The sequence below is a fragment of the Mya arenaria genome, chromosome 9 (assembly GCF_026914265.1).
Source record: "Mya arenaria isolate MELC-2E11 chromosome 9, ASM2691426v1".
Taxonomy (NCBI): Eukaryota; Metazoa; Mollusca; class Bivalvia; order Myida; family Myidae; genus Mya; species Mya arenaria.
In genome coordinates this window covers 38,444,062-38,495,143 of record NC_069130.1, presented here as the reverse complement: position 1 = coordinate 38,495,143, position 51,082 = coordinate 38,444,062, and the positions used below count along the sequence as shown (strand labels likewise).

Here is a 51,082-nt window from a genome sequence, read left to right as displayed (position 1 = left end):
CAACATTTTAATTTTGTGTAAGTTCTTATATGTGTGCTATTAAAGTCCATTAAATGAAATAAGACATTCATATTTGTAATTTAATGTACCAGTACCCTTTAGAAATCGCCATTACACTTTAATGAATGACCCAAGGGTGTACCATACACTTTACCAGATTGCATAAGGGTGTAAAATGCACTTTAAGTAAAAAAGTTATCTGTAGCTCTGTAATAAATGATTATTATTCATATACAAATATCAGTGGAATGTAACATTGTATAGCACTTCAAAGGTCGAATACCGCTGGACTTTTGCCATAGACAGTAGTACCGACAAAAAATGGTGATACAGCATTTATGCATAAACATGTTTTTCTATAAAATATATAATTTAAGGGAAAAGAGGGTATCCTCGTGGTTCAGAAATCCCTAATTTCTAAATAATTTAACTTATAACAGCATTGAAGAACACATATCTGCATTTGCATTGCAGTATATACATCATGAGAACTTCGACAAAAACCGGTTTTCAAGAAATTCATCTTTAAATCCCATTTGTATCTTATTAATTTTAACAAGCAATGGCTATATATGACATCCATAAGAATATTGTTACCACACGTTCATTTCATTAATCATCTTAACGCAGAAATGTGGCACGCGTGATTGTAACAACACGTTCATTTCATTTATCATCTTAACGCAGAAAATGTGGCACGCGTGATTGTAACAACACGTTCATTTCATTTATCATCTTAACGCAGAAAATGTGGCACGTGTGATTGTATCAACACGTTCATTCCACTTATCATCTTAACGCAGAAAATGTGGCACGCGTGATTGTAACAACACGTTTATTTCATTTATCATCTTAACGCAGAAAATGTGACACGCATGATTGTAACAACACGTTCATTTCATTTATCATCTTTACGCAAAATGTGGCACGCGTGATTGTAACAACACGTTCATTTCATTTATCATCTTTACGCAGAAAATGTGGCACGCGTGATTGTAACAACACGTTCATTTCATTTATCATCTTTACGCAAAATGTGGCACGCGTGATTGTAACAACACGTTCATTTCATTTATCATCTTAATGCAGAAAATGTGGCACGCGTGATTGTAACAACACGTTCATTTCATTTATCATCTTTACGCTAAATGTGGCACGCGTGATTGTAACAACGCGTTCATTTCATTTATCATCTTAACGAAGAAAATGTGGCACGTGTGATTGTAACAACACGTTCATTTCATTTTTCGTCTTTGAGATAAACGCGCAATTGTATAGTCAATGTATCGTCTGCATGTAATGTATGTTATATACATGTTAAGTATGAAAGTGGTCAATCCGGTTCTTGTATGAGTGAGCCATTTATATATTTAAATTGTTGTGGGATGCATTTTTTAACCAAATTACCCCTTCTAACTTTCCCGCCTGATTCACTCTTTTTCCGAACTTCGGAACTGACGAACGTTATTAAATACTTTTTCAAGACATAATTATTATACTGCTGCAGGCATCTTCGTAAATGTTGATAATAAGCAAAGAGAACCACCGTTTATATGATATAATGAGGCATTGTCTAGACGTGATAAAATGCCCTGTATTTCTGAACAAAATCCCATGGTGAGGTCTCCAAACATATGGCTTCTTTGTTTAAATACTAAAGAATCAAAAAATGCAACTGAAGCTCCTTAAATATAAGTTTTCACCACAAAAGAACCTATGCACTATCGTACGTTATTAGCGATTTGGTTCAATCAGTTCAGCTGCACACTGTACTATACAGATTTTGGTAACTTTCGATGACGTCATAATCATGGCCAAAAGTGTAAACACTTACTTTTTTTCTGAGAGCAGTTTGTATGGTCTTTAAATTATTAGGAAAATTAATTAAATTGCCAAATATATACTAGCATTATTAGCTTAGCAAGTATTCAACTTCACACGCAATACATAATATATTATATATTAATATCTTTCGCGGGTGTTCCACTGCCACTCGTGCGATACACAATCTCAGCGTCAGATTTTGCGTTGACAATGTGTCAGCCAATAAGATTGTATTCCAAGTCAGTTAGATGACCTAAATTAAAATCTAAATGATCAAGAAATCATTTTTAATTATTAAGATTTTAATTCATGTCATCCAACATTATTTAGTATCCAATTGATCATTGTGAAGATCTGTTTAACAGTGGAACTGACATTTGACCGTGTTTGACAGATTAATCTTTCACTTTATATGAAATTAAGTTTCATATTACACTTATGTTCTTATGTTCGACATCCTCCAATCAACAATTATTTGTGTGTGTGTGTGTGTGTGTGTGTGTGTGTGGTAATTGCTATTTTGATAACGATATTTGGCAATTGTGAGGTCAGAAGGTGCATTTAAAACACTGGTTTTAACTATTCCATAACTATTCTATATATCATCCGAAAGCATTTTCCTATTAGTCCCAGCTGAAAGACCAAATCATCATACAATTATGAGACAGAGTTGATTGGCTAGTTTAGATAATTTTGAAACAGAAAACAAAGCTGTATGGTACGGGCTTTTCCGTAAAATACACACGAATTTTGAACAAATCTCTGATAAAACAGCATCCGGATTAAGTTTGCAAATCCGGAATTTTTGCAAACTTATTTTTTTTATTTTTCACCCAATGTTTTTTATTTTTGTATTTTTAAAATGTGTTAGGTAATACTAATAAGAGATATTTTTTGTTTCCTGAAATTTAATTTAGAAATATGTTTTTTTGGCATTTAAAGTCAACTTTTCCAATGGGAGTCCCATTGGAAAATGGCCTTCCCATTGGAAAATGGCTTTTTCAAGCTTTTCCAATTGGAAAACTGGCTCTATTAAAATTGTGGGAGAATTTGGAACATAATTTTTAAAATTGAAATTGACTGTTTAATTAAGAATATTTTACACTCATTACATGAAAAATAATATATTCATTAAAAATGAAGAACCGATAGATTCATTTAAGGCATTTGTTTGCGAATCCTTCCCATGAGTGAATCTTTCCAATTGGAGGATTCCCACATTCAAAGTGGGAAAGTATGAACATTGGAAAATTCCAATTGGAATATTTGGTTAATGGGAAAATTCCAATTGGAGAATAAAGTTCAGTTTTAAAATGGGAAATTTCCAATTGGAAGGACAGGTAAGATTTTGTAATGGGAACATGTAGGAAATGGGAATAAAGAAAAATATTGCCATATTTAAAGCAAAAATTAGCAAAATGACACTTCTTACAATGTCCTTACCTGTCAACTGTCGACTTATCCATATTCCTCATCGCTGTTATACTATACAATGGTTAGCATGACGTCTAACCATCGTATTGCTTCATTAACCCTGTATCAGATACTAGTACAATTTTTTATCCGATTGAAAAAAAGACAAACAAAAAAATCCATCTTTCATCAATGTCACAAAAACGCTGTCGTTAAGCTTGATTACAAACATCTTGCCATTTAACCGATTATTTTCAAGGTTAAAGGCAACTAAAATTTGGTCAAGAATTAGCATTAATGAAGTTCTTTGAAGTCGAAGATATAAACTTTTTTACACTTCTATCTTTGTTAAAGACCACATGATTATGTTCATATATTTACACAAATTATAAAGGAGTCGGAGAGGTGATGGAGATCTATTGTATGAAAAGGCTTAATTTATGGTATTTATGGGTAAAAATAGTGAAGGAACGACTCGCCATACTGTCATTATTTCATGTACATTGTGCTATATGAAATTATTCTCGTTCACCAGAGTGATGGTGCCATGCGTTACACATTTGATTTATCACTATCAAACCTCTTGTAAATGAGAATGTGTGAATATGGTGTTGATAAATCAATGAATGGGTTAGAAAATAAACATTTTGAATTTTGAAAAAAAGAAGCCTGAACTTGAAGAATACTGCCATGACTAATGAGATGCAATGTGCCAGGCCGCAAAAGTTTTATCAGTGAACATATTAACAGACAATTAAGATATTACATTCAAACAGGGAAAAAGTAATATGAAAACCTATCGCTGTCGCTAAAGTAATGCACCAGTCAATGGTAAGCATCCCCCACCCCAGGTCCGGGGGGACAGTCGATGGTTTTGTGTTCGCGCCAAAATAGCGGGGAATTGGCCTTGGACCGACTGTGTAGCTCAAGGAATTTGGTCGAAGCGCTAGCGGTTTAAGCGCCCGGCGTGCGCCACCTCTAAAATAATCGAAGTTTACTGTTTTCATCAATATCGGAGAAACAAAGGTAATAAAATAAGCTCATAATGCACCATTTCCGACTACATACATGAGGGAGTAACCCCAAATTCCCGTAAAACAGTTTATGCCATATACTTTCGGTTCTGAGGGAGGAGCACATGTCAAAAGTTGCGCCCCTAAGTTACTACCCCTCTAACATCAATTCCTGGATCCGCACCTGCGATGTGCCATGTTTCCGCAACCTGGGAGATTTAACAAAAACGCTTCTGTTTCTGGGGCTGTGATTACGAAGTTCGTAATCACTGCTTCTGCTGTAATAAACCAAGATGATACTTGACTTCTACTACTACAAGTTACCTAGATTCACGTGCATTATTTAGCACGTTATTGCTATGTGTTTCACAAGATTTATACCATGTGTACTGCTAATATTTAGCATTCTCAAACATTTATTGTTGAATAAGATTTTAGCTGATAGCTATTTTCTATTTGTCTGAAGATGATGAAAAACATAATCTTATATATTCAACCTCAAGTCAGTTTCCTAGTCTGAATTTTGAGAGGATACAAAAAGTATTCCTGGTGGGTACAACCTTTAAGGTAAAAGACAGACACAAATACATGCTACCATACTTTTGAGAGGCTTTGCAGTGGATTTTAGTCTGAATTCCAGGGAATATTGGTCTAAAGTCCAGCGGATTTTGGTCTTAACAATATCAACATTTATTATTTAAGACTACATACAGAAATTTGAATGCATATTTACTTATATTTATTTAATGATCTAGAATACATACAATAAAAGAATAAATAATATATTATGATATTATAATCAATTGTCAATGCATATGATAAATAAATAATACATAAAACAAGAGGGCCATGATGGCCCTAAATCGCTCACCTGAGTAAAAGAGTTTAACCTTTGTTATTAATATAGCTTGTTTCTCAAAGAATATTGAACAAGAGCTGTCAAAGTATGTGACAAATGCCCCCCAATGTGACATTGATCTATGAACAACTACATAACAAAAGCACCGCGAAACGGAGCATTATACGCCCGAAGAAGATTCGGCTTGAGGTCCTTTTAATGTAGTGATGATTTGTATAAAGTTAATTGAAAATCGCTTTATTAGTTACCAAGTTATGGCCCGGACACGGAATTGCTAACGGACGAGTAACAAAGATGTGGCCCGGACACAGAATTGCTAATGCCCCCCATGGTGATTCTAGTCTTTGAGGTATGGACCTGGAAATTGCGCGCAACACATCCTTTTAATGTAGTGATGATTTGTATAAAGTTATTTGAAAATCGCTTTATTAGTTACCAAGTTATGGCCCGGACACGGAATTGCTAACGGACGAGTTACAAAGATGTGGCACGGACACAGAATTGCTAACGCCCCCCCCCCATGGTGATTCTAGTCTATGAGTTATTGCCTGGACATGGAATTGCTAACGTCCCCCCATGGTGATTCTAGACTTTGAGGTATGGACCTGGAAATTGCATGTGACATCCTTTTAATGTAGTGATGATTTGTATAAAGTTATTTGAAAATCACTTTATTAGTAACAAAGATGTGGCCCAGACACAGAATTGCTAACGCCCCCCCCCCATGGTGATTCTAGTCTTTGAGGTATGGACCTGGAAATTGCGCGCGACACATCCTTTTAATGTAGTGATGATTTGTATAAAGCTATTTGAAAATCGCTTTATTGGTTACCAAGTTATGGCCCGGACACGGAATTGCTAACGGACGAGTAACAAAGATGTGGCCCGGAAACAGAATTGCTAACGCCCCCCCCCCTGGTGATTCTAGTCTTTGAGGTATGGACCTGGAAATTGCGCGTGACACATCCTTTTGGACACGGAATTGCTAACAGACGAGTAACAAAGATGTGGCCAGGACACAGAATTGCTAACGCCCCCCATTGGTGATTCTAGTCTTTGATTTATGGCCTGGACATGGAATTGCTAACGTCCCCCCATTGCTAACGGACGAGTAACAAAGATGTGGCCAGGACACAGAATTGCTAACGCCCCCCATTGGTGATTCTAGTCTTTGAGTTATGGCCTGGACATGGAATTGCTAACGTCCCCCCATGGTGATTCTAGACTTTGAGGTATGGACCTGGAAATTGCATGTGACATCCTTTTAATGTAGTGATGATTTGTATAAAGTTATTTGAAAATCACTTTATTAGTAACAAAGATGTGGCCCAGACACAGAATTGCTAACGCCCCCCCCATGGTGATTCTAGTCTTTGAGGTATGGACCTGGAAATTGCGCGCGACACATCCTTTTAATGTTATGATGCTTTGTATAAAGTTATTTGAAAATGACTTTATTAGTGACCAGTTGTGGCCCGGACACGGATTTGCTAACGCACCCCCATGGTGATTCTAGTCTTTGAGGTATGGACCTGGAAATTGCGCGCGACACATCCTTTTAATGTAGTGATGATTTGTATAAAGTTATTTGAAAATCGCTTTATTAGTAACCAAGTTATGGCCCGGAAACAGAATTGCTAATGCCCCCCCATGGTGATTCTAGTCTTTGAGGTATGGACCTGGAAATTGCGCGTCACATCCTTTTAATGTAATGATGCTTTGTATAAAGTTATTTGAAAATGACTTTATTAGTGACAAAGTTGTAACGCCCCCCCCATGGTGATTCTAGTCTTTGAGGTATGGACCTGGAAATTGCGCGCGACACATCCTTTTAATGTAATGATGCTTTGTATAAAGTTATTTGAAAATGACTTTATTAGTGACAAAGTTGTAACCCCCCCCCCCCATGGTGATTCTAGTCTTTGAGGTATGGACCTGGAAATTGCGCGCGACACATCCTTTTAATGTAATGATGCTTTGTATAAAGTTATTTGAAAATGACTTTATTAGAGACAAAGTTGTAACGCCCCCCCCCCCCCATGGTGATTCTAGTCTTTGAGGTGTGGACCTGGAAATTGCGCGCGACACATCCTTTTAAAGTAATGATGCTTTGAATAAAGTTATTTGAAAATGACTTTATTATTTACAAAGTTGTGGCCCGGACACGGAATTGCTAACGCACCCCCATGGTGATTCTAGTCTTTAAGGTATGGACCTGGAAATTGCGCGCGACACATCCTTTTAATGTAGTGATGATTTGTATAAAGTTATTTGAAAATCGCTTTATTAGTTACCAAGTTATGGCCCGGACACGGAATTGCTAACGGACGGACAGACGGACAGACAGACGGACAGACGATGGAGGCCATAACATAATACGACCCTTCGGGCGTATAAAAAGTTGATCTTGCCTTTATGTGTCAAATACATATTGCAAGTTATATTAAATTGCCTCTGAGCAAAAAAAACAACAATCATACTAAATGACAGCCAACACTCTTTATATCCTCATATTCAGCATTCCATTGTGAATAAACACTTTGTGTATCTTTCACCTTAGAGGTAGGGACATGGGTCTTGCACACGACACATTGTCTTGGTATGTTGAAAACATATGGCATTTTCATTTTAAAATCTGTCCATATAAGAGAAAGTCACAGCGCGGACACGACAGCCTATAATTTCCTTCAGGTTGCCATGGCAACCAGAGTTCTGCAAGGAATTAAATTTTTTTAACAATTTTGAAAAAGCACCAACCAAGGATCATTCTTGGTTTCATCAAAATTGCCCAAGCGGTTTAGGAGAAGATGATTGTAACCAATTGTTGACACTTTTCCTTTAGGTTGCCATGTCAACCAGAGTTCTAAATGGAATTAATTTCTTTGAACAATTTTGAAAAAGCACCAATCAAGGATCATTCCTATGAAGTTTCATCAAAATTGTCAAAGCGGTTTAGGAGAAGAAGATGATTATAACCAATTGTTGACATTTTCCTTTAGGTTGCCATGGCAACCGGGCCAAACAAAATTATGTGAACAAATTTAAGAGAGGTCCATGCAAGGACACTTCAAACCAAATTTGCTGAAGATCTATCAAGGGGTTCATGCGAAGAAAATGTTATGTTTTTTTACTAATTTTAGCTCTGGTGGCCCTTAAAAGGGGCCAAACAAAATTATTTGAAAGACCTGACAGAGGCCCATGCTAGGATGCTTCAGACTTGAAGATCCATCAAGCAGTTAATAAGATCAAGTTGTTTAAAGGTTTTTCTATTTTTTGCTCTGGTGACCCCTAAAAGGGGCCAAACAAAACCATTTGAACAAAGTTGAGAAAGGACCATGTAAGGATGCTACATATCAAGTATGGAGTCATTCTGACCTTTACTTTCAGAGGAAAAGATGTTCAGTGACAAGACAATGTAAAAACAAATGACCCCTGAGCAAGGCCAATTTGACCCCGGGACAATAATTTGAATACCTTTGGTGTAGGTCTTCTAGGTAACACTATATACCAAATATGAAAGCTCTAGGTCTTATATTTTGGAGAAGAGGATTTTTAAAGTTTTATTATATAAGACTATATAAAAACAAATAACTTTCAGGGCGGGGCCAATTTTGACCCTGTGGCAATAATTTGAACAACTTTGATAGAGGTCCACAAGATGATGTTGTATACCAAATATCTATTCTCCTGGCCTTACGGTTCTGGAGAAGAATATTTTTAAAGATTTACTATATAACACTACGTAAAAACAAGGACCCCCTAGGCGGGGTCAATTTTGACCCTGTGGCAATAATTTGAACAAATCTGGTAGAGGTCCACTAGATGATGCTGTATACCAAATATCTAAGCCCTGGGCCTTACAGTTTCGGAGAAGATTTTTAAAGATTTACTATATAACACTATGTAATGAAACTAGTGACCCCTGGGGCGGGGCCATTTTTGACCCCAGGAGAATTTTCAAGGTTCTAGGCCTTGTGGTTTTTGAGAAGAAGATTTTTAAAGTTTTCCCTATGTAAGTCTATGTAAAACAAGTGACCCCCGGGGCAGGGCCATTTTTGACCCCAGGGGGATAGTTTTAACAATTTTGGTAGAGGGCCACTAGATGATGCTATATACCAAATATTAAGGCTCTAGGCCTTGTGGTTTTGAAAAATAAGATTTTTAAAGTTTTTCCTTTCCGTTGCCATGGCAACCAGAGTTCTGCATGGAATTCCATTCTTTGAACAATTTTCAAAGGGGACCACCCAAGGAACATTCCTGTAAAGTTTGGAAGAAATTGGCTAAGCGGTTTATGAGGAGATGTCGTTTAAAGTAAAAGTTTACGGACGGACGGACGACAGACGGTGATCACAAAAACATTTACTTATTAATTATTATAGCACTGCGCATAGTAATATACTTTTCATTTTTTCATTCCCCCCCCTTCCCCCCCCCCCTGGGAATATATGGCATACACAAACCAAACTTATACTCTCAATTGTTTCAAATGAACATTATTATTTATTAACTATTTTGATTCAATTAGCATTCACATTTAGTCAAGTCACCATGATTTGCATTTGAATTTTTGCTATTTGTAACATTAGACATACCTTATATACTTCATTTGTACCAAAATTAAACAAATAACGATCTGTATTATAAGATAGCACAATTTGAAAAAAAGAAAAAAAAAAACTTTTATTACTTAATTAATTGCTTAAACAATAAACATACATTTTTCCATCCTTTTTTATGAAATTTAAAAGCCATTGCATTACTCTTCATATTGACAAACAAGAAATAAAAATAGTTCATGTATGTAATCATCTATTTTATTTAATTTAAACAATCATTTGATATCATTATAATTTAGTTCTTACAAATCATGTAAGTAATTTCACTTTCAATAAATTGAGAGTTAATAAACAGTCACAAGACAAATTCCTTTTATTGGATCTTCAATGTCAGATGGAAAGCTATTATTAAGGACCCAAGTGATGTTTGTTCCTGCATCTGAACTGCCTAATTGCAGCCAATTTTGCATTGAATGTTACATATTTGGGTTAATTAAGGGCTATAATCCCTGTCCCGACAATTTTGAAGATAGAACTTAACAAAGTTATTGACTGGCTAAAAGAAAAATATAAATTGAGGAATATAGGCAATGTAATCTTTACAGATATACAAAAATGATTCGCAGATACATATTTAGACTTATCGACATTTTACTTAATATCAAAAGGTTCTTACAAATTATTTATAATATTATTCTTCATATACATACACATTATTTAGTAAACAGTACTGTTTCAACAATTCAAACAAATACATAGTTACAAATGAAATGTTGCTGTATTATGGCAAACACTTGGTGTTCTATCAGTACTTTAACTGAACTGGAACCTCAGATCAGCCCATAAAGAAATGGAGTCTAGTAACTTCCCACTCGCCTGCCTCTTGGAACAACTGGGCCATGATTTTACCAGTTACCAGTAAGTGTTCTTTTAGACCATCATGTTGGTCAAAAATGTAATCAGACAAATCAAGACTGTCCGTAACTGGAAATCGGACCTGTTTCAATACATAGGCCACACTTTTTTTATCCAACTCCTTCCAAATGATGGGTAGTGACATGGACATTCCTCAATCTAACTTCTGCAGTGACTTCATTCATTCCTTTAGTCAAATACGGACAGTGTGAGCTGTTGAGATAGACAGCTCCTGTGACATCACATTTTATTGTGAAGAATGTCCAGCATAGATGGCTTGTCATCTAATGTAGCTAATATGTCCGCCCGGTCAGCTCAATCGGTAGAGCGTTGGACTCTGAATTGGACATCCCGGGTTCGATTCCCGGGCGGACCAGGTGACCTCTGTTGTGATTGGTTATGAAATCCTTTCTACGACCATTCGCACTGTACCACTGCACCTGGCATGTACAGAAGCTGTCAGTTCCTTGCAGAGGTGAAGGCACCTAGTACTGGTTCTGCCCAGGATAGGTGTGGGTGGTTGAACCGTCACTCTGGGACCCTTCAATGTGCTCACGCCGGGACCCGGAGTATAAACTACTAACACCACCACCTGGCAGCCTGCTCTGAAGCTTGTCCATAGCCCCATATGTGTGGCCAGTCATCCATTATCCCCATTTTAATGATAATCTGAAAATAATCCCAAGCACATTTATATGCATATTTATTATATCATATCCGCTTCTATACACTTATCTTCTCTAGGATGTTCAAACAGGCTTGATGTGACAATACAAAATGTGAAGACAAATCAACAGTGAGATACAACAAGTATATTGAATTTTCTGTCTGATTTAAAATGATTTGTAATATAAACAGGACAGGTGAAACTTCCTATTCGACAAATATCTTTTTTTTATTGTCATTTCCAAGCATTTTTTATGATAAGATTATTTAATATTTCACAACTTAAATACTATCAGGAAGTCATAAGATTAACCATCTATATATATATAATAAATCATATATATATATATATTTAATATATAAAAACAAGTCATTATACAATTGATATACACAAATTAAAAAGGTATTTATACTTCTGAAACACTGTTGCACAAGCCACTGGGCACAAAGAGGTTGATGAAGGTTTTCCTGATGCCCTTTGAGGTTTCCCACAATAATGAGAAAGATGACCTCTGAGAGAGATGGTGGTTATTTCCTGAAACATTAAATTTATACATGTTGTATATAATTTAAAAAAGGACACTTGACAATATACAGAATGCTGTACATAAAATTCATAAGTCCTATAAATAAATGCTTTTGAAAAATTCCAGAACATATAAACAGCAAAACCCAAAACCTCTTGATTTTGTTCTCAATTGGCTAACAGAGGAAGTATTTTTTTTTCAAGAATCCATGAAAACCAGTGATATAAAACTGCTGACAAAAAATTAGATCATGCATTTTTCTTTAACTGTTAGTAATAGTTTAACCCACAAAACATTGGCTTTCAAACGAAAATATGCAAATCTGCGATATGATCTATGTCAGCAGTCTTTTATCATTGGTTTGCAGATACTATTAAACCCAAAAATTTGCTCTTTCCAAGACAAAAAAATAAAAAAGTTGTAAAAACGGTAAATTTGTGAGAGTGCATGCAGCTTTAATAATAATTAATATATTCTTGTAATGAAGCTGTTATGTGCTAAAAATAGAACCCAATGAAAAATAAGCATATCCTAATAAGCCTAGCTTTAATATTATGAAGTATTTACTGAATCAAATAGACATATATAGGCAAATGACTGAAAAGCTACCATAATTAAAGCTGCACTATCACAGATTAAACATTTCGACAACTTTTTAATTTTTGTCTTGGAACAAGCCAATTTTCGCTACAATCCATGGAAACCAGTTAATAAGACTGCTGACAAAAAATTAGATCGCGGATTTTTATATTTAAGTTCATAAATTGATGTTTTATGCATTTTTCTTAAACCGTTAGTAAGGTTTTAAGCTCTAAAACATTTTCGAAAATATGAAAATCTAAGATCTGTTTTTTTATCAACAATCTTACATCAATGGGTTCCAGATATTTACGCAAAAATTTGCTCTTTCCAAGACAAAAATAAAAAAGTTGTAAAAATGGTAAATCTGTGAGAATGCAGCGTTAAGAGTATTTTTTAAACTTATAATGAAAGTCATTTGCATTTATTTTACATAAGCACGAAAACTAATGTGTTATTTATTCTGAACTCCTTTATAAAAATGTAGGACAAAACATCCCATGTCATTTTTGACTAAGGGGACAAAACACGTCCAACCCATTTAGACAGGGTTGACAAAACAACCCAGATCATTTTGACATGGTGGACAAAATAACCAGGAAAATATTGGCAGTTCAAAAGTTAAGACCCCCCTCCCATCCTACCAACACTTGAAAGATTAAAACTAATTGGCCATTATCAAGATGTGTTTTATTACCCCCAATAAACACCCTTTTTCACTTAATTTATTAGGTTTAGAAATGTTACTATGGAGATCTTTATCACAGCATAAGGAAGACACAGTGACTTTAATCATAAGGATTTGCTACAAAGCTACAGTACAATATTAAGTTCAGCATTATGATAATCCTTACTTCAAAACACTCTTCATAAAAAGGTGTTCAAGGCCAAAATCTAATATTCATATTCATTACAGGCTGCTTTGCATGACAATTATTAATTTCAGATATTTGCTTTAAGCAATTTATTTTTAATTATAAAAACACTTTCTCATAGTTTTCAGTTTTCATCTTCTTTTTGATATTGACATGTTAATATTAAAGCGGCCTCATGTGTTTTTAATATTTATGTTAGTCTTATATTAAAGCTGCAACCTCACAGATTGAACGTTTTGACAACTTTTTTTAAAAATTTTGTCTTCGAACAAGCGAATTTTTGCGTAAATATCTGCAAACCAGCGATAAAAGACTGCTGACAAAATATCAGATTGCAGCTTTTCATACTTCCATCCAAAATTGATGTTTTATGCATTTTTCTTAAACTGTTAGTAGCAGTTTAAGCTGTAAAACATTAAATTTGGAATGGAAATATCAAAATCTGAAATCTAATCTTTAGTCAGCAGTCTTTTATCACATAAGCAGGTATTTACGCAAAGAAATTCTAATACATAAAGTTTAAACAAAAAATAAAAAAGCTGGAAATCAATACATACACAAGTTGACTAACATATATTTTGAATAATAAACCTTAAATTACTTTCCAAAGAATGCATTTAAGGAAAAGTTACTTACTGAAAACAAGACTGTAACAATGCATGTATTTTAAAGTGAAAACGCATATATATTATGTATTTTAAAAATGTAATCCTTTATACTTTTTACTCTTTCTGTTTTTAAAAAGGATGTAACCCTAACCAAATCATTTTATTTTTGGCCCTACTATAACACAATCAAGAATTTAGCCCCACATTCCAGAATGCAGGGCTTAAATTGTGTTATCATTTTGATCACTGACATGACATCATTGACAAAATAAGGATTCAAAAATCTTTGTTTCCGCCCAACTGACCCTATTTTCATCCTTCTGATCCTTTTTTGTTTTTGGTGTTTTGATCAATATGTGCTTTTTTAGTAAAGACCTTAATAATTCCCTGATATAGGTCAGTTTGCCAAAGAAACATGGTCCTAAAAAAAACAACAGTTACCGTATGCCTACCTTTTTTGATATTTAAATGGAAACTATGAATACTTTTTTTTGGCCTAAGCAACAATTTTTGTTTGAAGCCAGATGTGCATACTGTGTATTTTTTTTACTTAATTACATTGTATTGTCTGCGAATTACCAATATCAAATCCATTGTCCTATTTAACAGGATAATGGTTTTGATATTGGTCCCATGTATTATCATTATAAAAAGTGTAGGAATTTTATTCAAGACCATTTGCAAGATGTGTCATGTTTGGTGTCAATATTATGCTTGAATTATCATATTTTATATTTGTCATTGTTAGATATTTAATTTGTATAAAAAAATGAGCAATAATAAAACCTCTAAAGTTTTTTCCTCAGTTGGTAAAAATTACACCTGTTGTTGGGTTAATAAAAGTCTGCTTGCCTATGGCTCCATTATGGCTTGACCCTGTCACACCCCCTAGTGTGACTGATACATATTTGTGAGGCCAAAGGGGGATCTATCTTCATTGAATGTCAGTATTTATTTTAGCTCCACCCCTTTTTACTTGACCTGGCATCGCCCCTTTCACTGAACCTGACATCTGATTGGCTGAATGAATATGCCTTTTAAAGGTTTCCTTATGACTGACCGCCCCCACCCCCCACAGAGAAAGACTGGTCATTTGAGACAATCACTATCATATTTTGAAAAGGCGGCTATATGCATGACTATGAATTGGCTTGTAATTGATTTAAGATAATGATCATTATCTGCAGTTATGCACTTAAATTCATAAAAAATTCATGTTCCTTATACTATGAAAATTTTGGAAGAAATACATGACTGTCAATTTAGAATTGAACTTAATTTCCATGTAAATATACTTAAATTGTATAACATGTCGAAGGCAAAATGTAGATTTTCACAGACTGATACAAAAATTTTGCTAAAAGGCATGTTCATTTTTTCAAGATAATGACATTAATAGAAGGTTTCTACTTTGTGTAAGGTTTTCTGAATTTAAACATTTTTTTTTGTCTTCAAGTCTCTTAACATTACCAAATAAAAAGAACTGTCCTCCAGTTTGTATTATGTAGAATAAGATGTAATTTGGAAGTAACTGTAATTTGTTACAAAGATGGTTTAACCAAAACTTAATGAAAATCCCACATTGATTTCGTGCATTTATATATATATATATATATATATATATATATATATATATATATATATATATATATATATATATATATATATATTAATACATATAGCCCGGAATTATAGCTATTCTAGTTTTTCCGACCTAATCCTCCGGTACAAACAAAATTAAACCGTTGTAATATACACACATTACTTCGGAAACAATAGAGTCATTGGACTGTCAATAGCTCGAAATTCACATTTTATTTGTTACTTCCGGGCTATATGTATTAACATAACAGGGTTTTCCCATGCTGGTACAAATAAAAGGCGAATTTCGAGCTATTGAAATTCGTGTAACAGTCCAATGACTCTATTGTTTCCTACGTATAATTCTGGGCTACAACTATTAAGAGCATATACTATCACACTCATCTGATATATTGGGGATTAAATTTATGTACCAGTACATTATCTTACAGAATGATAGTGATAGTCATTATCAAATTATTATCCTGATTAATAAGTAAGTTGTTGAGTGAAAAACTATTTTTAAATTGAGACAATAAGGTGGATGACATGTTAAGTTATTGAAAGCTTTGAAGATTTTATTAAAGTTATAAGTTGTCTCAATTTATGATTTCGAAAACCATTCAATTGGCAGGCCTAAGCATCATGAGCCACTCACAGACTTTGATGGAATTGGTAAAAGACAAAAAATAAATATTTACTTTCTTAGTGTTGCAATGCAAAAGATACTAGGCCTACTTTCTATCGAGTAAAACATTCTTAATATATAAAGCTTTTTTCCATTTGCCAAATAATGGAAAATTATTTGAACTTGATTTTGAAAAATAATTATTTTTTATCCTGACTATATAATCATTTAGTCTTTAAAAACAGACTCTCTTCCTTTTAAACTCTAAAATATCTTTAAAAATAAAATAAAATACATTTAAACCCATTAAGATTTAATTAATTATTTAAACAGGCCAGTCTGCACTGCCTTTTCAGTAAGGATTTTAGTCAAAATCATATCTTCGTAAGAACAAGACAGTACACCATAGGTAATTATGACCCCCCCCCCCCCCAATAATTATGCATATTATGCATATTTGTATACATGTATTAGCTAGACATTATACAACGATAAGTGTATTGTATATATTAGTGAGCAAATAAATGCATTAATAAAATAAATAAATACAGATTTATACTGGTAAATAGATTTATAAATATAAATATTTTAGGAAAGATAAACATTAGATAAAAAATATTATCAAAGCCTTTTTAGCCATATTGTATTGGCTGGTGGGGTTACTCAAAATTACCGTGCATGGTCCGCTTACAACCAATTAAATATTTTCAATAGCTCTGAGAATGATTCATACAATCTTTGATATGATGTCAGTTTTTTTTTACATGGCATGGCTTGACTTGATCAATATAAATTTTATATTATATGACTTGCACAATTCACATGACTTTTCATATATATCCTTTAAGTTTTGTGTGATAATAGATCTTTGATCTAAATTTGTGATTCAAAACTTAAAGATACATATATATATATATTTACTGCTTCGGAATCACACTTTACACACAAGACATGTTAAAATAGATTATTGTACTCACTGTTTTTTAATTTAAGTTTATTCATCAAACTCTGTCACTCTAGCTGTCTCTGTATTATCAGCATCACACATCAACTAAAAAAAAATAATAATAAGAATTATAACAAGAAAGGTTCAAGTAGTTAAAAAATATATGGGCTGTCATTGGACATATAATATAACAATTTACCATGATTCCATGAAATATTTTTACAAACTAGCAAACCTGAACTCTTTAGTAATTTTTTACATCTTTGTGAGATTTTGCATAAAGCATCTATCTAATTCTTTGTTAATTTACCACATTAAAATTAAAATATATTGATTAACTGTACTTTTATTTATTTTATAAATATCTTATATGTTGTGCACCAGTCAATTGTAACCCTGGCGCCCCCCAGGTCCAGGGAATAGCGGGGACTTTGACTTTCGGTCCAGCCAACCCTGGGTCTAATCCCCTCCCCTGCGGGAACGAACTGATGGTAAAACCCCGGCCAAATGCCCCTGCACACCAGAGACTCTATATAAGGCCCAATCTCGGCTAAATTTGGCTCAAAGACAAAACCACTGCGGTCACCCGGCCCTGCGTGGCCACATAGAAAGTAAAAACACGGCCAATTCCCGACTATTCCCAGTATACCCCCGGACCGGGGGGGGGGGGGGGTGGCGTGGTTAGTAACCGTTACAATTGACTGGTGCATTGGTACAATTGACTGGTGCATTGGTTATAATAACTGAGAGGCCTCAAAGATGCTCACATGACTGTGACCTTTTAGCAGATTAGAACAAAGAAAGGATTTTTAAGAAATATACTCAATGAAACAGAGTAAAACTTTATTCAGGGGCTATACACCGTATGATGAAATAGCGAAAGAAGAGAAAATTGTCGAAAACTGACATGAATTTGGTATCAATGTGTACAATGCATTGAAACTAACTAACTGAAGTACCACATAGTTTACAATTAATTGATTTTTCACATTTTTTTTCCATAAAAAAGATTACTAGGTGGGTATACCTAGTATAATTAATTTTTATGTGTGATTGGCTAGTCGATGTTATCACTTAATGTTACCAAGCTAGGTATATATTAAATCAAATAAATAAATGTAAACTTTCATAGCAGTGGATACAACACTGGACTGCAATTTTGGCGACCACAGTTTGAACCCGGTCTCTGTTATTTTTTCTTTACATTTTGATATTTTTTTACCAATTATGATATCAAAAGGATAAACATTTTATTGAATAATTGTCCTGTATACTGGGACTGACCCTACTGTTTGTATAGTCCATTGGTTAAAGAAAATAGATTAAAAAAGAGAAAAAAATAATTGTAAAGTGTGTGTTTAAGGTAGCACTACCCTAATGAAAACCTCCACTTGAAATGCTTCATTTTAATGTTTTATCCTTTATTGTTAAGCACATACCTACACATCTTTTGTGGGTTCATGTGAGCAGTTCAACTTCAAAGCAACCCAGAAGCTGACATACATGCCATATCCCCCGGAGGGGGAAAAATCCCCCGGAATTTCGACCCATCCCCCGGTCTCCCGGAGGGGATGAAAATCCCCCGAAATTAAAAAAAGTGTGTTTAAAATTACGCAAAATTATCACAGGGTTTAATTATATATGCCTGTTTGCAGTTATAATGCCCTTCTTGTCTTAATTGGATTATCAACTGATGGTGTGTTTTAACAACACCAATTGGGTGACACTTAATAAGTCAGCAGGGCACATTTCATGCATTGTTTTGATTGAAACTGTCAGAATTTGCATAAGAAATGTCAATTAGACTGGTCAGATAAAAGGACGATTTTCATTGGTTAAAACTATAGGTTTTATCCAATCAGAGAGGATGTAACAAATTAAAGTGTTTAAACATGTGTCATTGTCATCAAAATGATTTATGATTTAAAGGTGACAGTACATTATTTGGTAAAGAAAAGGATTAAAATAACTAATAGACAATGCTGTTCTTTGTTATGACCCACTAATATGTTTACATACATGACATGACCTTCATCTCAAATATCGGAAAATAACAGAACTTCCAGAAGAGAAACTGAAAGTAGACAATTCGGATGAAATGACTTTTATTTATTTTAATATTATGGTGGTGATGTTTTTTATTTTTTGATGAATGCCAAAAGATGATATGTTTATGAACTTAAACAATAAATTATGCATTTGCTTTTTATCAGAAGCAAACAAATCTGACTATTTGGGAATTGAAATGAAAAATATTGATAAATCATTCCATTCTCTCTATTAGTCTGAAAGTCATCATTTATGATCATAATGAGCAGATTTTGTATCCAATTTTAGAGGAAGGTAAGCCCATTAAATTGTCTCTGAAACATATTTTTCTGTGAAGTATTCTATTTTGCAAGTGAGTGCTTTTATTATGCAATATGGCTGTGTCTCATTAAAATATAGATGAAGTGCTGGAAAAAGGGGTAGACAAGGTAAATTGGCACGTGTGTCATGCCCGTAATGCTACATGGCGATGATGAAAATTCTCTGGTATGTGACCCAAATCCCCTTAAATTCTGGACATAATCCCCTCGGGAGTCTTTCAAAATTATGGCAATTTGTTTTTGTGTACTTGCGTCTTAAAATACTTTGAAATTTTGTCAAATTAGACCTGCTAAAAAAAACCCTGAATACTACCAAAATCCCCCTGAATTTTCAGACTTTTGAACATTAATCCCCCTGAATGGTCTCAAGAAAATATGGCATGTTTGGAAGCATCTTTTTATTTTCCATTTCATTAGCTTACATTTTTCAACAGTAGTTTTATTAGAAAATAGTTATTTTCTTATACCGAAGGTAAAACATACTGTTGTTTTTTTTTGCATAATGTTCCTAAAAGTTTAAAGATATTTCATATTGATAAGGAACAGGTCATGAGTATTTTTTTAACTTGTTGATTTCGCTGTAAAATGACATTCACAAGCTAAATCTTAGTAGACCAAAGCAGGGTTAGACACTAACATTTTTCACAAGGTAGTCCCTCGGACTACTGGATCCCAAATCTGGGTAGTCCAGCAAAAACTATGGTAGTCCATAAAAATGCAAGCCTGCAACGGATTCCTTCAGTGTTTTGTGAGACTTAGCCTTCTTAGAACATTGTCAGTATAACCCTTTGATTGGTCATGATTTTTATCTGTTTCAATCTTAAAATTTCCACATTCTTCAAAACAATTTTTGGCCATTAAATTTAATTTTAAAACCAAAAAAAATGCTAAAAACTATGCTAAAATACCTCAGATTAAAAATCTAAAAACCATGCTAAAATACCCCATAATCTGTCACTTTCAGGAAAATGTTGCAATAAATCACTTGACACTAAAACACCTCGACTGAGATCGTTGCTAAGTTATGGCACAAATGACAGACATCCTACTGATAAACAATATTTGATTATTGGCATCCTACTATTCAGTATTCTTTGTTAATCTAAACAACATATCATATAATACTTAAAAAACATGATGAAATAAATTCCGAAAGTGTTATTAATTATTTTTTGTATGGGAGTAAGATAACAATTAACATGACGCTGCCTGTCACTCAAACTAGCGTCCAAATTAGGCAGGGCTTATCAGTTGCCGTTGCTATCCGCCATGACCTCCGACAATCCTCACATATCAACAGTAGTGTAATTACGCTGTTATATATATTTAACACAAATTATGTCTCATAATTGAGAGATAGTAAAGACAGTTTAAGAAATCCGAAATACTGACATTTTCCCTTTATGCCGCTAAAATTATAATTGATAACAAGGGACTGTTTAGTAGACTAATTCAATTCTCAAAATGTCTTAATGTAAACGTACATAATATACGTATATTTCCGTTTTAATAGCCTTAAAATAAGAAATATCATTATGAGAATTAGTGTACAATATTGATGATATATTGCGATTTAGTTTGATTTTGAAATTTGTCTCCTTATTGTGCGAAAAGTTTTAAAACCGAGGCATATACATTTGCATTTAAGTTTGTTTGACATATTAGTGAAAAAGACACCTCAATTTATGTGAGTTACATTTTTTTATTAAATTTAATTAAATATCTGATATATAGCTTAAGGTCACAAAAAGTATATACGTATAGATAAAACAAAATCATATTTTAAAATGACGCAAATCAAAGTAAAAACCTTTGCATGTATAATGACTATGGTCGTTTCAAAATTTCTATGCTTATTGTTAGAACAGTTTTGCATGTCATTTAAAACGGAAATTTATTCATTGAGAGAAACAATAAGGTAGTTATATAAATAATGATAATAATGCATTACACTTGTATAAAACAGGTGATTCTGAATCGAAAAAGGAAGAAAAACAGCGAAATCCATTGAGTTTTGACAATGGATCTATACAAACATCTTTTTTTGTTGATTTTCGGATAGGAAATTAATACATGTTTTGTTTCCCTTTATTTGAGTTTTAAAATAGAGACTGTTATTGTACTGTAACAAAATTCCGATGTTATTTAGAAATAAATTATTTTAAAGTCTAGACATTTTTCTACCTGAATTATACATTGCATACAATTAATAATAATGAACTTATTTAATGTTATACTTGGTTTTATTGCTACGTTTTACCATGTTCCATGCATTTTTTATCTGATTGTCATTTATAACTTTTGTATTATTATCGTCTGCTTCTGGGTATTTGTCGGAGGTCATGTGACACTGTAGGTGTAGCCTTATCGCTATCGGCGTGGTGTTAATTGTTATTGGCCCTAGCTTCAATGTATAAAATGTTACATTTTGGCGCGAAAATTAAAGCACACAACTCTGTCATCGTCTGCACTTACACTGCATTATACCTGTTTTGGCAGTATGATTAATTTATCAGCTGTTCTTCTAAAAGCCAGTTTAAAAGATTGCATAAGCCAGACATAATATTCCTTCTGTTTGCTTTAAATAAACACCGACATTTGACAATACCCTAAACCATAATAATCATGACGTATTTTCAGAAAATCTAAAAATAGTTACAACCGTCAAGTGTTTATCTGCATCGTATCTTTCATTGTTTTTGACTGAAAATGCAAGGGATTTAGAAAATCTGCCACTTGGACCCAAATCTACCTTGCTGACATTTAAGCAGAGGTGCACATGTCTGACGATTAAAACACACCATAGAGTGTGAAAATGTTTTTTTCCCTTTCTAAATAAAGACATTCTACTGACTGGTTTAAACATTAATCGAAAGGCTATACGAAATGCGCGCGAAATTCGGTTAACAGTCCATGTTGTCCGGAACTGCCCGGCCATCTTCGGCAAGCTTTACAATGAGTGTTTACCGGTGATAATCGGCTTCTTGACATCACGTTTTACGCAAGTTTAAGCGTAATAAAGATTTTATGCTCAATTAACTGATGTGATATTTACTTTCTTCTAGTAGTCCGACGGACTATTGACTTAAAATGTCTTGTAGTCCGACCATAAATCTGGTAGTCTCGGACTACCGGACTACTGTTAGTGTCGAACCCTGCCAAAGAATTGTACGTTTACGGATTTTTGTATCTTTTTTGATATGGCAAATCCTTCACATACAAATTGTTTAGTATCAAAAGTGGGTAGTTATTCCGATCGGGATTCTGGGTTAAAGCATTTAATATCTCAAAAATATCATAAAACAAGAAATATTACCAGATTATGTAATTTTATATCAGTTCCATACATAAAAATGTCATATCCTATGAATAATTATGAGTTTGACGTTTATTTTTCATTTCTTGCTGTCAAAACATAGCGATATATACATGAAGGGCACCTGCAAGGCTTCAGGGCACAATTTTTAAACAATTGGAACATTTCGGCCATGGCTGAGTTGTTACGATTGTATTTTCGAGGTCTATCTAGAAGCTTGTCAGTGGTGGCCGAGTTATTACGATTGGGTCGAGTTGTTCCGCTTGGCATAATTGTTGTCTGTGTCAGTCAACTTTTGTTTTATTGGAAAGGTAAATAATGTGTTTTAATGCAAAATAACTTTTCACTTACATGGTAAAGTATGAATATAAACCTTTATGATCAATTTAAACCATAAAATACTTCACTTAATACAATTTCAATATTTTTCAAAACACCCCCGGTTTTTGCACAAACCCGTTTAGACGTTACTGGCTAAGGTCACAAATCCGAACACTTTCTGATGTTTTTTACAATTATCTTGGAGAGTTTATGTTGTAGTAAGTTAAACTTTCGTATGAAACATCTTTGGTTCATGTGAAAACAGCTGTCAAAGTACAGATTCACGATCTCGTCAATATTATGTCGAAAATCGTTCAATTTTATGGATAGTAAATCACCCTTCAAAATACGCTATGGAGGGCACAAATACCGAACACTTGAAAAGCGAAAATACATGGTCATACAATTATAATTAAAAAGTATGCTATATTAAATAAATGGCATTTTTTAGAAAAATGCTTAACAAAACAAGATGAAACTTTGCAAGTGTGACCAAGGCAAGCCTCTGTATTTATCTAGATCATCGAATAATCGATCACGGTAAACAAATGCGTGTTTTAGCCGGTGTTCAGGATTTGTGCCCTGTTAGGAAATGTACCGTCAACCAGTAAGGATTGGAAGAATGTATTACACGTCTATAATTTTAGACTGGGGGGGGGGGGGGGGGTAGCTACAATAATGAGCAATTAGGGATACTTTTTTTTTATTATTTGACATTTCATGTGTATCCCTGTAACTGCCATAGTCTTAAAATCGTCAAAAGACCCATTGACGGTCATTTAGGTGGACTATGGGGGGGGGGGCATGGTAACAATTGACTGGTGCAACCACTGGGACACCATTTTTTATTATTTTGATATTTCTTAAAATACTCGTTGACGGCTATTTAGGCAGAGTAGCCCCACTCCTTGTCGAAGTGTGGATAAGAAGAGGACTGTTTCAAGTGAACGTTCTTAACGAGATGTCCTACTTATTGACTGTTTATATATTCAAAAATCAAGACAAAAAATTAAATGGAAAAAAATAAATGACTTACCAATGGGTGTTTGAGATATCCATTTGGCACCACTTTAGTGCCATTCATCGCTCTTCAAAGCTCCATAAAACAAAATCATTCGTCTAACACATTCCCGACATCTTAACACAGATGGTATTGATTACTGTGACATGTTGGTGTTAAACCGGTTTGAAGGTGCATTCACTCGAGTAATAAAGTCAAAGATGCACTCTTAAGTACTGCCAGATAAGGTTTACCACAATTAATAATGTTGTTTCAATATTCCTAAAAGAATGAATAAATGTCGAAAACAATGGTTCTTATGAAGGATATCGAGTTAAATTTGAAAGAAATGAGCATTACACACGGTATTTCTACCTTATGAGACTATAGTAGACCACAATAAATCTTTTAGCATTTACCAATCATTAAATATTTTTTGCGCTTTCTGCTATTAAAACACGGTTACAATCTTGTTATCAGTAATAAATATTTTCAATAAATGCATTATTTAGTATGTAGTTAAAGGTTTATCAGTCACAATTGATGTTTGTTATATATGTGTATGTATTGATTTTGAATAACAGTGTCACTAAACAAAAAATAAACAAATTTACGCAATTTCACAACCTTTTTTCCAGTTCTTCTGGATTACCCTGTATCCCCTGCCTCGAAACGAAAAGTTAACTTGGACGACATCGGTACGTTGTGGTTGTGGGGGGGGGGTCACCCCCCCCCCTTCTGGCCACTAGTGCAATTGCAAAATTAATTTTGATGCGTGAGGGATATACTTAAGCGACGATGTTAACCATTGCTTCAATATTTATGCATGCATATATGTACTTGTTGGCAGTTTGGGTGCCTCATTTCTACATCAAAAATGCTCAACCAGGTATGAGTTTATTGTATAAGTTATAGCTCGTAGTTTGTAAAATGTGGTTCTTTAGCAAATTTGTTTTAAATACGAAATAAAAGGTGTTGCTTCCAAGGTATGCATGATCAAAATATCCATAAATTATGTATGAGTCCCTTTTGCTGAGTGGTTATGCTATTTATTTGTCCATGACGTAAAAAGCGTAGGTTCACCCCTGATTAAAACAAGACTTTATTTTCATACTTTCATTGTATTTTGTTCTGCAATTTCAGTATCAAAGAGTTAACTAATTATTTCAGACACATTACCTGGAAAATGATTATTTGGTGCCAATGAGGTACGAGTCCCTTTAAGAATGACAAAGTGTTTTTACAATCAGCTAGATAACAAGTTCATTTTTTCCACATATACAAGATGATCTACAAGTAATCATCATATGTGTATTTTTGCTTCACTACTATCTTGTAGGATGACTGGCTTATATACTACTACCGGGTATGTAGTAAAGTGACAACATGGCATTAATTACCAATTAATAGCGTTTATTTTGTAATGCAAAATTCACCAGCCTTACATGTTTGTACAGTTCGATATTTTTTTCTAAAACATATACTAGTAATACTGTTTGAGGAAGGCATTGGCACATGATGCATGTTAACATTCTAAAATGCCTTGCAGCATTTTTAATGGTGTTTAGCTTGGACCAGCTCAAAACCAAATAATAGGGGTTGGAAAGTCTTTGGTTTAGGAGTTAAAAAGTCTTTAATATGGTTATTAAAATAATTCAACTAGGGGTTGAAAAGTCTTTGTTATAGGAGTTAAAAAGTCCAAACAGGTAGGGGTTGAAAAGTCTTTGAAATAGGGGTTTAAAAGTCTAAGGGTTGAAAACTGAAAAGTGTTCTTTTTTAGAAGGGTTAAAAAGCCTCTTGGGGTTGAAAGGTCCTGCTCCCCTGCAGAACAGTGTGTATGAAATAAACTATTATCTTAGGTAAAACATTTCATATGGATTTCCATCAATTAATTACATCTTCATTAAAAATCAAGAAAATGGTACATTTTCTGTGTAAAGGTACTGACAACCGAAATAACATTTTCAAGCGTAAAAGTGAGTATAGCTTTGAAAAAATGAATAAGTTCTTAGTCGTTTGTAACCACAACTTAATCGATTAAAAATGGCGTCTGAGGAGATGAACTAGTGTAAAGATATTTAAAAAATGGAATTTGTGTCACTGGTTGAGTAAGAATACTTCAGGTAATTTTTGATATGATTTATTGCATTCAAATTCATTAAAAGATGCTTAAATCTTATCGCTAAGATATCAGCACAGAAGTATTAGCTTGGAATTGGATGGATACAATGTCAGGACACAGGTAAACAATAAAACAAAACTTCAAATATATTCCTAAATAAATAAATAGGTGTTCTTTTAAGAGATTTAGGAAAGTTGAAATATTTTCCCATTAAAATTTATTGCCAGAACCTCCAATTGGATTAAGCCCATTGCCAATGTTACCAATTGGAAGATTCCAATGGGACAATGTTCCAATTGGAGTTTTCCAATTTCCTGACTTTTCCCATATTGAATTGTGGGAAATATCCAATTGGAAAAAATGGTCGACGGGATTTTTTTTTACAAAAAATGATAAAAAGTACTATAAACGCACTTTTTCTAGATAACATTATAACCATTAATGATAATGATTGTTATTAATCACTAATTCCTTTTTTGAAAATGTGGGAGAATTTTCCAACAAAAAATGTTGGGCTGATTTTCCAATTGGAAAAACCATTTTTCCAATGGGAAGGCCATTTTCCAATGGGACTCCCATTGGAAAAGTTGACTTTAAATGCCAAAAAACATATTTCTAAATTAAATTTCAGGAAACAAAAAATCTCTTATTAGTATTACCTAACACATTTTAAAAATACAAAAATAAAAAACATTGGGTGAAAAATAAAAAAATAAGTTTGCAAAAATTCCGGATTTGCAAACTTAATCCGGATGCTGTTGAAGGCTGATGAATGGTGAATTACTTAACAATTGTTATTAATATAATATAATAGTATATGTTATGAATAATATGGTTCATAATACTAGAACGATGTGATTTGACTTTTTAAGACCGGATACTGGTACGAAGGGGACAACTTGAACTACCATCTTATATCAGCAAACAAGGGCCAGCTTAGAGAACCACGTATTTTTCTATTACAAGCCAGTTTGTTGACTCTGGATGGGTTTCATGCAATTATAAAGACGGGATGTGGCACCCGAAGACCGGACAAAGGCACGTAGCGGAAATCTAGTGCTCAAACCTGATCCCAACCAATGAAGGCGCTTTGGGTAGATTTACTATTTGAATAAAAATACATAAATGGTCTTGCACCGCAGATGTTTCTATACTAGTATGGGGAATTTTGTTGGGAGCTTAAACTACTAGATAAAGGTGATGTTGACGCCCGTAAAACGTTAGCTGGTATTTACCAGTCAGAGATTTTAGGGTTTGTGCATATGCTAACATGTATACAAGCCTCTAACACTTAATATTGATGGCCACTATTATGATGAAATATAAAGAAAAGTACGTTATATTATATTATAACTTAAATACACCGCGTAATTTTGACGTCTTATGAATACGCTCTGCTAATCTTGGTTCCCGTCTTTATTTTAGAAAACGTAAACATTGTATTGTAGACCACATTTTGTCAATTTGAGAATCATTTACGATTTACGATTAGATGACGTGAAGCCAGGTTAAGCAAGTATTAAACGAGCACATGTATTTATGTAGAGCACAACACAATGAAATTCACTGGCAAAGTCCTATGCAGTGCAGGCAAAACCAGAGACGGTTAACTCTGGAAACCTGTGTTCGTTTGCCAAGTGTCGATCCACAACGTATGAATGTCGAACCTCATTCATTTGTCTGGTTTCAAATATGGATATAAAACAGTGAAACAAAATCACTAAAAATATTGAAGTGAAAATTTAGGTTACGAAGTGAACTGAATGAAGTCGACTGGTAGAATGACTCTTCACGCTAATATACCAATATAGCACGAAATCCTCGTGCAAGACTGACCACTACTGTATTCAAATACTATCATTTCGCTAAGACAAATATTCACGCTATACTAACGAAACGCGTGAAATGAATATTATCATCACAAATCATTTAGCAAATATTTTGAAATTGCTGAGAAAAAAAAACGATAAAGTAACTGTAAACTATTACGATATGATCAATTTGATTGTTTTCGGTTTTGAAAAGGATTACCAACTTAATAAATGTTTGGTTACAGCGGATGACAGTAGCTCTAAATCATAGATTACCTAACATTCGACGGGTAATCAGCTGTCAGATTGTGCTTATATTCCACCACGTGATTCAAAAGATTATGTGCTAGTTACACAAGGTAAACGCTTCATCGGGTTATGTCAATCCAAATTTGATATTTTTGTTATATGTCGACTGCACACCGGTCAGGTATGGGCGAATGTACATTTTATTCAAAAAGAATCAATCAGGCGTATTGGATTATTAAATACTTCAGCTTCAAATATATTTTCTGTTTCAGACTTTCAAATACAAGATCCAACCGAATTTTCGAATCAATCATGGATCGTTTTCGCTTGTAATAAGCAGCTGGGGAAAATTAATGCCAAACATAATAGTAAGAGTAATAATATTAATAAAGATAATACAATTTAATGGAATCCATCCAAAATTGAAGAACTTAAAAGTAGTTTGTCATTCAAATGTAACCAATTGTCTTGATTTGTAGAACAATTAGATTCTAATTAAACATTGAGGGTTCAACAAATTCGTTCATACAGATAATTCAAATTCGTCTTTGTGTCGGTCTGCCAAAAAACAAAATGATACAACTTCTAGAAAATCGCTTCCAAAAGAAGCCGTGAGAGCCTGAGCAAAATAAACCTTAACGATTTTTAGAAACAAAATAAAAACGAATATAAAAAAGTCAACCAAAATCTGAGAATCAAAATGCGTCGGATTTATATGATAATTTAAAAACACTATATAGTACTTAAGATTATACTAACAACTCAAAATTAAGAGCAAACATTTGCGATGACAATCTTGATAAAAAGGTCATTTTGGCAGATTAATGAAGCTGTAATGCTGAAATCTATAAAACCATATTTACAGATATATCACCGTTTCTATTGAAACTATTAAATCGCATCTTTACCACAGGAGAATATCCCAGATCCATTTAGGGAAGATTATTAGTACCTGCATTTAAAGGGAGCAATGAAGACGACCCAAAGAACTATAGAGAAATAACCCTCATTGATATTTTTCGAACTTTAATTCTCAAATATTTCTTAAAAGATTGACTTGGAGCAGTCTTAATAAAACTATTTAAAATCAATTTCAAAAAGGCAACTCTACGATTTATTGATATTTTACTAGGGATGGCAACGAGTACCCGAGGACTTGAGTACTCGATCGAACGTCCGAGTACTCGAGTACCAAATCACTACTCGAGTACTCGGGAACAAATCTATAAAACTCACCAAATTCAAGATTTACAGACAAAATATCAGATCTGGTTATTTGCCAAGAGGACAATTGACCGTCCCTCTAATCCCCGCTGTGTACACAAATGACCTCAGTCAATTAGTTGACAAGTGTTGTGAAAGTTGCAAACTGTCAACAAAGGACCTCTATTTCAAATTAGCACTGATGTCAAGTAGCGAAGTTTTGATAGAGGTACTTTCACCTGCACAATTATATTGTATACCAATTAGAGACCTTTCACCAAACAATGGACGCTAACGAGCGAAAGAGTATCGAATGTTACGAGAATTGATTTCTTAATGGGCGTATTTTAATTATTTTTGCAATGATTATCACAATTGATTGGTTGATATTTTAAACCAAGAATTATGAATATTAATGAGGTAAACAACAATTACACAGTACAAAAAGTTATCATTTAAAAAAAAATGTAGAGTGAACAACTAAACAACTGAACTTCGTATTGAATTTCGTTCACTATTTTTATGTATGCTATTAATTTTCGTTCATTGTAATTCTGATTGTTGTTCATTTCTGCGGTGCATACTTGTATAAAATGAAACGAATAAGACAAATTAAAAGCCTGAAACAACATTTGTTTTCTTTTTATATCATTTTTTGTTAAAATACGTAATGAAAGTTTACTTTAAAGGTGAAAATGACCAATAATACGACCAACGCGCAATATACGTCATTAACGATACATGTATACACAATCTTGTCTTTGCGAACACATATTCAATTTTTCCGAGTAATCGAGTACCCGGGTACTCGATCGAACGATCGTCCGAGTACTCGAGTATTAACTTTACTACTCGTTGCCATCCCTATAGTTTACATTCAATTATGATTTTGATCGAAATAATATGACAAAGAATAATTGACATATATGGAATGCAGATATTAATGAATCGAACAGACTAGAAACATGTCGCTGGTATAAAAATGAACTAAAGCATGAAAATATCTAAATAGTATGCACATGAATAAATATAGAACGGTCGTTACAACATTTCCTCACATGACCTTTTAATCAAGACAGGAAGACAGCATCACTTTCCAAGAAAATATAGAATATGTAGCTTTTGTAATATGAATGTCATCGAGATGAATATCATTTTGTATGTCAAAAACATCATAATCTACGAAATCATTGCTGTAAACCATATTTTGCTTTTGGCCAACAAAACAAAATGTATTACCCCTTTTCCTCAGACAGCGGAAAAAAATATGCCAAGTTAGTAAATATTTATAGTATGCATCTTTGTTACGATCGAGAACATTATTATGTTAAGAATTTGATACTATGATGTATAGTATACTTCTCTATTGATAGAAAAGATCAGAACAGAAAGTTTATTTTTGACTTAAACATAAAAAGCTCATCGTTATATTATATGAATACAAAACAGAAATATAGAATACACACACATAAACAATCAAACTATATATAGTTTAATGTATAACACGTTTTAAATGATTTTTTCATTGACAGAATGTTTAGAAATTACTCAAAATCGAAAGAATAAAAGAGTAAAAGGAAATTATCAACCAAGTTAATCACACAATTAAGCGTGCATGATGGTTATAATGATATCACGATGATTTGTTTCATATGTTTTTGTATTTTGTCTTTGAACGTTATATATCATTGACCAGAACAGAACATTTATTGTTAACTTTAACATTTACAGTTCATCGTTGTTACAATAACATAACACATTGCATGGCAATAGTTGATAGATACGAGAGTGCATTATACATATATAAACTATCAATGATTTCAACATGTTAAAAATTAAGCATTATTATTCAAAGCAGTATATCGTAGCTTAAAAGTATGTTTGGAATACAAAGCTAGTTTTCGTAGACATGCAGCGTTTTCCGAGTTTAATAATTGAATGAATTTAAACATGCTTGGTCTTGCATAGTAAAATTTAGTTATATTTTTTTCCTTATGCCATTATATTTCGGACAAATCAAAACAAAGTGATATTCATCTTCGATATCATTATGAACACATAAAATACATTTACGTTGATTTCTTTCAATATTAACATATCTGCCTTTTTCAATATTTAACATATGAGAAGACAATCTAAATCTAGCAATAATATTCCTAAGTCTATAGCTATACAATTTATCTATATACGATGACATATGAATAGTGAATTGTAGTTCTCTGTATAACACTAATGAACTTAATGAGTTTATATAAGTTTTCCAATGTCCAATAAATGAGTCGATTAATCTTCTTCTAAAAAGGAATAAAATAGTCAATATAAATCGACTCCGGATATGTGTGCGTACATTAGAACACCACTTGTTTGAATTTGCGTTATTTTCCGCATCGTATCGAAGGCTTTGCAATGTTTTGTAAAAAAGGAACTGTCTGTTTTAAATTAATCCGTTTAAGAAAATATTTTACAATTCTTACATGTCTAGTAAAATACAGAGGGTACCGTCCTAGTTCACCATATATTGCAGAGTTACTAGTGCTTATTTTTACACCATTTAATGCTGAATAAATGTTATGTAAAAATAGGGAACACAAGACAATTGAAATAAGATCAATACCCAGAAATTATTCACACGAGTTTCGGGTCGGGGATCAATTGTCATTACAGAAGGCTTGAAATAGGCCTTGGGACATTACAATGAATAAAACATAATTGTTTTGTAGCGTTATCTAAATGAATGCCTCATAGTAATATTTTATGTTTAAGTCAAATGTATTAGACCTACATTAACGGAAACCATATCAATTTTTAGAATCAAAAACAAAAACGTGTGCAGAAATGACATTAACATCGTTTAAGGATTTTATTTTGAATTATGTCTATATTTATAAATATACCAATGTCCTAAATATCTAAAATATAACATCAAATTCACTTTAGCAATTGAAAAAAAATCATACTAATATCTTGCTTATAATTCCTCTCCAAACGTAAACGCAAATGCATTTGTAGCATGTGGTTGAGTATTGATTTATCGGATAAGACCATTAAACCCCGTTGGTGTTTACAGAAGCCACGCGTCCAGTACATTTTTCAATAGAGGGTGCTTATCTCTGTAGCGGATTCGGATCGTTGATTGGTCGGTCTTGTTATTTCGAATCCGCCTACCGTCTTGTGATGGGTATTTTCACAAGCGGTCTATTTTAAGCAGCTTGGTTTAAGCGTTTATTACTCAAATTTCTTGCATTGTTTATAATTAAAGAAGTTATAATGACACAAATTAATGCCCGGCTTCGTTAAAAAAAACTAATGGAAAGTTTGCAGTTTTTCAAGATTGTTTTGATGTCTTTGTTAATCAATAATTGACTCTGATTGTTTTCTGACCGAACAAGCTTAGAAGTATTATTCAAATAATTAATTGAAAAACGCACTGCAAAATATATGATTAAAACAAACAACATACAATCAGTCTTATATTCCATTTTTACATGTTTATCTGTTGCTATTTTATCACAAATGGTGTACCTCCAATAAAAATACAAACAAAAATCGTTATAGTGGATTATCCATTTATTTTAAGGAAAGTGTTAAAGATAATATTACGATTATTGAAAGGCATACAAATTGTAAAACTAAACAGGAAATCGAAATATATAGCACTGATTATATACTTGCATTAAATTGCAATTTAAACGGCCGCATGGCGGATGAAATTGGCTTACGTGTCACGTAATGCCACCGTTCACTTAACTTTCGTGATAGTTCGTTCAGTAACCAACCAACAACTGTTCAAGTGTTTTAAGTCTTTATTGTTCAACGTTCTTTCTAAGTATAATAATCAGTATATAATACAGCATGACATTTAAGGTAATCCCACATCCTAACTGCCGTCCATTAAGGACCCAATGCCGCGTTCCTTGCCTTGCCTAACCCTCTGTCTCTTTACATCCAAAATCATCTCTCATATACTAATTTGTGGTCTGAATATGACAGCTTTACAACCCAAGGAATACATGTTTTTGTAATTAACATGACCATTTTGTACATTTGTACCAGGTCGGCTGTCAACCACTTTCATATTCAAATGACAATCAAATATGCCCTACATTACTAAACATACAGTATGAAGACACATATCCATTTAATTAAATCTTAATTATATCTTAAATATAATGTATTTCGTCACATTCTATACGTTAATCTGTTACGTGACATTCATAAGTTTTGATTACACACAGAAGCATTTTTGATTGTATTAATATATGTATGTATCTTATATGTGTGAATGTGAGCATGTGTGAGTAACCATGTGTAGCCTAAAATTATAGTTATCAAATACTTATATGTTTGTATGTTGATAATTTTCTCATTTCTTTTTTGTGGCCATCTATGTGATATTTGATGTTAATTTTGGCCAAAAGCATGTATTTGCTGATATTGCCAATAAACTGAAACTGATAATAATATTGACAACGAGCAATTCGAACAAATGTTGACAACTGTTCCTACATAATAAGTAAAGATAAATGTTCAGACAACCACGGAAAAACGTTACTAGTAAGGATAGTAAAATAAGCGACTTTACTTTCAATAAAACTAAAGCAAATAACCCGGTAGATTATTTTTTTCATTAACTATCGATATTTCTCTCTTTTGAGCAACTTTGAAATACTTCCTTCCACACAATTCTATGACCACTCGGCAATAACAATATGTTTATAAGGTATTTGTTTACAAACAGGAATTCAAGTACTTGATCAATTGGATATCCCCAGTATACACATTGCGTGTGATAACGATTAACGTAATTCATTCTTAAATTTACTTCAGTCGCACAGTAACGATTAACCGCGTTTAATAATAATAATAATAATAATAATAATAATAATAATAATAATAATAATAATAATAATAATAATAATAATAATAAAACATAATAATAATAATAATAATAAACATAATAATAATAATAGCATAAATTGAGGGTGTAGAATTGCTAACATGGCAATAACAAAAAAATACAAGAAAAGTATACTCAGCTCAGAAGGCTTATCTATAGATGAGTTGTATAAGCATTTTAGAAACCGTTTGGTGCTGCGAAAAATTAAAACAAAAAGTGCCTTTTAAGGCGTATGAGTCGCTAGATGGGATAATCTCGGAAACAGAACTTAAGAATTTTATATCTTCTATAGCGAAAGAGCCCCGGCATCAATATGTTAATGGCGTTTTATTTTAAGAATTCATTTGAAATTAGTTCCGCCAAATTTGCTCAAATTGTAAAACATAGTGTTAGATAACGCAGAATACCCGGAGTCATTAGGAGAGGGTAATAATAACACCAATATATAACATAACAGAACGCGTGGTACCGCGAGTGAATATAAAAAATATAGAGGCATAGCGTTAAGCAATATATTAAGTAAGGTGTAAAAATTGCGACCCAACTTAAGTGCAATCGGAAGTGACAAAATGATAAATATGATAGGTTTTCATCTCGGCAGATCGGCCACTGATGCCAATGAATTCATATTCGATTACAGTCGAAACTCGATGTCTCGGTATCGCAAGGCTCGATATCGTCGTTGGCTCGAACACGATTTAAAGTGTTTGTTTTTTCAATATGTTCATACGAAATTCGATCGGTTACCTTGATATTTTGAGGTTAAATATTTCTCAACGCTCGATGTCATTTTGCGGTCTCTAGTAAACAGTAAACATTTTGTTTTGTTTGTATTACTCGATGTCAGTTTTTCACACCTTGATTTGTTTGCTTGGCTAAGCCGAGGCGCTGATCGATTAATTTTGCTTGATTGGTATTATAATCATTATCATATTTAAATGGTTTAACAGTTTGAGCAAACTTGCTTTCACTTTAATTTCTGTCTTTAGCTGGTACGAATACAGACGTTAAAAGTATGTCAGAGTCAAGTTTAAGTTTTATTAGCATAAACATAAAAATGTCATTGCTATTATACATAATACAATTTAAAGACGGTGAACAAGTAATGTATATACAAACACAAATGTAAATATTAATCATAAGAAAATTATGTTGTTAAATATCTAAAAAATGAACCAGATAAATCTAAGTTATCATTAACTTTTCCATTTACACAATTATCTAAGTTTGTAAATAACATGCCTGATGAAAATATAGGGTTTGAATATTGTTGAAACATGTATAAGAACAAATTTGACATAAATATCTCATTGATAAGAACGTGCACGAGGATTTCGTGTTTAACAATCGCCCACTGTGTTTAGTTTAATAGATTGATATATGCTATTCTATGTTTGATTATATTAATATAGTTAAGATTGGGCTCACATACAACACTTATTTTCATAAGTACATACGTTTCTAGCTTTTTACTATTATTAACATTTTGAAACCAACAAAGTACGCATTGATCATAAACACGTTGGATTAACATCTCCACTTCAACTTTCGTAACATTTGCATTATGTCACATTTATGTATGTCCAAACTCATCTAATGTGCGTTTTAATAGTAATGTCAGTACAGGTATAAATCTGATTGTGTTTTAATCAGGCGTCTTCAGATAAAATTATTGCGCTGAAGGTTTCTCCAAATGGAAGAATTAATACAACTGTCAAATGTTGAGCAATCTTGAGAGGACTCGGTACAACCTAAGCTATTCACACGTATTCCTACTAAATTAGTATCAAGATTAGTTGTTTATGTTTTCTATGGATGGGTTTATATAATTTTATTGCGTAAATAAATTAAAAAAAAAATCAAATTATTTCATATGATCAAATTTGTCATATTGTGAACTGTACGATATGCACACGGTAATAATAGGTCTTTAGGAGATAACGTAGCAAACAACAAACGAGGTTAACAAGTCTTTCTTTAACGTATAAATATACACATACAATACGCAATATCGCTTGGCTCAATATTCGCGAGGCTCGAAGTATTATGGCCAGTCCCTGATATATCGAGACAACGGATTTCGATTGTATATGTATTTGAAAACGTCTTATTTGGTACGCGTCAAAGAAATTTAATTTGAAGTACCATGCTATTCATATTTGTTTGTAACAATAAACGATGCCTTATTTAAAAGTCCTAAGTAAAGAATTAATAAGGTGTGATATCTAGCAAATTAAAAAAAGCAAAAATCAATTCTCCGTCCGAATCAAAACGCGTGTAGCCACTTCATCAGAACGTTGGTTCAAAAACAAAACAAAACTCAAATATATTTATCAAATAACAACTGGGATAATAAAACATGTTACATAAAAGTACGTTAACAATAATATATTATTATTAAACGCGCATTGACTATTAGCGAGAAGAAGAAATGACTTCTGGTGAAAATTTTCAATGTCTCCCAAAGGTCGCAACGATGTTACCCAAATGTTGTATTTGTCAGTTCATGTCTAGTATTTCCCTTATATGTGTAAACTAGGACAACAGCCAGTAGGCGGCGGTCACCATTTGTTCAGATTAAGCTTAGTATAAGCTCATTCGGAACTCCTCGGCCATTTTTATTGAAAACAACCTCGGATGTTTGTCGGTACATCAGTTAAAGTAGTTCGTATTTTTTAATTAAATCATTTTAGAAATGTAGTGTTTTAGAATTGTGTTTACTGATCTAAGTTTAAACTGATTGTCATTGAAGTATATTATTGCAAACATAATTAAGATTTCCAAGAGTAAAGTCATAAAGTTTAACTACTAAATAAAATCACTACGCGATCTACTTGCAGCGGACGTAAACGTACCTCTTTTTTAGTATGTAAACCGTCCAAATACATCCGAGGTTGTTTTTGAAAAAAATGGCCGAGGAGCTCCGAATGAGTATAAGCTATGGTCCAAGGTCATGCCGGAAGTCACTATACATTCAGTTTAGGACTAGTAAGTCTCTTTTATGCATATGCAAGGGCGTAGGCATAACCAGGATGACACTGTATGATCAGTTCAACCTAGTATGTTCCAACTATATTTCTTCTCAACAATTTGTTTAGTTCAAGCCAAGTATATCCATATACTGTGTCTTCTAGAACGGTAAAATTAGGCGGATATCATTCTTTGTTCAGTTCAGGACTCATAATATGTCCTTATTGAATCCCTACCTGGGCGACAACCAGTAGGCGGCGGTCAATATTTATGCGATCAAATCAGGTCTGGTATGTCTTATTTGTGCCGAACAGAGAGACTACTAGTAGGCTGATTCACTAAATGTGCACATGAGGGCGACAATCGGTACGTGCAAGCTATTATACGTTTACTCAGGCCCAGTATGTTCCAATAATAAAGATGGCCTGCGACATTTGAGCCTGGTTGATGACCTTATTAATGCCCGCTAGTGCACTAGGTCATGCGGAGGTCACTGCATAATCACTTTAGGTCAAGGACGTCTCAATTATGTTTCTACTAGTGCGAAAACAAGTAGTCTGAGGTCACTTTATGCCCAGTTCACGTCTAGTTATTCCCTATAATGAGTAAACTATGGCAATACTCAGAAGTATGAGGTCATTGTATTCTCTGCTCAGACTCAGGGTGTTTTAATACGGCGCCGTGACATGGTGAAGACCACTGTTTATCAAGGTTTTTTAAGGTAAAGACTCGTACAAGTTTTGTTCAAGACTGAAAATGTCTTTTTATGATTCCAAAATTTCGACAACCAGTTGGCTGAGGTCTCCCTGTCTTCTATTCAGGCATAGAATGTCGCTATTATGTTCCTACTCTGGCGACAACCAATATGCTATGGTTTAAGATACTTGCCTTCTTGGCGCGTGGTAACGCGAGTGAATATAAAAATTCTAGACGCATAGCGTTAAACAATATATTAAGTAAGGTGTAAAAATTGCGACCCAAACTTAAGTGCAATCGGAAGTGACAAAATAATAATATGATAGGTTTTCATCTCGGCAGATCGGCCACTGATGCCAATGAATTCATATTCGATTACAGTCGAAACTCGGTGTCTCGGTATCGCAAGGTTCGATATCCTCGTTGGCTCGAACAAGGTTTAAAGTGTTTGTTTTTTCAATATGTTCATATAAAATTCGATCGGTTAGCTTGGTATTTTGAGGTTAAATATTTCTCAACGCTCGATGTCATTTTGCGGTCTCTAGTAAACAGTAAACATTTTGTTTTGTTTGTATTACTCGATGTCAGTTTTCACACCTTGATTTGTTCGCTTGGCTAAGCCGAGGCGCTGATCGATTAATTTGCTTGATTGGTATTATAATCATTATCATATTTAAATGGTTTAACAGTTTGAGCAAACATGCTTTCACTTTAATTTCTGTCTTTAGCTGGTACGAATACAGACGTTAAAAGTATGTCAGAGTCAAGTTTAAGTTTTATTAGCATAAACATAAAAATGTCATTGCTATTATACATAATACAATTTAAAGACGGTGAACAAGTAATGTATATACAAACACAAATGTAAATATTAATCATAAGAAAATTATGTTGTTAAATATCTAAAAAATGAACCAGATAAATCTAAGTTATCATTAACTTTTCCATTTACACAATTATCTAAGTTTGTAAATAACATGCCTGATGAAAATATAGGGTTTGAATATTGTTGAATACATGTATAAGAACAAATTTGACATAAATATCTCATTGATAAGAACGTGCACGAGGATTTCGTGTTTAACAAATCGCCCACTGTGTTAGTTTAATAGATTGATACATGCTATTCTATGTTTGATTATATTAATATAGTTAAGATTGGGCTCACAATGCAACACTTATTTTCATAAGTACATACGTTTCTAGCTTTTTACTATTATTAACATTTTGAAACCAACAAAGTACGCATTGATCATAAACACGTTGGATTAACATCTCCAATTCAACTTTCGTAACATTTGCATTATGTCACATTTATGTATGTCCAAACTCATCTAATGTGCGTTTTAATAGTAATTCAGTACAGGTATAAATCTGATTGTGTTTTAATCAGGCGTCTTCAGATAAAATTATTGCGCTGAAGGTTTCTCCAAATGGAAGAATTAATACAACTGTCAAATGTTGAGCAATCTTGAGAGGACTCGGTACAACCTAAGCTATTCACAGTATTCCTACTAACTTAGTATCAAGATTAGTTGTTTATGTTTTCTATGGATGGGTTTATATAATTTTATTGCGTAAATAAATTTAAAAAAAAATCAAATTATTTCATATGATCAAATTTGTCATATTGTGAACTGTACGATATGCACACGGTAATAATAGGTCTTTAGGAGATAACGTAGCAAACAACAAACGAGGTTAACAAGTCTTTCTTTAACGTATAAATATACACATACAATACGCAATATCGCTTGGCTCAATATTCGCGAGGCTCGAAGTATTATGGCCAGTCCCTGATATATCGAGACAACGGATTTCGATTGTATATGTATTTGAAAACGTCTTATTTGGTACGCGTCAAAGAAATTTAATTTGAAGTACCATGCTATTCATATTTGTTTGTAACAATAAACGATGCCTTATTTAAAAGTCCTAAGTAAAGAATTAATAAGGTGTGATATCTAGCAAATTAAAAAAAGCAAAAATCAATTCTCCGTCCGAATCAAAACGCGTGTAGCCACTTCATCAGAACGTTGGTTCAAAAACAAAACAAAACTCAAATATATTTATCAAATAACAACTGGGATAATAAAACATGTTACATAAAAATACGTTAAAATAATATATTATTATTAAACGCGCATTGACTATTAGCAAGAAGAAGAAATGACCTTCTGGAGAAAATTTTCAATGTCTCCCAAAGTCGCAACGATGTTACCCAAAGGTTGTATTTGTCAGTTCATGTCTAGTATTTCCCTTATATGTGTAAACTAGGACAACAGCCAGTAGGCGGCGGTCACCATTTGTTCAGATTAAGCTTAGTATAAGCTCATTCGGAACTCCTCGGCCATTTTTATTGAAAACAACCTCGGATGTTTGTCGGTACATCAGTTAAAGTAGTTCGTATTTTTTAATTAAATCATTTTAGAAATGTAGTGTTTTAGAATTGTGTTTACTGATCTAAGTTTAAACTGATTGTCATTGAAGTATATTATTGCAAACATAATTAAGATTTCCAAGAGTAAAGTCATAAAGTTTAACTACTAAATAAAATCACTACGCGATCTACTTGCAGCGGACGTAAACGTACCTCTTTTTTAGTATGTAAACCGTCCAAATACATCCGAGGTTGTTTTTGAAAAAAATGGCAGAGGAGCTCCGAATGAGTATAAGCTATGGTCCAAGGTCATGCCGGAAGTCACTATACATTCAGTTTAGGACTAGTAAGTCTCTTTTATGCATATGCAAGGGCGTCAGGCATAACCAGGATGACACTGTATGATCAGTTCAACCTAGTATGTTCCAACTATTTTCTTCTCAACAATTTGTTTAGTTCAAGCCAAGTATATCCATATACTGTGTCTTCTAGAACGGTAAAATTAGGCGGATATCATTCTTTGTTCAGTTCAGGACTCATAATATGTCCTTATTGAATCCCTACCTGGGCGGCAACCAGTAGGCGGCGGTCAATATTTATGCGATCAAATCAGGTCTGGAATGTGTCTTTATTTGTGCCGAACAGACAGACTACCAGTAGGCTGATTCACTAAATGTGCACATGAGGGCGACAATCGGTACGTGAAAGCTATTATACGTTTACTCAGGCCCAGTATATTCCAATGATAAAGATACTTGCGTATTAAGCAGTATGGCCTGCTAATGTTTAGCTTGATTGATGACCTTATTTATGCCCACTAGGGCACTAGGACATGCGGAGGTTACTGCATATTCACTTTAGGTCAAGTACGTCACAATTATGTGTCTATTAGTGTGATAACCAGTAGTTTGATGTCACTTTATGCCCAGTTCACGTCTAGTAACTCTCTATAATGAGTAAACTATGGCAACAATCAGAAGTATGAGGTCATTATATACTCTCCTCAGGCTCAGGGAATGTTTTTTCAGTAAAGACTCCTACATGTTTTGTCCCAAGACTGAAATGTCCCTTTTATGATCCCAAAATTTCGACAACTAGTTGGCTGAGGTCTTTGGTCTTCTATTCAGGGATAGAATGCCGCTATTATGTTCCTACTCGGGCGACAAGTAGTATGCTGCGGTTTAAGATATATGCCATCTCGTGTATCAACCAGTAGGGAGATCATTTTGTGTTCAGCATAGGCTGGTTTTTATGTGATTTTTGTATAATGTCTAAAATATATTATAAACAAATCCGATCTTTTGGTAATATTGTTGCAACCTTTGAAAGACATGAAATGATGTTACCAGATGGTCAATCTTCTGTTTCCGAAAGTAAGTTTTGTGTTCAAAAAGAATATAGTTTTGCATACGAGTTTTTACATGTAATGTTATCGCATTTCTTATTTTTATTGTGTTTTATATTTTTGTCGTTGTAAATTCATTGTTCTAATGCTGTGTAATGCATTTTTATATAACTGGACATAAAGGTATATCTGATATTTAACTTCTTAGACATGACATGAATATTTAGCCTAAAAATATTGTTAAGGTCTCAGAAAATCTGTGGTCAGTAACAGTAGTACGTGTCATGCTATACTAAACCAAAGAAGTTATGTTGAAATGTTTTATGCAGAAGTATGTGTGCAGCTCGTATATCATTTTAGTGCTTACTAGTGCAACGAAATGTAGGCAAAACTAACTATGTCCAGTTCGGTTCAGGGCGTGTATGTCGCTCTTTCGTGCCTTCAAGTGTGGCAGCCAATAGACAGAGATCCTTTATGTTAAGTTCAGCTCCGATATGTCCCTGTTTTGTTCGTCCTAGGGAAATAACAAGTTGGCAAATGTCACTGTGTGTTTAGTTCAAACTAATAATGTCCCTAAAATCCCTTCTATGGCAAGAGCGATAACCAGTAGCATGAGGTCATTCTTGTTCCGCTTAGCCCTTTTGGGTGCTTATTAGTGCAAGAACCACAAGCAGGTCATAATGAACATTTCACGTCTATGATGTTTCTATAATTTGCCTTATAGTCTCGAAATAGTCCGTCCCTATTATTTGCTTTCTATTGAAAAAACAGTAGGGGCGATCACTATCATTATCTATTCGGTCGCTATTTTGCGTCTACGAAGATGAAAACCGGTTGGCGAAAGTCTCAGCTTTTTGGTTCTTTAATCGAAGTATTTTCCTATTTTGTGCCAGTTAGTGCAACAACCAGTAGGCGGAGGTCACTTATTTTAGACAGGACTAGTATGTCGTTTTCTTTCGCCTACTATGGCGACAAGCAGTAGGCGCAGTTCACTATATGATTACAGTATGTCTAGTTTGTCCCTACAATGCAGCTGGTAGGATACAACCAGTTGGTGGAGGTCACCATGTGTTCCGATATGGCTCAGTAGATCCCTATTATGTGCCGACAAGGCAGATAAATAGTAGGCGATGTCAGTAGGCTGATATCACTCTGTTTTTGGCTCATACTTAGTATGTCGGTATCATGAGACTACCAGGGCCAAAACCAATAGCAAATGGATATCATTTGTTTAATAGGACAAAAACCAGTACGTGGAGGTCATAACTTGAATGCATGACTGTTATATCCTTATATGTGTTATATGTGTTAACTTGGACAACAGCCGGAGGTCAATAAAATTAAGTTCATGTACGGTAGGTTCTTATTATGTGCTTACTTTGATGACAACCAGTTGACAGATTGTCAATATATGTTACCGTTTGACTCAATTATGTGCATAATAGTGCGACGAGGAATGGCGGACGTCACAATAAACCCATTTTGAAACAAATTTGTCTCTATCAGTTGTCTGCCCATCAACCAGTACCTGGATGTCAATGTATGTCCGGCCTTAGACTAGTTGGTTCATATTAATTCTTATTGCATTTAACGCTAGCATGTGCGTAACAGGGTGATGCCCAGTAGGCGGAGGTCATAAACCATCAGTTCACGAATATCATGTTCATATTTTGTGCGTACTAGGGTGACAATTTGTATGCGGATGGCACTATATGAACAGCTGAATTTGCTCTGTTTGTTCCTTTTATGAACCCACTAGGGCATAAAGTCATCGTGGATGTCACATTATGTTCAATTCAGGACAGGTACGTCTCATGCGTCTACTAGGGCATCGGCTAGTGGGTGCTAATACTATTTTGTGGATACGCGGACCACAATTAGTAGATGGAGGTCACTATTTTGTAAGTTCAGGCAACTGTAAAAGGAAACTAGAGTGTCGACCCCCATCAACTTTCAACATGGTATATGTGAAATTGTCGTGTGTAGAGCAGTAGAGCAACCGTGACCTTTCTAGAAAAAGATTGTAAATCGTCTACGGAATATTTAAACAAATCCGACCTTTGGGTTACATGGGTGCAACCTTTGGGAAACATGTACTTGTTATTAGATGGTTAAATAGCATGTTGCCCAAAAGGTATGGTGTTTGATAAAACATAATTTGCATATGGTTCATTACATTTTGTGTAATCCAATATATATAAATTATAATATAATATATTTTATGTAGATGCAATGTTCTGATGAAATGTGGATACACTAATGGTATTAAAGGATGGAGATGATAATCACCTAAAAATTAAATGAATATTAACCTCAGCCTAATAGGTTAGTAAAAGTAGTATTTGCCATGCTAGAATATATATCAAATAAGTAATGGTAATTAGAATTTTGTCATAAGTTATGGTGCTACAAGAAATACATATTTATTTGGATAATTTGGAACGATTCCAAACGTATCACTTTTTTGAGGCGTATTGTTATAATTATTAAGATTACTTGTTTGCTCATATAGGCATACTTTACAAGTCGGTGGCAAGATATCACTGTTTGTGCAGAATTTGGTATCAACTTGCTGAGATCTTCAGACATATATTGCTAGTTTCTAACTGACGCGTTTCTTTTGACCAAAATCGCATAGCAGTTAGATTTCTACACTTTAATCATCATAATCATTGACTTGTTTCCTCCTCGCCAGTATACTCGATAGTTTTTAATAACTTTATGACAATATATTTCCAATATTTTTATTTTCCACATGTACTATATATCCCCATTATCCTCATATTCTTGTATTTTCCCCAAAAATAGTTCTTAAAACTCGAATGATATAGATCGCCTACAACTCTTCAAGTCCCTGTAAAAATATAACAAAGACATATAAATCCTGAAATGAACATAAAGCGATCTTTGCTTTCTTGTTACCGTCCTAGAATGCACTTAAACGCGACACTGAAGTCCTGAACAGGAAATAGTGGCCTTCGCCTACTGGTTGTCGCACAAGTAGGCATTATTGTTTAATGAACATTCTAACGAAAAAGGAATATTTTGCATACATAAAAAATAAATATTTACCGCTCCCCAACTTTGAACATCACATAAATAGCCTAAGGTATATCTCGTATGTTCCTAGTATGTGCCTATTGGGCAATGACACTTTGTGTGCAGCTTGAGTACCAGTTTGTCCCCATATTTTGACTACTTTGCCGCGTTGTCATGGCAAAGTACATTAAATGTACTGTTCGGGACATTATTTTCCCTATTAGGTATATATTATGGCATCAACCAGAAACCGGAGTGACTTAATGCACAACTTAGGACTTGATTTGACCTGTTAGGTGCCAACTTGGACCACAAACTGTAGGATGAGGTCGCATTCACATAACATTATAAATAATATCGACTGTACGCTTTAGGCTGTCATGTATTGTTATACACGGGTATTTTTATCACTATATAATAAACATTCTAACAAAAAATGAATAAATTGCATGTTTGAAATTGAAGTAGTTGCCCTTTCCCCGCGTTGAACCTGACACTTGCGACATTTATTCCTCATAACATATGAAGAGCAACAGTGACCTTTCAAGAAAATGAATTTATATAGTGTCCGAAATGTTTAACACAATCCGACCTTTGGGTAACATCGCTGCGACCTTTGGGAGACATGTAATTATTTTACCAGATTACAAAATTTTCTTTTGCCCGAAATTTACTGTGTTTGAAAAGAATACAGTTCTGCATACGGGTTTTTATATTTACTGTTATCGCATTTGTTATTATTAAAGGACATAGAAGTAAATTGCCTTTTTAATTGCCTACCCATGACATGAATATTTTACCTCTGCCTAAAAGTAAAGTATTGTTTAGGATCAGAAAATGCATTGTCAGTAACAGTAGAATGTACCATGCTATAATATGCCAATGAAGTTATGTTCATTAAACCTCTACCATCCGTTATAATGCTATTATATTTACATAATTAAGTGTATAACTAGAAGCGAATTCAAATATCTCACTCGTCATTGAAGCGCAGTATTGATTACTAAATTTTATCGCTGAAATAAGCAAAACATACTAGTCGGTTGCATAATATCACGTTCATCGCAGAATCCCATCTCCGAGGGGATCTATCACAGGATAGAAAAATCAGGACAATACGAACATAGTATAACCTTATAACAACATTTAGAGTTTGAGGTTACCGGGCTTCTGCATTTAATGTAAATTAATACCGTGAGATTACAGCTGTAACACAATAACCCTGACAATATTGCTACTTTTTGTCCAGGGATTAAAAAGTTATTTGATAATGATGAGCGGATTTCATGAGACAGTGTGTTTCTTTATGGTATAATAAGTTTATAAACATAGATTTTGTGACGTCACGACATCTTAGTGATATGCGATTTATGTTCATTAATGCAGTTTGAACGATCGGAGGCGCGAATACATATACATACAGCATAAATGAACAACAATTTAAAGCATTCTTTAAACAACATTAAAACCGAAATAACGTTAATATATTTTTTCAAGAAACAATCTTAAATATAAATGTGATTAAAGGCATATCATGCCTGGTTAAAAGGGTATCTTCTGGAGTGACAGCAAGAAGGAAGAGGCCACTGTGTGAGGCTTAGGTCCGATTTGACCCTTATATGTGCTTATTTTGACGACAACCAGTCGGCAAATGTCACCTGATGCTCCTTACATGACTTATTTATCGCTTAAGTATGTATATCAGAGCGACCAAATGTAGGATGAGGTCAATATAGTTTCAGTTCATGCCTGGTATGTTCATATTGTGTGCTTACTAAGGCGATGACACGTAATGTACAATTGCGTATAAGTGTAGCCCCCTTATGCCTACTAGCCCGCCATGGCATGCCGATAGACACTATATGTTTAATTCAGAACAAGCATGTCTATATCATGATTTTTAATACCATAATGCGGATGTCACTTGAAGTTCAGGACTAGTGTGTCCCTATTCTGGGTACTTGTACCACAAACAGTTGGATGAGGTCACTCTGTTGTCACTTTAGATAAAATCGAGTTACCGAGTAAGGCTATTATGTATTAGTATACAATGTGAATTCTATAACTGAATAATGAACATTCTAACAGAAAGGCATATATCACATGTACAAAATCGCCCTTCCCTTCTACTCCCACCCCAACAAGCACTTTGAGCATGATATACGCGACATTTTTGGTCAGTAATATGTGAAGAACAACAATAATCTTTCTAGAAAATGCTTTAAAAAAGTGTCCGAAATGGTTTGGCAATCCGACCTTTGGGTTACATCGTTGCAACATTTTGAAGACAAAAAAGTATGTTACCAGACGATTTAATCGATTGTAATCCAAACGGTATTAGATTTAGTAATAATTTGTTTTTCCAAATGTTTGATTTTGAATTTCATGTTATCCAATTTATTATTTTTGTAGATCCAATGTTCTGATGAGTGTAAACACAATTTTTATATAAAAGGACATAGATACATATTTATTTTTTTGCTGCATAGAAATGACATAAACATTTTACCTAGGCCTCAAGGACAAGTATTATTTAGGGTTTAGAAAAGTTATGGTCAGTAAGAGTAGTATGTGTCATGCTAGAATATGGCATACATGAACTATTTTCAGTAAAATGTTATTATCAGTAATGGTGCCACAACACATACTTATGCTTATAATTTTAAACGTTTCTAAATGTCTCTCTCGTCTTTTAAGCGCGCTGTAGAGGCAAAACATACTAGTCAGTTGCATAATATCACGGTCATCGCCGAATCTCATATTTGGCGGGTTCGTCTGAGAGTTCAATAGTGATTTGATAATAACGATGATCGTAGAATAGCGGATTTGAAGAACTGTTGCTTTTGAATGGTCTAATTAATACAGATAGGTTTTATTACGCAACAATTTCTTAGTGATAATGTATGTACCTTTTTTCTGTCGGTTTATGCAGTTTGAAAAATCGGGCGCGCGCCTACATACGAACCTACATACAGTATGAACGCACGGCAATAATTCTTTTTCCTAAAAGTGACACTCTCATTCAAATTCAATCCATACACATGTATAACAAAGATGAATATTGAGAGAATAATATTTAACAACTCACTAATTAAAACATTTACGGAAAATATTAATGACTGATAACAGGATTGTAACCGTATATCCAAAGGCTTGAAACGCATACATATTGAATGACTGGTACCTCAGCGTTTGTGTTATGTTAAATAATGATATTGAAAAAGATCACTGAGTGGGTAAAAGTTTGTAAGTGCTTCCACCCGAACTGTATCTTAACCAAGTATAAAGGATCACCATAAAGCCCTTAGCGCATAAACACAGATGTGTTCGTCAAATGTCTAGGACACACTTGCAGGTTAAATATCAAAACTAACACTGTTGATAGAACTTATTTAGACTGAAGCTAGTCCGGGATGAACAATGCATTCTATGAGTTTCAACAAAACGTGAGTACATCCATCCATCCTGACCGACCATTGTCCTTGCTGTATTTTGATATTTCATAATAGGATTTTCAAAACGGCTTTGCCATGAAGGTTCATCATTATGAGGGGACGTGGTGCACACATCAGCCAGGTCCTAAGGTAACACTCAGAGGTCAACAGTTAAATAGTACTGTTGATACATTCATTAACTAAGTACATAATAAATTAAGAGGTTCGATTTGTTTGCTTTTCAAAGTTGTTCGTAATCAAATGATATATTATTATAAACATAAAGGTTTTCGTCTAGGACTGGAAATTTCCTCTGATGTGCCTATTAGGGCGACAACCAGTGGGCGGAAGCAGTAAATGTTCAGCTCGGACTGGAATTTCCTCTCATGTGCCTATTAGGACAATAACCAGTAGGCGGAGATAGCTATAAATTCAGTAAGGACTAGCAATTCTAGCTTAATACGTTTACTAGGGCGACAAATTATGCAACATCCTTATCTGTTCACTTCGTGCATATTATGTCCCTAATATGTATTTATAAGGGCATCAAGCAGAAACCGGGGTCACTTTGTGCACAATTCAGGACTTGTTTTGACCTGTTATAAGCCTACTTGGACCACAAACTGTAGGGTGAGGTCATATTCTTGTAACTTCGTATAACATTACAAAAATGCAAATTGCATGTTTGAACCTGACACATGCGACATTGGTTACCCGTAGCATATGTCGAGCAAGAAAATGATTTAATATAGTGTCCGAAACGTTTAACACAATCCGACCTTTGGGTAACATTTTAATTGCCTACGCATGACATGAATATTTTACCTCTGCCTAAAAGTAAAGTTTTGTTTAGGATCAGAAAATTTTACCGAAAAGTCACTGTGTTAAAAAAAATATAGTTTTGCATACAGGTTTTTACATTTAATGTTATCGCATTTGTTTTTTTTTTTTTGCTTTTTATTTACTTTTGGTTGTTTTTGTTTTTGTGGGTTCATTATTCCTCTGAGGTGTAAACACATTTTAACATAAAAGGACATAGAAGTAAATTGCCTTTTTAATTGCCTACGCATGACATTTATATTTTATCTCTGCCTAACAGTAAAGTTTAGGGATCGAAAAATATATTGTCAGTAAGAGTAGTATGTGTCATGTTAGAATATGGCATAGATGAATTATTTTCAGTAAAATGTTATCATCAGTAATGGTGCTATAACATATATATATGTTTATAATTTTAAACGTTTCTAAAAGTCTCTTTTATCTTTTAAGCACGCTGTAGATATTAGATTACTGTTTTCGGTTAATAGGCAAAACATACCAGTCAGTTGCATACTATCACGGTCATCGCAGTATCTCATATTTGGCGGGATTTGTCCATGGGTTCAATAGTGATTTGATAATTATGATGATCGTAGAAAAGCGGATTTTAAGAAAAACTGTTGTTTCGGAATGGTCTATTCTGTTCTGTTAATAAAGATTGATTTTATTAAGCCACGATTTCGTAGTGATAATGTATGTACCTTTTTTCTGTCTGTTTATGAGGATTGAACGATCGGAATCCCGCCTAAGTACGAGCCTACAAGCGGTATGAACGCACAGCAATGATTTGTACGTCAAATGTCAAGGACACAATACAAGTTAAATATCAAAATGAATACTGTTGATATAAATTATTTTGACTAAACTTAGTCCGGGTTGAAACTTTACCATGTATACAAGGATTTTCAACAAAACGTAAGTACATCAATCGATCCTGAGAAAACATTGTCCTGGCTGTATTGATCATACATAGTAGGATTTTCAAAACGGTTTCACAATTATAAGGCGACGTAGCACACACATCAGCCAGGCCTGAAGGTAACACTGAGAGGTCAACATTTGAAACAGTACTATTGAAACATTAATTAATTAAGTACACAATAATTTGAGATGTTCGATTTTTTTTTTAATTTTCCAAGTTGAACGTTACCAAATAATATATCATACTAAATATAAATAGTTTTCGTCTTACTGTTGAACTCCATGTATGTCTGTGTTGCAATAACATGGAAAATATTCTGACTTTGTCTGAAGCTTATTTAGCGGGCATGACATGTCGCCACTTGTCGTGTATTATTGCCGTTGTTGAGTTTATTAAGGTCTCCCCGCACCCCATAGAGGCTGCGTTATTGCTTGACTCCGTCACAGCCCCAAGTGTGACTGAAACATATTTCTGAGGCCAAGGGGGTGGGTTAATCCCATTTGTTTGTGGGAAATTTGCCAAATGAGTTTTTTTTCATTGGTCTTGACTTGTTGTAATTTAGAAATTGGATAGCATGCGTGTCTTAAAAATGTAAAAGCTAGAGTACGGTAACTTTTACATTTTTAAGGATGAGTAAGACTCGCGGACAGTTCATTGGCAAGAGAGTGTTCTGAGATCAGGACGTTTCGTCCAGTGTGCATACATATATAACAATGTGAACTGACCTCTTTGTTGTTGAATTCCCAGTCGCCTCACTACTATCTGAATTCTAAAACTTCTTCAATACCAAAGAATATGTTGACATTTTGTATTAATTTATTTTTCTAGTTGTTTTTTCAAATGTTTATCTACATATTTATGTTGTTTTTGTTTGTTTTTTTTTGTTTGTTTTTGTTTTTCAAACGGCCCGCGTTCGATTGTTTTCTAATTAAGTATTCAAGTACGAGGTAATTATTACCCATACTTGACTATCTAGACATAAACATGTCGCCCCTAGTTCAATGTATGCTCTTTTTCACTGGATATAATTTATTTTCTTGATGCGTTTGTTCATTTGACGTTATGTTTTTGTGGTGACATGTATTTAATTGTTTATGGTTAGACCGATTTGTAAAATCATACTCTGAAATACCTCATCCTTTCATGTAAAAACGAAAACAGAAAACAGAAAAGAATTTTTTTTTGTCACCACAACGTGG

General features: G+C 33.8%; 1 long non-coding RNA gene across 1 annotated transcript; it reads right to left on the bottom strand.

The window, feature by feature from the left end:
- Positions 1–10,333: 10,333 nt before the first annotated feature.
- LOC128246906 (uncharacterized) lies at positions 10,334–24,264 on the bottom strand. Its single transcript, XR_008263391.1, has 4 exons — positions 24,033–24,264; positions 17,022–17,095; positions 11,660–11,781; positions 10,334–11,249 (listed from the first exon to the last, which is right to left on the bottom strand). It is a non-coding gene; the product is annotated as an uncharacterized LOC128246906 (long non-coding RNA).
- Between the last annotated feature and the right edge of the window lie 26,818 nt (positions 24,265–51,082).